The sequence below is a fragment of the Silene latifolia genome, chromosome X (genome assembly GCF_048544455.1).
Source record: "Silene latifolia isolate original U9 population chromosome X, ASM4854445v1, whole genome shotgun sequence".
Classification (NCBI taxonomy): Eukaryota; Viridiplantae; Streptophyta; class Magnoliopsida; order Caryophyllales; family Caryophyllaceae; genus Silene; species Silene latifolia.
Window position 1 is genome coordinate 10,260,071 of NC_133537.1, and position 72,089 is coordinate 10,332,159.

General features: G+C 35.0%; 6 protein-coding genes across 6 annotated transcripts in view; 3 read left to right on the forward strand and 3 right to left on the reverse strand.

Annotated features, from left to right (window-relative positions):
• Positions 1-6,688: 6,688 nt before the first annotated feature.
• LOC141622810 (protein transport protein SEC23 D-like) lies at positions 6,689-14,573 on the forward strand. The gene is made up of 14 exons (XM_074438830.1): positions 6,689-7,201; positions 7,903-7,968; positions 8,873-8,926; positions 8,997-9,169; positions 9,311-9,497; positions 9,613-9,758; positions 9,832-9,986; positions 10,094-10,175; positions 10,280-10,395; positions 11,513-11,611; positions 12,448-12,571; positions 12,682-12,962; positions 13,620-13,831; positions 13,951-14,573. Exons 1-14 carry the CDS (start codon positions 6,874-6,876, stop codon positions 14,181-14,183), a joined length of 2,256 nt encoding a protein of 751 aa, XP_074294931.1. The 5' UTR covers positions 6,689-6,873; the 3' UTR covers positions 14,184-14,573.
• Positions 14,574-15,891: 1,318 nt separating this feature from the next.
• LOC141622814 (uncharacterized protein At2g27730, mitochondrial-like) lies at positions 15,892-20,182 on the forward strand. The gene is made up of 4 exons (XM_074438833.1): positions 15,892-15,981; positions 17,926-18,075; positions 18,708-18,746; positions 19,656-20,182. Exons 2-4 carry the CDS (start codon positions 17,974-17,976, stop codon positions 19,872-19,874), a joined length of 360 nt encoding a protein of 119 aa, XP_074294934.1. The 5' UTR covers positions 15,892-15,981; positions 17,926-17,973; the 3' UTR covers positions 19,875-20,182.
• Positions 20,183-23,237: 3,055 nt separating this feature from the next.
• Positions 23,238-24,309, reverse strand: LOC141621203 (uncharacterized). The gene has a single exon (XM_074437865.1). The coding sequence runs from the start codon at positions 23,990-23,992 to the stop codon at positions 23,348-23,350; it is 645 nt and encodes a 214-aa protein (XP_074293966.1). The 5' UTR covers positions 23,993-24,309; the 3' UTR covers positions 23,238-23,347.
• A 1,487-nt stretch (positions 24,310-25,796) lies between these two features.
• Positions 25,797-30,414, reverse strand: LOC141622803 (rho GTPase-activating protein 5-like). The gene is made up of 5 exons (XM_074438823.1): positions 29,571-30,414; positions 27,291-27,411; positions 27,030-27,149; positions 26,634-26,864; positions 25,797-26,545 (listed from the first exon to the last, which is right to left on the reverse strand). Exons 1-5 carry the CDS (start codon positions 29,915-29,917, stop codon positions 26,009-26,011), a joined length of 1,356 nt encoding a protein of 451 aa, XP_074294924.1. The 5' UTR covers positions 29,918-30,414; the 3' UTR covers positions 25,797-26,008.
• Positions 30,415-43,846: 13,432 nt separating this feature from the next.
• LOC141622815 (uncharacterized) lies at positions 43,847-44,921 on the reverse strand. Its single transcript, XM_074438834.1, has 2 exons — positions 44,499-44,921; positions 43,847-44,346 (listed from the first exon to the last, which is right to left on the reverse strand). The coding sequence occupies exons 1-2, from the start codon at positions 44,790-44,792 to the stop codon at positions 44,056-44,058; spliced, it is 585 nt and encodes a 194-aa protein (XP_074294935.1). The 5' UTR covers positions 44,793-44,921; the 3' UTR covers positions 43,847-44,055.
• A 24,334-nt stretch (positions 44,922-69,255) lies between these two features.
• Positions 69,256-72,089, forward strand: part of LOC141616845 (peroxidase 57-like) — a 5,586-nt gene continuing 2,752 nt past the window's right edge. The window contains exon 1 of the mRNA XM_074434005.1: positions 69,256-69,400. Within this exon, the coding sequence (XP_074290106.1) occupies positions 69,256-69,400 (145 nt within the window). The remainder of the gene's footprint in view (positions 69,401-72,089) is intronic.

Here is a 72,089-nt window from a genome sequence, read left to right on the forward strand (position 1 = left end):
TGAAATGGGTGTGGTCCTTGCAAAGTTGGATGAGCTTCTTGGGATTGTGAACCGGTTGGTCAAAGAACAGGGCAAGTTGAGGGATGAAGTTGGTGATCTTCGCACCATGAATGAAGATCTCCTTGAACGTCTTCAGAATGCCTCCTAAACTCATGCCTCTTTAACCCGTTTCTCCTCTTGAACTTTGGTTCTTTGTTTTGTTTTAAGACACTCTCTTGCACCTTCGGTTGTTTGTTTTTCTCTTGCTTGAACTATTTGCGTGTGTTTTAATCGTGTTGCTTGCCTTTTGAACATGTTTTCTCCTCCTTTGACGATGTCAAGAGGGGGAAGTAGTTTAATTATGCCATGTGTGATCTTTTAACTCTTAGGCTAACGTCCACCTTAATTATGTCTTAGCTTCCATGATTAGCTGTTTTACTTTGGCCAAGCATGTTGCACCTTTCGAATACCTTGATCATGTTTAACCAAAGACCGACTAACCATGGGCTAAGGGGGAATATCACACATGTTTGGACTTGTCATCATCAAAGGGGGAATTTGTTAGAACACATTAGATTGATGATGCCAAGTCCCCTTGTTATTTGATTGTTTGCTCTTAGTTGATATAATTAGTGAATGAAGCAATCAAATGGACTTTCAACAATGATTCAAGATGATCAAGTCATTCAAGGAAGTCAAGACAATGATACTTTCCAAAGCCTTAGTCGATATATGTAAGAGTAAGTGTAACATTCTCATTTAAGTCAAGTAATGGCAAAACCATGCAACGATGCATTTGTCATCGTGGTTTTCGGTACTATCATACGGAGGAGTTTTTCGTCCAAATGTTTTTAAGTGTCAAAACTTTGCAAACTTTAAACCTTAAACATTTGAATTTTCAGAAACTTGAAAACAATCTGAAATTTTGGAGTCACAAGCCCACTTGACTAAGCCTCTAGATTTGTGCAAACACCTTTTACCAAAAATGGCAAAGAAGACTTGTCAAACTTCTAAAGTAAGAAAGGCTTTTTGCCATTTTGGTAAATTGTCACATGTTGAGTGTAGAAGCTTAAGTTTTCTGATTTCTTAAGCCCCAAGCCTACAAGTCTAACACTTACCATCACTCAAAGCTATCATTTTTATATTGGATTTAATTTTTCAAAGTGTACTTACCTAAGACTAAATCCACTATAAAAAAGAGTGTCTTAGTCACATTTATTTCTCAAGACTTCCAAAGCATTTATTGTAAAACCTTGCAAATCATTTGTGCATTAAAAGCTTTGTTCTTCAAGTATTTGCAAAACGTTTTTTCTGGTTTTAAGTCTTCAAAATTGTTTTCGAAAAAGCTGTAAAAACCTCCAAGTATCAGTTCGCTGTACTGTGACATGATGAGTTTGTTCCATGATTCTCGTGTTAGATCTTCATTGTAATCTCCATGTTCATTAAAGTGAACTCTTGAGATTCAAGATTCTGTAACACCTTGAGATAGAACCCATAAACTCTTGAAGCGGAGTAGCTTTAAGTTTGAGTGCAACCGGAGTAGGTTGGCGAGTTATTTTCATTGTAAGGGGTTTAGTAAGTTTGAGTAAATTTCTAAACAAGCAATAAAATAACGGTTGGACGTAGGCCTCGGAGTAGAGGCTGAACCAATTTTTAAAATGTCGTTTGTTTGTTCATTTACTTTTACGTTCTTCCACTTTGCTATTTCTCGCATGTACCTAATCAAGTTACGTGTCACGATCACCTATACCGTGACATAGAATCATTGTACCTTCTTGTGAACTTACATTCAATTAAGTTTCTCAAGTCTTGTACTTCTTTATTCTTGCTTAAAGTAGTTAATTAACTAAGTCAAGAATAAAATTTTAAAAAAGGTACACCTAATTCACCCCCTCCCCCTCTTAGGTGTTTAATCGTTCTTAACTCTTCATTTACCCCGGGAGATACATTCCTCATACTCTTCCCGGTTCTCACACCGCAAGTAAACAGGGCTCTGGAAAGACCGAGGCAATGGGTAGTCCTCCGGCACTTGAACATACACCCATCGCCGTTGCCAGTCCTTGCAAGAAGTAAGTTTGGACACGGAGACGGCCGGCTCCGCCCGCACGCCGTACCAACCCACTTTACCGGCGATTGACGGCCGTAGATGATGAAGGCGGCGGAATAAGTTGACTGTCGGGATCTCCCCCCTAAAAAGACAGAGCCACACAAAGCCGACTATCGTCCTCATGGCCAACGGATGCAGTTGGGCCACAGCGACGTTCATAGCTTTGATGATGGCCATGACGTATTTATTCAAAGGAAACCGCAGCCCATACCCGGTGCACGATGTACACGCCGATGTGACCGGTGGAGGGCAACAGACCGCCCTGACCCTCCTTAGGGATAACGATCTTGTACCCCTCACCGAAGGAGAAATGGCCTCCGAAAAATGTCTCGCCGGAACAATCGGCGAACTTATGGGACCAAGCACGGTCAAGACCGGTCGTGCGGAGCCTCGCCATGATCCGGATAGACTGACCTCTCACCATCGAAGGAGTCCTCTCATCATCATCAAGCATCATCATCCTCATCCTCTCATTCCTCCAAAATTGGTGGATCGACTACGGGAGGAGGAGACCTAGGGCCCCCAAACCTTATCGGGATGGCGTCTAGTATCCCCTCTCCATCAAGACGCGACGGGAACCCCGGCGCAGAAGTGCTAGTCCGGCGTCGTGAGAAGACATAATAGCAATGATTACTTAACAAAATAAGAAGTGAAGAAATTTGTTTGTTTACCTTGAAGAAAAACACTCGCCGAAGTAACGACTCTGAAAATTAGAAGACAAAGAAGCCCTTGAAAGTTTAGAGAGAAGAAAATTTTGGAGAAAATGAAATTGGTGGCCAATTTCACGGAATAACTGCCCTATTTATAGGGAAAAGCCCATGAAGAGGGACCAATCGAGAAAAATGACCCATGAAGCGTCAACCAATCGGCGTGCGGACACGTGTCGGACATGCAACCATGGGATGTCAATCGTTGCAACAGTTGAACGTCAATCAATGCGACAGTGACCAAGCGTCTTCAACACGCCCATTCACATCTCTCCGCCTATTCACCTTCCTCAACAAATTCCCAAGCATCATCATTCTCTGCCCGGCCACATGATCAACCAAGCTAGGTAGCGCCGTACTGGGCAAACAAAAACAACCGGCTCTCTCAACCCTGGTCTCGGCCAGCATCAATTTCTTTTCCACATCGGATGCCCTTTACACATCCATGTGGAGGGGGGATATGGTACGGCCTAAGAAAGACCAGGCCGAGATAGAAGAAGCCGACGCAGTAGAAGAAGCCGCAGCGATCAAAATTTTTTACAAATTACTTACGCAGAATATACGCTCAAACATACATCGGAGCCCATACCACGGCATAGACTACGCTGGGGGCAAATTGATGGGGCATATTCTGCACCGCTGACCAAGTCAACATATTGAGCAAGGTCAAAGATATCCACAACAAGTCAACGACTTAGACAGCCTAGCCGATGCAACCCATCGGCCTGTCAGCCTGGGTCTCGGCATGGCAACCTGCCAGCCGGGGCACATATCCGCGTACTCATATCCAAGAACCCTCGGTCGGCCTGCCATAGGTCCATCGGCCGAGGGTAGAACGGTCTTTCCACCTGCTAGCCACTTGGCCACTACGTGACAAAAGGTGAAAGTCTATAAATACTCCTCAACCTTCATTGAGGAAAGGATCCACAATTTAACCTAAGAATCACTATTCATCTGGTATTATCTTCCTTATCTCTCTACAATTTACATTTAGTCAAGTAACAACAACTTATCCCATAAGTTTACTGACTTGAGCGTCGGAGTGAGTTCGCTCGGCCCCAAGCCGAGCCCTCAGTTTGTTCATCGTTTCAGGAGACCGAAAGGAGGATTCAAGCAAAGACGTCATTCTACGAGCTACGAGTGGTAACAAATATCTGCTCTGGAATTACACCCGGAACACTTATTTTATCCATGGCTCTCCTAGCCCTTAGACCAAGAGATTTAGCTACTCATATTAGGGTGTAAACTGCAAACTATATTAAGAGAAATGATAAACATGATAATGAAAATGATGTAAACTAAATGGTAAGACATATAATATAAAATTAAACTATGTGGTATAAAGGACTAATGATGAAAACTATATGATAACTATAATAGAAACGTAAATTAAACATGCTAGAATTAGAATTACCGAATGGAAATAGAACTTGCAAGGAAGAACAAAGTAGAACCAAAAGCTTGAATGTATAAATAACCAAATGTTTAACAACTACAAGCTTAACAATATTGAAACTAATGAGAAAACTAATGAGAGAAATATAATACTTAAGGCGATTGTAAAGTAAAATGAGACGTGAAAATTGGATATCTAAAGCCTTGGAATACCTCTCCTATTTATTAGAGAGGAAGGAAAAACGTAAACAATCAAGAAGCAGCCAACCCCGATCGGGGCCGCCAACCCCGATCGGGGTCGTAGTCCTCCGGGTAATTTCTCTTAATTCCTCTCTTAATTGCATGAGGAATCCAAAGTTTATGCTTTAATACTCCTTAATCACCCGGGTAAATGCTTCATCTATCATCTTTAGAGTCTCCAAAAAGTATCCCATGCATGTTGGAATCCTAAACTTTCCACCTTGACTTGGTCTTGATCATTGGGCTTGACTTTGATTATTGACATCATTTGCATTACACATATTGATCCATAAATTTCTCCATGCAAAACCCATTCCATTACTCCATGCTAGTCCAATATTAGGTCTTGTTTAGCTTAGTGGACTTAGTGTACAAAATGATAGGAAAAAGCCTCTAAATACTTAGATTCCTACAAAAACATGTTAAGACAAGCAAATACACTAGAACAACAAATATTAACTTATGACACTATGATAAGTGCTAAATAACAAATAAAATGGAGCTAATATAGGGGATGAAAGTATATAAAATATGCACTTATCAAAATCTCAGGAGCAGTTCGAACTTATTATTACATAATATTTTTTTCTTACTTTATTAAAATATCTCATCATGGTTTTATATCTTTGTATCATAAATATTAAGTTAGTATAGATCCCGCGCATGTGCGGTATATAGAGTTTTTACATTTTAATGTATTATTTATAGATTTTAAACTGACGCGTCATTAATTCCATATATGAAAAAAAGTGGAAAACTTATTAAGAGAACTGAGTGAAGTCTTAGGAAAAAAATGAACATACATCAGATGTATTACCTCAAACTTTAATTGTTTTTTAGTATATGTGTATTTTTTTTGAGCTTATTATCTCAAACTTTATTTATTTTTCAGCATATGTGTATTTTTTATGAGCTTATGAAAGTTTATAAGTTAGATTTTAATTTTTTTCTATCAAAACTCAAATTTAACTAAACTTATAGGTAATGTTTTTAAGTTTTATTGTAATTTTTTGAGTTAAGGTTTAAGTGAATGAACTCAGAAACTTTATAGTAAAACTCATATTTTTTTAAAACAAAACTTAAAAACTTTATTATAATGCTCTGATACAACTGGTGGTAGTAAATCGGATGTATAATCTACTTACTGGAAGTCATGGAATGTGTATTCTAATGAATTTTTTTTTTTACCATAAAGCTAATGATTTTAATTTATAAATTTTCTCAAATAATTTTGATGAATTTTTTGTTAGTAATTTATAATTTTTAGATTTACTCCAGTTTTGTTTTATTTTAATTAAACTAATGTAATTCAGAGTTTAGAGAAGATTATAGTGATTAAAAGATTAAAGGATTATATCTTAATAAAAAAAAATAATTTATTAAATATAATCTTGTTTCCTCAGTTGAGCAGATTCCTTCTGGAGGGAAAAGTTTTGAGAAATTTTATTCTCTATATAGGAGAGGAGATGTTTTCATTGGTTCGCCCAAACTGACTATATATGAGTTCGAGTTGAGCTCAAGTTAAACTCAAGTTTAGGTTTAAAGCTTGATAATAACCCCAATTTTTTTAATCTCGGATGGGCTCGAGATCAACTTGAGCTTAACCTTTTATCATGAGCACGAACCGAGCAATGCCAAACTCGTGACCAACTTATCTCGTTAAACCATAACTTTGCCAGAACCCACGCTTTCTACAAGATATAGTCAAAATTTTTGTCGAATGTTATCTTCATAATTAATCAAATGCGGCCTATCGACCAACCTAGTTTTGGGTGGTGACATACCCTTGTATATGAGGTTTGCAGGCTATTACGTATATCTGAGGGTTTACCCAGTGCACACCAAAGATACAACTGTGAGTTCCCACGCCACCAAAAATAAAATAACAAAAAATCACCAACTCATTCCTCATCAAACCCCAAATTGTTCTTCTACTAGCAACTCCACCAAATTCGACTCGAAACCAAATCAACTGTCATCCCAATCGACAAACTAAAACATACTAAATAAACGCAACCACGCGTTGAGCCATCCATCACACTCCTGCACCTGACTCACTCCTCATCAAACTTTACTTAGCTACCATCCACTCCCTTCCCCTTCCTTGATAATTTACTAAAATACCGTCTCTTATATCGTTGTACAACTATACCCCTATTCTCTCCAAGACAATACATCCCAATCCAACCCAAAACACAAGATCGAGTCGAAACCAAATCCAATCCATTGTCAATTACTCAATTGTCATCTCTATCGATACACTCATTCACATGACTCATACTTGCGAGTTGCGAGTAAAGACTACTAACACGAACTACTCGTTGACCCACTTGACCCAACTCAACACACACCTCCCTCATTCCTCATCAAACTCTAATCACACCACTCCATCTCTCAAATCGTTCTCCCATCTCTCCCCTCCCTCTCCCCTTCCGTCGCCTTACCATGGCGGTGCGCGCGACGGCGAACCGATTTCCGATCGATCAAGACGAACAAGAATCCGCCGGAATACCATGGGGAGTAACACTGACGCCATTTTCCGGCAGAGATGAGAACGGAAATCCGCCAGCTATTGGAATCGATGGCGAATCATTACCGCGTTGCGAAAATTGTTGGGCGTACTTCAATACTTACTGTGAATTGGATCAATGGGCGTGGACTTGTTCTCTTTGTGGGACCCTTAACGGTCTTTCGAGTCATTGTATTGCAAAGTATTCTCATCCTCCGTCTTGCCCTGAGATGTCGTCGTCTTTCGTCGATCTCGAACTTCCTTGTATGTTTCGAGAATTTGATCCTTTGTTGCGCGGATTTGTGGTTTTCTTTTTGGTGAATTCTTGCAGAATTTTGTGTTTTGTGTTTTGATCAGTAGGTTTTTGTCGATTTTTGCGTGTTTTTGATGGATTGGTTAAGAGTTTTTGGCAAATGTGATTTGTTTGAGTGAATTTGTGTTTTTGTTTTGATGAATTGTTGGAGATTTTATGTTTTGCATGTTTCTGGTCAATTGTTCGGTTTGAATTGTTTGAAGGAGATTAGTTTTGAATTGTTGCGAAGATTTGTGGTTTTGATTTTGGTGAATTGTTGGAGAATTGTGTTGTGTGATTTGATTAGTAGGTTTTTTGTCGATTTTTGCGTGGTTTTGATGGATTGGTTGAGAGGTTTTGGGAAATCTGATTTGTTTGAGTGAATTTCTGTTCTAATTTTTAGTGAATTATTGGAGAGTTTTGCATGTTAATGTCCCCTATTGCTCGAGAATAATTGGAGAATCTGATTTGTTTAAAGTAGCTTAGTATTGAATTGTTGAATTTTTGTTTTTTTGCGTTTTCATTTCTTGTTTTTTGACGAATTGTGTTAAGAATTTAGGAAATGTGATTTGTGTGGGTGCATATGGACTTATGTTTTGAACATTTTGTTGAATTAGTATATGGACTTTAATAACTGATGGAATATTATTTGATTGAATTGTGGTGATTTTAGTGGAAGGAAGTGATGGAGAATCAATGCAGGCTCGTCCCGTCTATGTTGCAGCTGTGGATTTGTCGTGTAAGTTTCGGTTTCTTTATCCCTTTTTATGCGATTCAGCCTTTTTACCATGGCTTGAATCATGTTGTCTTGAAGAATTGTAATGTATGCATCTTTAGTTGGGTGAAGTGATCATTTGCTGAACCGGGAGAGGTGTTTTGTGTGGAAGCGTATGGTTATTTTTGTTTGATTTTATAGTCTGTGAATGGCTGCTACCCGGTGCCTCTTCAAAGCATTGGACCTTTTTGAGATATTAATAGCAGACATTTCTTTTTTACTGAAAGGAAGAGGTCGATACGGTATGGTTCTAAGTGCGTTGTCCTTATCAGTGAGTGGTAATCAAATTCTGTGATCATAGTGCTTGAAGATCTGTCACTGTGAAGGGTATCAAAAGACTATCTGTTCTGTATGTAATGGTTTTCTTAGAAATGATATGATAGCTGTTTGTGTAGATGGAGCTTGAAGTCTTGAATCTATGGTGCACTTGACTGAAAGAATGTAGGTGCATTGTCGACACATGACACACAATTGAATTAAAAATGTCAAAGTAACTAGTAACATAGGTTTCAGCTGTCGTGGCTTTTGACTTTCTTGGCATTTATCCTATCCCAGTTCTAGGTTAATAAGTAGCTCAGTGGCTGGGGGACTGGGGGTGGGGTTGTACTTTTACCTTGGGTAGAGTTGTCAGGAATGCTGCCTTTATCATTTATCAACATTGAAGGTATATAGCCGAGACATTGTTTGTTCTCACATCTCGATATTATGAATAATGGAGTATCCTTGGATTTATCGTAGCATCATTATATAAGCTGAGAGAGTTTGATGATCATACCTTAGACAGTTGCTAATGTAGCTATTTGGATGTGCTGTGTGTTTTTCTTGTAAATTCTTATGACTGATCACTGACCTAAGTCTCTTCTTGCAGCTTCTGAAGAGTTTATAGATCTTATCAAGAGTGCATTATTGGCAGCTTTGGAAGGTTAGTGTGGAAATCATTGTGTGCTTTTTTCTCTTGATTTTTACTGATCTGGTTTAAATATACCTTGCAGCACTTCCAACAGGAGCACTATTTGGGCTTGCTACTTTTAGCCTTAAATTAGGGCTGTATGATGTGCAAGGGCCTGTTCCAGTCGTAAAGAATGTTTTTATACCTTCTGAATCAGATGGGACCATTCAAATGGAGCTTGAAGATGCTGTACCTTTGTTTTCATTCTTGGCACCAGTATGTCACCATTGAATCTTGTTTAATTGTTATTTTCTTTGTTGATTGCAATAGGAGAACCTTTTTTTTTACCTGTTTTAAGTCGGTAAGCTCCTTGTGTTGAGAGTACCTTACATAATGGGATTTTGTGTCATTGCCTAGGTGGAGACATGTAAAGATCGAATTGCATCTGCCATTGAAACTCTTAAACCAATGACCACATGGGAGAGATCGGCAGCTGCTGGTCAAGCATTAGATGGTGTATTACTTGGCGGGCGAGGTTTTGGCGCGGCAATGGAAGCTCTTTTTAGTTATCTTGGATCAGAATATGGAACCACTTTTGCATTAGGTATTGATGCTTTATAGTTTAGTGACTGATTGCATGCTGCTTTCAAAGCTAAGTGAAACATAGATTGACTATGGGATTTTAGAGACTCACAGACCTCTTTATAATTATACTACAGCGAGGGTATTTGCTTTCTTATCTGGTGCTCCTGATTATGGAGCTGGGCAACTTGATACAAGAAGGTACGGTGAGCAATATGCCAGTAAAGGAGAGGATGCAGACCTTGCTCTACTTCCTGAGCAGACCTCATTCTACAAGGATCTGGTAAGTTTGTTCAGTGTGTAACCCTTTGCATCCATGTACAACTTGAAAATAGCATTGATGTATATTTTCACAGGCTGCTGTCGCCGTTCAAGCAGGTGTTTGTGTGGACATTTTTGCTGTTACAAATGAGTACACAGATTTGGCATCCCTGAAGTTTCTTAGCATTGAAAGTGGGGGTTCCTTGTTCTTTTATCAAAGCACTGATGATTCTACACTTCCTCAGGACATGTGAGTGGAAAATTTATCTAGCGAGGAAGTTTTAGTTTTATTTTAATAGATGTCACTAGCCTACTTGAGTGTATTTTTCGACCAATCACTTTAGTTGCATTCTGCAGGTATCGCATGTTGAGTCGCCCATATGCCTTTAATTGTGTATTACGATTGAGAACATCTTCCGAATTCAGAATTGGTCACTCTGTGAGTTGTTACTTTGTTTTCTTCTAGTCATCTGAGTAATCAACTATCATATGGTCGATATGGAGCTCCTAACTGTTGTATACTCAAATGGTTCCGTTTTGCAGTATGGTCACTTTTTCCCTGATCCTCAATATGAGAATGTTCAGCACATCATATGTTGTGACTCTTATGCGACCTATGCCTACGATTTTGAATTTGCCAAAGTTGAAGGATTTTCCAGGTACTGTAATATGTAGCCAGATGTAATGATAGATAGTTGGTCTTGCTTTGCTACTGAATTCATTTCATGTGGGTTTACGTCTGAAGAATATCTTTGTGTATACTGTTTTAACTTCTTTGGATTTTTGTCCTAAAAATTCTTCTACATATGCTGTGTCAAAAATATTCAGCGAGTCTTGAAGGGAAAGACGATGATATACCTGTTAAAATTCGTCCCGACCCGAAAACCCGACCCGACCCGTTTTTAGGGTTACAAACCCGGTTTTTTCAACCCGCGGCCCGTTTGACCCGAACCCGAAATGACCTGTTATTTTAGAGTCGAGACCCGACCCGAACGGGTCAACCCGTAAGTTAATTTTATATAACTTTTATAATATTTAATAATAAAATAATTATTAAAATAACTTTATTTTAATAATTATGTCAATATAATTAATGTAAACGTTGAATATGATTAAAATATTAATTTTAAATATGATTTACATTTTAAAAAAATATTTTTTAAATTAAAAAAAATCATTTAAAAAAGACGTTAGAAATTTTTTCGTGACCCGTACTCTGACCCTAACCCAACCCGTGACCTGTATAACCCGACCCGCATCCGACCCGGCCCGTATCCTGACCCGACTCGTATGACCCGACTCGGGACCCAACCCGCCCGACCCGTTTGACAGGTCTAGTTGTCCATGTACGCTAATTCTAATAAACGTCAAGATTTTTGTATGTTTATTCCATATGACAATCTGACGGCTCCATGTTAGCTGACGGCTGACCCTAAACCGTTTGGACTAGTGCTTTGTTGTTTTATTAGTTGACCATTAATGTTTTTATCATATGCATCAGATTTTTGTATGTTTATTCCATATGACAATCTGACGGCTCCATGTTAGCTGACGGCTGACCCTAAACCGTTTGGACTAGTGCTTTGTTGTTTTATTAGTTGACCATTAATGTTTTTTATCATATGTTCACATGAGACTATAGGATATCAAATGGCCTTGAGCTTTTATGAGTATTTCAGTTTTTTTTTTTCCCGCATCCTTAAGGCAAATGATCGGTTTTTGTTTGATAAATTGTGCAATCGCGTCTTATATGGTCTGTTCCTTTCGCTTTGACAGGCATGCTTCAGAACCTCCTATGCTGCAAATAGCTTTCCAGTACAGTGTGGTGGTACCACCCGAGGAGCTGTCAAGTTCAGGATTGAGCCCTGCAAGTAGGTATGTTTACTGCCTATAGCAGCTGTCTTTTGCCAAGCGTTTTACTTCAATTCTCTGTACTGATGTGCAATAATGCTGTCTGTTATCGTGATTATTTGTATGTATATTTTTATCGCGTCCTGGAGGTTTTATAATTTTCTTTCATTATTAACTTAAATCTTCCCCGAGTGAAGGGTAATGTTGAATAAACTCTAGCAATAGAGAAAATAACATGGAATTCCCCTGTTCAATTTTCCATGAACTCTTTATTGATTTGCTGTACTGTCGTCTTCCTTTTGTTAGGAATGCATTATACTTTTTTAATATGATAACGCGCAAAATATTATTTTTGTATGGACACAGTTTTCTAGTAGTCTTTCATTTCTTCATTTTATATGGATGAATAAAGATCTTTTTTCCTTAAGCTTTCACGATTTGATAAATTTATTGACTTATCTTTTTTTTTTTGTGAAAATTTGTATGCTTGAAACAAAAAAATATGCACCATTGACATTCTATTTGCTTATATTAGTGAAAGGAGATGGAATGATTCCCAGATTGTTCTGATCGTCAGGGATTTTAGACTTACGTTGCTTTCGTGGCCGCCATAGAAGAGATCATTTGTAATTTTTGTGATACGTACGCATTAATTCTACTGTTCTTGGTTTGCTTTACGCGATAAGTTTCTGGCTCATTTATGGCACTAGCGTTCTTATTATTTTAATAAATCTGTCTGCTACCTATGTCCTCCCTTTGTAGGATAGTGATTCTTTTGAGACACCTTTAATCTGTATCCATTTGTACTTTCTTGAAATATTGTTACTCTTGCAAATGTTGCTGTGACTGTTTGTCTGCAGACCCAAATTTTCAATTAAACGGAGGCTGAGAATAAGGACCTTGCAGTATGGAACTGCTCGTAACATTAACGAGCTTTATGACACCGTTGATTCTGAAGTGGTTCTTTCAATTCTGGTCCACAAGGTACCTTATGGTGCTTTTTCGTATCTTTATTCCTGTCTTTAGATTCGCGAAGTACGTTGTTTTTGGTCAATTAATTCTAGCGTCTCATTCTTTATACTTGTTCTATCTAGGTCATTACAGCTTCTTTGGAGCAAGGAGTTCGAGAGGGGAGGTTGCTACTACATGACTGGCTAGTTATTCTTACAGCTCAGTACAATAATGCCCTTAAAATTATTCAGTATGGGACTGCAAATTCTGGCGCTGGGCAACAAATTGATGTTGCATTTGCCCAATGCCCCCAATTACAACCTCTACCTCGGCTGATATTTGCCCTCCTTAGAAGCCCCCTTCTTCGTCTGCATGAGGAGGGAGTTCATCCAGATTACCGTATATTCATGCAATGTCTCTTCAGGTATATTGGTTTTTATTTGTTTTCTGCCTTCAAATTATCCATATTGTGTTTTTACATGTTAATAGTGGTGTACTGGTGTCTAAGTAAATAATGCTAAATGCAAATCATTTCACTGGTAGCATGGATGGATTTGCCAAACTCAAGGCCAAGTGAATGGTCGGCTTCCCAGTTCCCTTAAATAAAAAACAAGCTTAAGTGCAGCCGTCTCACTGTTACTGTGAGGCTGTGAGTCACCAATACTAGGAACAGTTAAATAGGTTTATTGGACTTAAGCATACACTGGATGTCTTCAGTGGTTCAGCCTGGTATTTGACCACAGACCCTGGACGGTTTCAGATGATGATTCATTTCAGCCGACTCCAAATCATTTTGGACTAAGGCTGGTGTTGACGACTAGCACAACTGTATCTACTCTGTATCATTTGGTCTTTTTGAGTTTTGAGTGATGATCTCATATTAATTTGATGTGAGATCAACCCATTTAACCAAATAAGCTGCCCAGTTACTCATTAACCAGCTAAAAACTGAAATTAAGGAATAACTATCCCATTACGCTGCAAGCCTCATATGAGAATAGTGGATTCTATTGTTCAGTTGTCTACCTTTGGCAACTTCATCTCATCTTTTTTGCCTTTTATCTGTGTGAATGTTATGCAGTGCGTTGGAGCCGAGTTCTCTTCATCGAGCTGTATACCCTGTATTGACATCGTATACAACTCCCGAGAAACAAGCATATCCTCGCCATTCTCTAAGTCGTGCTGCTCTGATCACTAGTGGCAGTCCGATATTTCTCTTGGATGCATTTACTACTCTTATAGTGTTTTACTCAACAGCTGACCCTTCACTGCCCTTCCCGCCTCCCCATGATTGTAAGTCCCTAAAATATATCTTCGCTTTTGAATTATACTGTCAGTACTCAGTACCCTTCTTTCAACAAAAAAAAAAAACTAAATAAATCTCTGATCATCTCTAATCCGTGTTTTTTCAGGCTTATTAAGGACAACTATTAACAAATTGAAACAAGAAAGATGTCTCACCCCGAAACTCTTGTTCATACGAGAAGGGCAGGATGACACCTCAGCATTTGAGAACTATCTCATCGAGGAACAGGATGTCGAGGGTAGTGGCTTCACTAGTGTCATGGGATTTGTTTCATTTTTAGAGGATATAAATCGTAGCGTTTGGGACTATATAAACGAGTTGGAACAAGATAAGCGGTAGGACTGGCACTTCAGGTTTAGTAAGAGAGAACAGCAGAATTATACCCTTGAATTCTTTCCCAAGACTTGGGAAGAGGGTGATACTTGTACCATAAAACTCGTTGAGTTGGAAGCTTAGAGTCCAAGACTTGAAGTCGGTGAATGATCATTTCGTGGGCGATTTGTGCCGATATTGGAAGAGTTAATAGTGAAAGAACATTGTAGAACACCTCAGATTATGAGTTTAGACGAGACCAGTTGTTCGGGAGCAGTTTAATGAATAAAGTAAAGAAGTGTATTTGATTTGAATTTTTGGAAATGAGTTTTACATTGACTTGTATTTTGACGATTGTATCATGTTTAAAATTTTACAATTGTTTTACTTTGGCAATCAATTGTTTTACATTTCTCATCTAAGTTATTACGAAGTCACGATGACATTAACTTTAGCCATGATAATGCTTGAACTCTCCAAAGCTGTCGACATTTATACAGGCAAGGGAGGATAATTAATTAACTTTATTGATATTCTGTAGAGGTGACAATCGGGTCACTTTTGTCGGTTATCGGTTGGGTCAAAGCGAGTAGGGTCATTTTGGGTCCGCATTGTGTCGGATCTAAGTCGGTTATAGTTCATGACGAGTCATCATTGGGTCGGCCGGTTGGGTTATCAACAAGTGTCAAGTCGGGTCTGACTTGGTTCAGTACCGGGTGACGTTATCAACATATATTTTATTTTATATAATTAAACATTATAAAACAATGTATGACAGTGCATAAATTTTAGTTTAAAATGAAAACAATTAAACTGAATGTCATCTTATTTGCACTATTATTAAGCTAATTTATGATCGACTCATCCATCGGGTTGAGTCAACATTTGGTCACGAATTCGGGCAGTTCAATACGAGTCCTAGTTTGAACAAATTAGACTGCTATCGATTAGCGGTTATCGGTTTAGTCTCAAGATGAGTTGATTCCATTTCGGTACACTTAATTTTCTTTTTTTTTTTTGAAATTGTCATCTCATTAATAATCAACAAAGCGTAGGTTACAATGAAGATAACAAATAGACAAAGGAAAATCAAGATTGCTAACGTAAAAAATACATTCAAAATAACTATCTAAAAATTAGTAATGGCGCTGCGCTCCAAAATCATAAATTTCTTGAATCTATGAATAATCGATGTCTTTGCATCCTTCTTGATGGAGGAAGCAGTTAAGCCGTCTTGATGTATTCATCAATGAAACAACAACGATAATCTCCCGTCGATTAAAACTTATTATATTGATAACAATCACGAAAAATGGAAAAACAGAAAGAAGGGATGAACAACAGATCTCACCAAAAGGGAGACTATTATTGAAAATAAGATAGATCTGCATGATATTAGTTGTTTAAGAAAGCTTTTGTGGGGCTTACCATCGATGGATGATCGATGGAAGCCCCCGAATAATAATGGAGGCTAGGTTTTTAGAGAGGGTTTTTTTTAGAGAGATATATAGTATCTTTTAGGTACACTTAATTTTCAGATTCTATCGAGTCGAGTTTCAGCGGGTCAAGAGTTGGTAGAACTAGTGGAAAGAGTGACAACAAATGTAAAATAGTAGAGGTGAAAACGTACAGGTGGAAGCATCACACGAATGAATCACCTGAATCAAACGGCCTAAATCATATCCACCTTCCAACTACTGTACGACTGTATCTAGTACTACTACTAGTAGTAGTCGGTTGCTCATTTCATTCAGCTCAGTTTTTTCATCGCCACCTCACTTTCTCTCTCTTCTTCTTCTTCCATTTTTCTCCGCATAATCTCTCGGTAAAACCCTAATTTCCTTAATCTTCTCGCTACTTTAATTTAATCTTTGTTTTAATGCTCGGAATATCGTATACTCCCTCTGTCCCGGTCATTTGTTGTCCTTTTCCATTTTGAGGTGTCTCGGTCATTTGTTGTCCTTTCTATTTTAAGAATGAATTTGATGAGTAATTTGATCATTCACACCCAATTTATTCCACTTGTCATTTAGTAATTAGCCCCCTCCCCCTTTCCTTGGTCTTTGTGCCAAAATCAAAGGACAACAAATGACCGGGACGGAGGGAGTATATGATTATTTAATCGCACGAGTATTTTTGCAGCTGAGTAATAGTAGTATTGTTTACTAATGATCGGTTAATCGCGATAGTTCTGTTTGTTTTTCGCTTCTGTATGTTATTCGTTGATTTTATGATTATCGATGATTTTATGTTATTCTGGAATTTTTGTTAAGCGATGATTTGAACGAGTGGTTACGATCATTTCTTGAAAATTTTAGCATTGTTGTGATAGTTTATAGCTCCGTTATCGCACTAATGACGATTATAGTGTTTTTGTTGATTTCTGTAAGAAGTTTATATTTAACTTGATGTTCGTTGATAATAGAGTTTATGTGAAAGAATTGAAGATTAATGTTGATTCTGTTTTTAAAAACTGTGTCGACCTTTTTGCGGTTTGGTTGCAAAACGATGTTGAGGTTTTAGTAATGATCGGTTAGTTTTGATCGTCTTTTGTTTGATTGTTCGCTTGTGTAAGTTAGCTCGTTGATTTCATATTTATCGATGATTTTATGGTTGCTAAAGCTCCTCTTCTCTTTGGAGTTTTGTTGAGCGGTTGTGGAAATTTTTTTCTGGCTCCCAAGCTGCCTCGGTATAGGCGGCAATGCGGCACATTGTCTTGATGTTTCATGAACCTTGGGTGTTAAGGTTTTTGTGATGTTTATTTCAGTGCTGTATGATTTCAGCATTCTTATGCTGGTATATAGCAGCAAGTCACCAACAGAACGTCTACGTTTAACTTGTTTAGTATGGTTGTGTTTGTTGATAATGGAGTTCAACTTGTTTAGTAGAGTATGGTTTATGTTTGTTGATAATGGAGTTCATGTAATGAAATTGAAGATTCATGGTGATTCTGTTTTTGAATTGTTTGTCGTCTTAAATTTTTTTTTTTTTGAGTTTTGTGGTGAAAGGAGGTTGATAGTTTTGGGCGTTTTATGGTTTACACTCTTCATCTGCCTAAATTTGGGGGCTGGGCGTGCTTTTGAAAGAAAATTTGATCGAAAATGATGGTAACATTGTGATAAGATATGTTGTAGACTGTAGAGTACCTTCCAAAGGCAACTCATATTGAATTGAGTTGCTTGAACACTTGTGTTGGAAATTTTGTGGGATTTACGACACCATATTCATAACATGCATATGTTCAAGCCTAATTATGCTGGTAAACACTTAGTCTTGTAGTTAGTTTTAAGAAAAAGTGCAACTGTAGGGTGCAGTGTTATGGTTTTGGCCTTTGGGTCATTTGGATATCTCATTGTGGAAATAGATTGTAGAGTCAACCAGTCAAGTGTGGGTTTAATGTTCCTCGAAAGTTCTGAATTTCTCTTTATGACAAGGGTGCATACCTAAGTTCAATCTTAACCAAGATATCTGTGTCAGTAAATGGAAAGTAATTGTACTGCAGATATAGGAAGAAGTTAATTGTAAGTGTCTTTCTCAGCCTAGGACCACCTGCATTGTTATTCGATTTATCAGTAGCGATAGCTTAAACGTATACATTCACCAGGGTCATTTTATGCCGCACATCCAGCTCTGTTGTTATCGTTGCCTGTTATTAGCTAATTGACAATTGTTTTCGATGTGTCAAGGATTTTGTAGATTATGTTATGGAATTGTGGAAGAAATAGTCAGACTGATGTGATATCTTATTTTTATACTTTCTGGTTGACAGGTTAAACCCGCTTTTTTAAGTGATTAACGTTTGCTGTCACCAATCATCATGGCTGGAAGAGTTGCTCTGAGAAGCATTACTCGTAGGTTTTCTAGCAGTGGCAAGATTCTGAGCGAGGAGGAAAAGGCTGCAGAAAATGTCTACATTAAGGTAATGCTATGCCTTCATATTTACCAAACCTTTACCTTATTTTTTTTTTCCTTACACCATTAGTCCTCAACTAGGAAGTTTATGGCATGTTACTTTGTGTTAATCTTATTTTCCATATGTATGAGGAAAAATTTCACTACTCTTGCTGCGGTTGCCTACTTCCATGAATCTTTTGTAAACAGCCATACATTAAACATCCATACGGCACCGTAGTATGAATTGATATATTTAACTATGTATAGCAGTCTCCTTATTGCTTGTAAGCTGAGTAGCTGATTAATACACTTTCCATAGTTATTGGTCAAGTCTCAGCTTAGCTCTTTTGTATCTGTTGGATGTGTGCGCTTGTATCATGTGGGTTTTCTGCTTATACTTGGAGCAGAATGCTAGGTGATGTATAAGGTATATGATTTTCAAACCATGTTTTATTTGAATGGTGTCCAGAGCTGCAGCTAGTAACATACGGTGCTTTTACCTAAGAATTAACTCGCTTTTTCTATGTTACTTTGTATGTTGTTTTGTTTGTTTATCGCAGCTGGATCTCTTTCTACGAAAATTCTGTAATTTCTACATTTATCTTTACTTAAACATATGTGTTCTTTCTAACATAAATATTTTATATGCAAATGCAGAAAATGGAGAGAGAGAAGTTGGAAAAGGTTGCACGTCAGGTGAGATACTTGTAGCCTTAAACTATTTGAAATTCCTTAAATAGTGAGATGGAAGACCAAGAGCTTGCTTTCTTCATTTCTCGTTAATCTTCGTTGACTGTTGAAAAATGATTCTTCTAGTACGTCTTCTCAACTGTTGAAAAATGACTCCCTCCTATTCAACTAGAAATTTTACATTTTTCTTTTTCGGCATGTTCAACCAGTTGTTACATATTGTTTTTTTTTTTTTTTTTGGGCATGATTTAACATGTTATATATGACCTTACTCACTTGCACTGTTGCACATGGACCCATTGGCATCCATCTGTTGTGAAGGCAGCAAACACATCGTAAAAGGATAGTTCTCATACAGTCTTTCATGTTTCTTTGACTCTTACTACGGAGTGTTTTTTTTTCCTATCTTCCTTTACCTAGCTCTCTCCACGAATTTTCTGCTACTGGCACTTCTTTTTCGTATGGTGTCTTTTACATGGCCATGACCATCTTAGGGATTATATCACAATTCCTCTGTCCCACAATCATTCACCACCGAATAAAACATGTATATGGGCTTGCTTGGGATGTGTACGTAGTTGTTACCGGGAGTAACAAAGTTCAAAGTAGAAAAAGAAAGTTGTGGACACTCTCGTGTTGTATGCTTTACCCCTATATGGGGATAACTATTACTCTTCCTCAGTCCACCCTTTGCTCCGCCATTTACCTACATTTTCTTCTCTATTACCCTTCTAACAATTACTTCCTACCTTCATTCCAAACAAGGCCTGTATAAGAAACGTAGTAGATTGGCTGGGTTTGGACCAAAACCAAATACGTGTAAACTATTTGTTGGGGACAGAGGGAATAGTGCAAAAATTATCCAGGTTCTTTCCGTGTCAGTTACGCTGTATCTAACAATAGGAATGCTCTCAGGGTCTGAAAACAGAAGCAACTGCGGCACCAGGCAGTGGATCAGGGGTTCCCCCAGTGAGTGACGCTGCTAAGGCAAGTGGCGCAGAAGCATCCTCAAGCAAAGTGTCATCTGACAAGTATCGGAACTACACTATTGTGGCTGGTGCTCTAACTGTTCTGGGTGCTGCGGGTTGGTACCTGAAATCTGGCTCGAAGAAGACTGAAGAAGTCCATGAGTGAATAATACCTTCTGGAATGCGTTGCTCCCTTCTCTTACTCTTGGGGTGATACCTGGCATGAACACGTTTGATGAAAGATACATTGCAGTTCCGTAAAACAATGTAGTTTTTTGGTTAATCTTTACCAGACCACTCTCTGGGTTATTCTGTCTAGCTAATAAATCACAAGTAGCAGAGAAAAGTCTCTCGACTGGTAGTGATGACATGCATCTTTTTATCTTTCTAAAGATACGTGAATGAAGTTTTGTATAAATGTTGGTTAACTGAAAATGCTGGCTCTGTCGACAAAGTTGGATAACAGTTCAGCTCGTAGTATGTCTATATCAACAAAATTCAAGGCTCAGTTTGGGTATAGTCTGAATGAATGAATCAGCATCGACAAAATTTGTTCAATATGAATTTATGTAAAAGTGCAAGAAAATGCATACAAGACTGTCTACTAATTTGTGGTTAAACAAATTCTAGTTTAAGACGTACTATATCCGTCTCAACTCTCAACTTAAAATGAGTCGAAAGAGGGTAGACGAGACAAAAGCATGTTGTCTAGGGACTATCAAAAAAATTGTCCCATCGGAATAACAGATCCAAGTGGGGTGAAATTTGACCCGTTTAAATCTTAAGACGGATCCATCCTTAATAAAAGAGAAAAGTCACTTGCTTTCTCTTCCATTTTCTGGTGTGATTGGGGGAAGGATAGTGACATCATCTTTATACAGCCACATTTACTTGTCTATGTTATGTTATTTTATGTCATGTTGTGTTGCATCTTTCAAATGTGCATTACTGTAAAAGGCTAGGAAATGCATTATCCTAGATGATTTAGTGTGCCCGACTTTTGCTTTTGTCCTATCAAAAGTCGGGCTGTCAAATTCTGATCGATTTACTAGCTGAATATCGACCCTTTTGACATACATTATGTGAATAAGGGACTAGGAGCCCCCTCTGTTGCTCTGTGCTAAAACCGTCATCAAATGAGGCATACTACTACATTTACTCATTTACGACAATTTTTTTTTTTTTTTTTTTTTTTTGACAGTTGGATACATAATGAACGTTCCTACAATAATCGAGTTTTCCTAGCAACATTGTGTGCCAGAAAATTCAAAGACCTAGGAACATAACGAAGATTAATACAATGAAAAAGTTTTCCTAATTCGATAATATCAGTAATAACTGAATGCAGCCGGTAACTTCTTGAAACGATCCCAGTGATCTGCAAGATAACTTGGAGACAGTCGGAGGAGATGCTAACATGAAGGGAGCTCTTATGAAGCGCCCAAATCAGCACCTGCTTGATTCCTATGGCCTCTGCATGTTCCGCTGATTCAGAAAGAAGGGTAAGATGCATACTGTCTAGTGCCTGGAGACGCGCTGATTTTGTTATATGCCTATCGGACACATACTCTTACATTAAGCGTCTGGTATATCATGTTCTACGAAGTGTCGTAGTTATTCTGTGGACTATATAATCTCAGCTCACTCACACTGTCACGGTTTCATTACTCCCGCTGCTATTGATGGGATACCATACCTCAATACCTCTATGACATAAAAAATCTCTTCTTTAACATGTCAAAGCAGCATCTCATAAAGCATCTGGTAGCTTTCGCTTTAAACTTTTTCACATAAAGAATATAAACATGATGTTTTTATGTGGATCATGAACACTCAGCTCCCTTTTTCTTAGAGGTAGCTGTTAAATGATATCATCCCTTTTCCTCGATTTCTTGTATACTAATTAAATCCCCTTTTTGACTTGTAATTTTCAACTTCAGCTTTTGCTATAATCCCAACTCTTTATATCTCCTGACTTTTGTCCCGTCAATACTTTACTCCTGAAATTAAGACGGAGAAAATCTGACCATTTTACGATAAATTGTTATTTTTATTACAGAAATTAAGGCCCGTTTGAAATGAGAATTTGCATACGCCTTTATGGGGGAATATCTTGTGCTTGAATTCTTTCTGAACATTAACTTCATGCCATGTTTATTATATACTCAGAATCAAGGTTCATTTGCTGGTTAGTTTTATTGCGACGTACTTAGAGAATCTCTTCCATTTGTCCTCCGGAAATATATAAGATGGTGGGGCTAGACTTAGAAACTAGAGGTAGAAATCCAAGCTGTTGATTAGAGGATATGATGCTTTGGTCCTTGGATATCTAAATTAAGATTTCCTGCTGGTGTCGGAATCTTATATATTTTCATGTCGTAGTGCTGTTGTCGGCTTCCCGCTGTTCTTTTCATGTACAATTACAGCACCCTATTTTTCAGCTCTGCTGTTCATTCATTTTTTACAGAAGAAGATAGTCCTCGACTCTGTCGGGGCATGACATTGGTTTACGTGTCCTGAAAATGATATTAGCTTTGTTTTGGTAAAGTTTAGGACAGTTTTATTTACTTTCACTTATTTCTATTCAAACTTACAGTCCAACTTTGCAACTTATAAGAAAAAAAAAAGGAGATTTCTCTTTTTCATTTGATGCTTCCACTATACTATTATTTGTCAGTTTTTACTGTTACATTATCAACTGTCTGGGCGCCTGGCCCCGTGTATCATGACTTGCGATTCTGTCGTTGATGATGTTTTCAACTGTTGTATCCATTGTCGAGTTTTTTGATCCAAATCCGTTTCATTACTCTCCATCCATGATTCAGTACCCGTAAGGACTAAATAGTCCACTGCATGTTATTAACTGAATCGGAGTAATGACTAAAGATTTCTCTTGTTGAAGTCGCGTTGAAGATATTTGATTCTATTTGTGTTAAATGTGATTGAATTATGATTTGTATGGATAACAGAATCTTTCAGCAAATTTTATCTGTTTTGTAGAAAGATTTCATTCTGCATGAGGACCATGCTACTCTCCTGTCAAATTGCAGAAATTTGCAGGAAATGGTACTGCTTCTGTCTCAACCATTTGTTCCTCTACTTAACTTCCTCCCTCCATCCCAATCATTTGTTTACCTTTGTTATTCTTCGCCAGGAGTATTCTGAATGAGGACCATGCTACTCTCCTTAGCCTTGCTCTGAACTCCAAATACCTAACAATCTGAGAATCACGTCCTCAGATTTTCGCCTATTAGTCAGTCTTTACCGATTTAGATTTTGACATTGAATTCATCCTGGACATTTTCCTTTTTTTAATATATGCTCGTAAACATGCCTGTTTTACCATAGCTGTGTAGTTAGTTAGTCTCTGCTGTCCGAATCAGTACTCTAGTAACTTTTTTTTTCGGTTTTTACCCTGCTTAATATTTTCTTCTGAATATACTGTAAACATGTAATAAGAAACTGTAAAAATTCACTTAAATATTACAGTCACCCATCCCTTTGTATATTCTGATTTTGAGATCGAGCAGAAACAAACCTAAAACAGCATCTTATTAAAAAATTTCATACCTCGGAAAATACCAAAAATATTTTCAAGAATTTTAAAACCAAATTTCTTGACAAATGAATATCAATACATCAAGAATGACCTCTTTCAATATCGTCCTTGACGAAAGTTTCATCCTTTATTTGTTCCTCACCTTCCTTCTCTTCTTCATTTTCCACAGCGCTGCTGTCGTCCTTGTCGACAGCTTCACTAGCATCATTACCATCATCATCATCAGCATCATTGTCGTCTTCTTCATCAGACTGCTGTATGAAGCAGAGACGAAGGCGTCCATCTTCCCTAGAAGCATGAAAACGCTCATATGTTGGAATCTTAATCTCCTGCAATATAAACCTTCCGTCTTGTCTAGAAGACTGAAACCAAACACCAGGCTTTCCTGTCTTCCCTATGCAAGAAATCGGCGGAGGGAATGTCATACCATTAGTCGTCCTCCTCCTCCCCCTCCTCCTGTACTGATCACCTGAATTCCCTCTTGCATTCATTTTACAGTTGCTGTTATTCTTACCATGATCATTTTCGCGGTCATTTTTGTTATAATCTAACCAGGTACCAGGAAACTCAACCTTGAGATCCTCAACATAATCCAAACTCTCTGAACCAATCCCTTCAGTGCAAAGCTGAAGGCTCTCATTTCGCCTATGACGACGATACTCATTACTACTCTTAGCATCTTCTGTACTACTGTACAATTGTACATACCTGGTGGTGGCTGCCATGTTGCAGCAGATGCATAAACAGGATCAGGACTCTCTTTGAAATGCAACTCACCAAATATCTCAGTAAACGAGTGCTCGAGAGGCCGTTTTATGGGTTGGATTTGCTTCCATGGAGAAGATATAGTATCAATCAAGGAAGATGATGCTGAATTTTCTGTTATTTTGCTCTCAAAGATGTGCCTTAGGCTACTTCCACAGGTTGACATTTATATTTTTTACTTTATTATATTTTTGTCACACCCTTATGTTGCCTCAATTTGGAGAGCATTACATTACATATATATATATATATATATATATGGAGGAAAAAAATGAGATTTTTTTGTGTTGGGAAATGGGCTATTTCTCTAGGGGATTTTATGTGATTATATATAATCGCAAATTCGGGTTTAAGATGACAATATCAGTTGTAATGCTAAAACTGGTCAATTAGGTAATGGCCCTGTTTGGTAAACAGCAGATTAATTTCAGCATAAGTAGATTGCAAAAGCAAATTATAAATGACATATTTTAATAGAAGGTTTAATTTCAGCATAAGTAGATTGTAAAAGCAGATTATAAATAACATATTTTAACAGAAAGTTTGACTAGCATATTATAATTACCAGAATTAATTTGAGTGTTTGGTAATTGGAGATTACGATTAGTAGATTGTTGTTTTTTTTTGTAAAATGGATTAAAATTTCTTATTTTAGATTATACTAACCAATATGCTGGGGTAAGTAAAATAGCATATTGACCCCAAATATGTTGTTTCAATATGCTGTTTACTAAACACTAAAATTAGCATATTTGGTCAAATATGCCAAAACCATTGAATATGTTAAAAATTAGCTAATATGCCGTTTACCAAACACCCTTAATATATGATAAAAGATAACTAACTTCCTAGATATTAGCAAAAAGTTTGTTCTATTATCATCAAGGGTAATATTTGAATTCAGTTTACCATTAAAACAGATATTATCGTCTTAAACAAGAACAACTATATATAATATCTCTTTGGTAGTTGCATGGGCTCACACTTTTCTGCAGGGAAAAGGTCAAGTAAAGAAGAACAAGTTAAAGGGGAGTATTTCTGCTTTTCTTGTGCCATATCTTTTGTAAACCTAAGCTCCCAATATATTTGTGACATTTGTATTGTGGCAATTTGATCCAACTTTTATTGATGCTACTCAGACCAATTTGATGTGAATTTAATTAAGGGTCAGCTCGGATCTTTTGTAGATTCTGGACTCTTTTTTTTGCTATTTAATTCATACGTGTTTGGATCTTAAATGAACGGATTTGATCTATATTAATGTATAAAAAATGCGTCGAATTGAAGTAGATTGAAAATAAGCCTGAACAAATAGTGCCTCAATAATTTGTTAGATAAGGATCAAAGCCCTCGAGAAACGATTGTAAACACATGATTATTGTGGAATTTTGCAAAAAACTATAGACAATTTAAAGTAATTCTCATTCATTATATTGGATATTTACGAGAATTTTCTATGAGAAAATAAAATAAATTTGACTTTTTTTTAGGTGAATGGTTAAACAAAAGTTGCTGAATTTATAACCATCTCGGGAGATTTGAACATAAATAGTTCGGAATTATTGACCGCCCATGAATCCGACTTCCCAATTTGTCATGCTTTACATGATGCCTGGAATACATTTCATTTTCTATATAATAATTAACTCGAGTTCCATCAACTATGATATTAATTATTAAATGTGAATCTGTGACTAACACTAACCAGAGGGTTCTGTTGGCTATCCGTGTTATGCCACAGACAAAAAAAAACGATTACTAGATGGTCAAACACCTCGGCAAGAAGCGCCAAGAAAGTGCAAACAATGAGTTTTGTATGGGACGGTCTTCACACGGAAACATAAGACCAATTAAGCTCCTAATGAACTAATTCATCTTTTAAACACTGGGTTAATGAGTCGGTTTCACACGTATGATAGTCTCGTATAAGTAAGTTTATTTGAATCACAAAAGCATAAGTTAGTGGCGGAAAGGTTTCATCGCCAAGATTCAGTGAACTCGATCCTTGAACTAATACGGCTCAGGTTGCAAATACTCTTCAACCTCTCGACGGGTCCCATAGGATGTACAGTGTTTGAACTCACGACGACCTCAGGCTCCTTAACAGAATTACTGGTTTGGCCGAGTCTGGAGGCTCTGTACTGTGATTGAAACATGGGTCCTGACCGGAGTGAAAGACTTGATTGTAATCCCTTAAATGACTGCCAATGGAAAGGCGAATCATCAGATTCGCTTCCATCCTCTAGTGGCAACCTAGGACTGTAAGAAAAGGAGTCATCCTCCTCGGAGTGACTTTGCTCCGATTCTGACTCATCAGTGTCTTCAGAATGATGAGCTTCAGGAGAAATCGGTGATGGGCTTTGGTGTCCACTCTCATCAGAAGGCTCCGTATATGAGGCACGACCGGGTTCTATACTTGAATCTTCTCTATCTTGAAGTGTTTTAGTAATTAGGGTTTTAAGGAAGTTCATCACTTGGACAGCATACATCAGTGCAGTCAAAGGATCTGCCATCTACAATATACATGAATTTCGGAGTATTGAGTGAAGTTGGTTTTTTTTTCATTTAAAAATTGCGAAGTTAAAATGAAAGACGGGCTACCTGAGTCATGTTTGGAGCAAACACCATTGCGATGTTGTGAGCATTCATCCTGTTGTGATGTTCTTCTTGAACAACATCAGCCATCAAATTAATGGCCCAATTGAGCAGAGCGCCCTCTGTTGCAGGAAGTTGCTTCACAAGCTCGGTACAGTCCTCTTCAGACTCGCAATGCATCACATCTTCCGGTGACAATGGATCTAATACCCCAGTTGGCAGTTCCCTAAACCAAGCCTGCAGAATCCAGTACAAAAGCTTGAGATTCCACTTGGTAAGGAATTGCCCGTATATTCATTTGAAGACAGACCTCGTGTTTGAGAAATTGTCACGTCAAGTCTAACACTTGGATATGTGTAGTGTCGGGCATGGGTACCCAAGTTCGAGGAAAATAACTTATACCTTAATAAGACCAGCTAGGCAGTGAACATCAATGTCATCCGGCACCACACCCTCATTCAACTGGTCTCGAACAAACTCTTCATGACTGTTATCTGCAGTAATTCTAAAAATTCCTTCCTCCTGCACATAAACTTATCCTGTTACACCAAAAAAACTAGCCAGAAAACCTTCCACAAGAAATCACATTTGAAAAGACTAATCTAAAGACGATGTTGAATATCTCAATTATAATATGAAGTTAAATCGAGAGGTCGTATGCACCTGCAAACCTCCCTGAGCATAGAGACGCCTTTGCATCAATACAAGTATCGTTGGCACACAATTGCCTCTCGCGTCAAATGACAGTTGCATGGACTCTGTGGAAACTCCAAAAACAGATGTACTGAAGCAGGGAAAATGTATACATAATAAGAAAACTGCCAACAAGTCAAATCAGAAAAAGATTATATATATAGCATAAGTATACCCGTCCAAAATCGCAACTAATGAAATTTGTTATTGAGCTATTTCAACATATGGATGGATCAAAGCGTCGCCTTTTATCTGTCCAGGCATCTATCAATAACTTATAACTTTATAGGGCTAAATTACAACACAAGGGTTGCTGGGTTTTACTCATTTCAGTATTACAAAACAAAAATTACTACACAAATAAATGTCCGGCCATTAGTCCTTTTATTCTTCGTACACCCAACAAAAGCCACTCATCAAAGCGCCTATACCTCTGAAAATGAGATGCATATAGATATAGTCATGCCTATGTCTTCAAATTTTCGATTCAGTCTTAAGTACTCAACACGGAAATATGACAAGCCACAAAATGTATCAGTCTATGTTGTGCCTAGTACGAGAGGACTAAGTGACACTTTGTTCGGAGTGACAAAAACTCACAATTCTTGGCACATTATCTCAGATGTAAAACTAAGATCACTATAGTTCTTCTAGTTTTATCATAAATTCCAACGAGTTCACTCATGATGTCGCCACAGATTCTGCAAAGTTATTCTGAATTATCATCAGTGATTTCGCTGCTAACCACCTATTGCAAAAAGGTATTATCATAAATTCTGAACAAAGTGATACAAATTCCAAAGGCTCATAAAAGATCTGCTCAATTGATCATGAGGGTGATAAACGTGTGAAAAGTCGAGGATCTGAACATTTTCATTGACCCTTTCCGAAAAAGTATAAAGATAAAAAAGTAACCTGATCAAAAAGATATATAATTGAAAACATGGAAGACCATTCACCTAAATTTCTTCCTAGCCAAACGATATTGTTTTTTAGAAACTCGGAGTCAGTTTGCTAGGAGAGAACATGAAGTATATGAATGACCTCATCTACGGAACTTGACAGTCATAAAAGAGCTCACTTTGTAATAGACGAACACAGCTTGCCATTCTCACAATTACACGGCATCTCACAAAGAGGTAAGCTAAACTAAGCACTTAGATCAGATCATAACCACCATGGAAATCAAAATACTCCGATCGGAAGAGCATCATAAAGTGAACAATGCAAAGGCCACACTTGGAAACAAGTCTATGTTTCTATGATCAAAATCAGGCGCAGTTCTGAATGACAAAGACCATACTGTGGTTTCACAAGGAAAATTTGGATAAATTTGAACAAACGATAAAGATCAGGCATTGTTCAACATTAGGGGCTAAAAATCGCAAAAACCGCAATGCAGACATAAACGCTCTAATATTCAGAATCACATTCTTCATCTTTAGGAGCTAAAATGCACAAAGAGCAAACAACCACATTATGACCTAACTTTGCCAAATAATTACAGAAATGACAGGTATTTCTCACACAACCTTCCTCGGATGAAACTTCTACTTCACATTATGCAACACAATGCGAAAACATACACCCTCCGTCGTAATCATTTGTTTACTTTCTATTCTGAGAGTGCTTTTATGTGTTGATTGATCATCAAATTACATTGGTCCACGTGTCATCGATTAACAAAAGCTACAATTAATCCCCTACTCTTTCTTTGATCGTTTGCCAAAAGTAAAGGTAAACAAATGACGACACACAGACAGAGTAGATAACAATATACTCTACATGTCGCAAAAATCCCATCCCAAAAATTCTCTAAGATTGTTCACCATTACCAAAATCCCATTTTAAATTTACACACCAAGAACAATATTCAACCAAATTATGAACCAAAACTCAATCACAATATGCATCAAAATCTAAAAACCAAGATCACAATTACCCCAAAAATTACCAAACTACAAACAATTCCCAAACTTTTCCCCCAATGATCCTTAACCAAACACCAAAACTCAAACTTTATCACCAAGAACAAAATCAAACCTACATTATGCAAGAACATCATCATCAAATACACCAAAATCAACTAAAATAACACAACCCAAATGAGAAATAAGCAAGTCTTGCTTGTGACTGTCTTAAGTTAAGACGTCTCACAACCCCTTTCCTTTTCAACATCATTTAAATCGGTTGTGAGTGTCGTCATAACTACTGACCGTCACAAATAACAATTTGTGATGAGAATTGTACCTAGCACTAGGAGCTCTCCTAGGAACTTCAGGCTCAAACTCCAATGGCAAACCTAAAAACCCATCAAACCTATCAAAAGTAACATGAGACACATGTCGAACATCGGTCGGCTCACCGATATCCATTACAGCAATCTCTGAACTACCAGCAGTACAAGAAGAAGCAAGAGATTTTCTCAACAAATCAATAAAAAGTGTAAAAAATGAAAATTCCCCTTTTTCTCCACCTCCTTCAATACTATCTAGATCTTCTTCCTCAATTGAAAAACTAGAATTAGGGTTTTCAATAAAAAATGAATCAGAAGAAGAGGGATTTTGAGATGATGGAGAATGTAACACATCTGTCATTGCTATCACACAATTTGCTGTAATGGGTACCTAATAAATGTAATAATTCATCAATTTATTGTATGAACTGTTCAAAGATCAAATCTTTTATTATAAAAATTGGGGAAATTGGGAAATTTGAACGTTTAAACGAATCGCAAATTATACTATGAGACTGTTGTAAATTATGAATTGGGTATAATTGAAAGAATGAGTAAAATCTAATTAGACGTGGGAATCATGAAGGATTAATCAAATGTTATTGTAATCTAATTACATCAATTTCAAAAATTGGATAGGTGGATAGTTGAACAAGTGATTGAGGAAAAAGTAAAAGAGAACGTCAAAATGCAGGAACAAAGAGTGGGAATATCGTCTGTTTGCTGGCAATCTTGCATTCAAATCAAAGTCGTTTCCATCTCGGTGTCACTGTGTACGACCGTCTTATTTTCTGATCTTTTATTTGATTAAACCGGTGGTGATAGACATGTGCTAGTTTGCAATTGGTTTTTGGTGTTACTCTCTCACATACGACTTTTACTCTTTTACATACATTTTTTTCATAATGTTTCCAAACACTACTCTTCCCTCAAGTAAGAAACCCTAATTTTATTTTTTCTCTTTCTCCTAAAACCTAATTAAATTTCACTCTAGTTCTTCAATTATGGATCTTATTGGACAAATTATTACTTCGATTCATAAAAAAAAAACGACATTAATTTGCTTTATATTAGACAGAATTGCAGTGCGCAAGTTCATTGTTTTGTTTGACGCAAAATTGCAGTGCGTATGTATTTCTTCAACTATATGAAAATGAAAATGATTACCAATACAATATCCATATTCCTTGTCAATTTGATATTTCAATCAACTTGTCTTGTCATTTTATTCAATTAATGAATTTTAACCTGCATGAGAGAATAGGGAAGATGGTGGTGTGCGGTCGTACGAGAATTATTACGTTATCGAAATCAACTGGGGCTGCGTAAAGGGTGGTTTGTTGGTGCAGTCGTGGCTGTAATTATCGTCTATTGGGGCGGGTGGTATCTGTGGTGTGTGGGATCACTAGTGATAGGGGTTGGTGGTGGTCCGGTAGGGAAAAGGAGGAGGTGGCAATGGTGAGGAATTTGACGTATGAGAGACGTGAAATGAAGGAAAATTGAAAAATGGAAGGGGTAAAAGTGTCTTTTGCGTATGTAAAAGAGTAAAATGCGTATGTGAAAGAGCAATACCCTTTATTTAAATTAAACTGTCTTAATTTAAAACTTTCCATAATAACCTTTATTTTCACTTTTTATTTTAATCAGGTTTAGTTGTCGTATTAAATTAAGACAATTTTAAAAAAGAATTACTTGAGGTTTACTCCTATTTGAGGTTTTTAGGTGGACCTATTTGTCCACCTCTTCACCTATAACTGTTTTCACGTGTGGCCTCGTAGGTGCAAATTTGAACCGTGCGGTAGTTGGAAATGTGTATGTCACATTGTCACCGGTCTCGAATTCTCGATCACGTTTTCATTTTGGTTCGATTATTTTTCCTTTAGGTTTGTTTGTGTTTTAATCGAGTTATTTAAGAACAAGGGTTGCCGGGTTAGTGTGAATCTGTGAGATTAACAAAATTTAGGTCGGTATAACGATATAGTTGAAGTTGTGTTAAGTAAATAAGATTTAGCACATTCACCATCTAAAAAAACCTGGGCTAAATAACTACATTGGTATTTAAAAGTAGAAGATTTGTGACAATTTGGTATTAAAATACGATGACAAAAAATATTTTGTTTTTTTGGTTGAATAAACAAACATATTTTTTTTCCACAACTAAACAGATTACTGGAGTATATGAGATTAAGAGAACATACCAGTGTAAAGCGTCATTGACATCAATCCCCCTTATACTAAAAGAATAAGAGATCTTTCATATTTTCCCGCCTAAATGAATTTGGCTATAATTGAGCTTTCATTATATTGTATATGTAATTGGACTTTTAATACATCATATCTGTAATTAGGCTTTCATTATATTATTTCTACAACTGGATTATAATGAACTTTTTTGTTTTCCATTGATTAATACAAAATATTAATAATAATAAAATTTACAATTAAATTTCAAATTGAGTTAAATACAGTTGTAAAATTGTTATTTTCTATAATATTCCTATTTAGCATTCGCGCGGGATCTATACTAGTACTAATATTACTTATTTGCATTGGACAATAACATTCACATCAACATTAGTACTTCTTCGTAATCCTCCTTTATTTTTTTACTACTAAGAGAATAAAATCTATAAAACTATATTAAAAGGGTAACCTTAAAAGGCCACGTAGACAAAGCCACATAAGCGAAGAAAAAGCCACGCGTGCATATATAGTTAAAAGACAACTTTAAATACATTTAATTTTTTTCCATGTAGGATTATCATAATTAAATTTTATTAATTTATATTGTTAATATTAAGGCTACTTTAATAAATTTATTAAAATTTATTATAAGGTTTAGTAATATTTTTTTGTGTGGAAACCATAAGATCATTATTTAAATTATAAAAATAAATTAAAAATTTAGTCTCATAATTTAAATCATTCAATTTTTTTCATCTAACTCCTCCTTAACCATAATATAGTAGCTAAAAGGTCTTATATAGTAAATAAAAAATCTAATAATTTGGATTATAAAGCTACTAATATCTACAAATTTATAAATATAATTAAAAGAAAAAACCAAAATATCTATCATCATCAATATGTCATATTTTAACTACATAGTTAAAAGGCAACTTAATACATTTAATTTTTTTGCCATGTAGGATTATCATAATTAAATTCTATTAATTTATATTGTTAATATTAAGGCTACTTTAATAAATTTATTAAAACTCATATAAGGTTTAGTAATATTTATTTTTGTATGGAAACCATAAGATCATGATTTAAATTATAAAAATAAATTAAGAATTTACTCTCATCATTTAAATCATTCAATTTGTTCATCTAACTCCTCCTTAACCATAAATATAATAGCTATAAGGTCTTATATAGTAAATAAAAAATCTAATAATTTGGATTATAAAGCTACTAATATCTACAAATTTATAAATATAATTAAAAGAAAAAACCAAAATATCTATCATCATCAATATGTCATATTTTAACTACTTAGTTAAAAGGCAACTTAATACATTTAATTTTTTGCCATGTAGGATTATCATAATTAAATTCTATTAATTTATATTGTTAATATTAAGGCTACTTTAATAAATTTATTAAAACTCATATAAAGTTTAGTAATATTTATTTTTGTATGGAAACCATAAGATCATAATTTAAAAAATAAATTAAGAATTTACTCTCATCATTTAAATCATTCAATTTATTCATCTAACTCCTCCTTAACCAGAAAGATAGTAGCGAAAAGGTCTGATATGTAGTAAATAAAAAATTTAATAATTTGGATTATAAGGCTACTAATATCTACAAATTTATAAATATAATTAAAAGGAAAACCAAAATATCTAGCATCATCAATATGTCATATTTTAATTACATATACAAGATAACTTTTTAAACGACTTTAATGCAAAGTGGAGTTTGTAAGAAAAAAAATTAATAATAATAATAATAACAATAACGATAACGATAACGATAACGATAACGATAACAATAACAATAACAATAACAATAACAATAACAATAACAATAACAATAACAATAACAATAACAATAACAATAACAATAACAATAACAATAACAATAACAATAACAATAGTAATAATAATAATAATAATAATAATAATAATAATAATAATAATAATAATAATAATAATAATAATAATAATAATAATAATAATAATAATAATAATAATAATAATAATAATAATAATAATAATAATAATAATGCAAACCTTTTACATACCATTTCTCATTTTCCCATATTTATGTTTATATTAAACTTCATAATAATGAAAAATGGATGCTCAAAAGTCATGAACTTGATCTTTATTTATACCTATATTAAATTTGATAATAATGAAAAAATAATATTTAATAGCCATAAAACGCATCCTCAATTGTTTATATATTTTTTATGGAAGGCAAAATTTGTAAGCAAAATATTTCTTATCTCTATCGTTAGTAGAATGGTATGTGTCACCGATATTATTAACTAATTTTTTTTATTGGAAGTTTCATTGGGTTATGAAATGTTCATCACATTTTCAATTTCGCGTATGTGTTTGTTTTGTTCTCATTTAGGTGCTATCAAGATTATTTATTGTGTTAACCTCTTCCAAGGTAAATATACTTACATCTCTATGATTTGATTATCATTCCCTCTTTTTTTCATTACTTAAGGTGAAACTAAGTTAATAATGATAATATTGCATAAAACAAATTCCACTATTATTGTGTTATTTTTTTTTAATAGGTATGATTTATTGAAGAAAGAAGATTATAAGGAGAAGTGAAATACTAAGATTGCTTAAACAACTATATTTTACATAGTAACTAAAGATTGGTGACATCAACGTGGAATCGTGGATGATTAATAATTTTTTGAGCATTTATTATATATATTTTTAAATATCACAAAAACTCCCGAGAGACAATAGAGACCTCTCACACGATGGGGTGAGGGACCCACTGAATTCCTTTTTTTTCTTATTATGTCTCCCACTAAATTAGTGGGAGACGGTCTCTCATGAGACCTACTGTTGAAATATATGGCTAAAATTAAAGGTTGAGGGGATGACATAGCATTTTTTGTATAATATTGTTTAATAGGTGAATTATTTGGCAATAATGATCCAATTGTTGTTCAAGTTGTTGCTGTTTTAAAATTTTTAGTTCCGCAATTTATTATTGTATTAGCTTCAATTTTATGGGGGTATGAAATGTTAGTTTTGTCATAACATTTCTAATTGTGTGTTTTATGTTATTTTGAGAATTGTTGATGAAATTTTGACATCTAATTTGTGAGGGTGCTCTATCTTTGGGGATCTTTGTTTGATAATATAGTTTTGTTTAATTTGATTATATGAATACTAATATTATTAATTCATTTTAGGTTGCATTGAGTTACTTTAGTTTTGATAGGGGTATCTTAGTATATCTAATATATGAAATTTTAATTTCTGATAAACTATTGTATAAAAGACTAATTGAATTTATACAACCCTTAAAACATGAAAACCATAAATTGAATTGATCGTAGTATGTTATTGTATTAAATCACTAAAGTATTACACTAGAAATAGAACAACCCGTGAATTTCACGGGTCACAAAACTAGTTTCTCTTAGTTTTCCCTTCAAAATGTATCCAACTTAATAAGGAAACAATTAAAACTTTTCTTTAATAAACTATTATCTTTTCCATAAAATATAATGTTATTAGAATTATAATTATACTATGATATTTTAATTAAATTCAAAATTATAATTTTTTTCATTAAAATAAAATTGCTATTAAACTAAGACTATATGTTGCTAAATTTTTCATAATGTAATAATGATTACTTTAGAAATTTACATAACAAATACTTACTATTAGATTCATAATAAAAAAAAACTTTATTAAAAAAATTGGAGAAAATTATAAAATGAAATCCGTAGTTTTATGGTAAAAAAAAGTACTTTCATAAAAGTACACATTTCATAACTTTACTCAATACTCTTTGATTAGTTTTCCGTTTCATTTTTTTTATATCAAAATAAAATGGAGTGAAGTATTAAATATTAATAAGGTGTCGATTTAAATAATATCCTAAAAAATGAAATCTCTATATATACCACGCAGTGGCGCGGGATCTATACTAGTACTAGGTAGAATCCCGTGCTTCGCACGGTCTGTTTGTCTATGCTAATTATTTAGGTTAATAATTTTTTTATTGAGACATAATTTTATTTTATCTTTCCAGGTATGCTTTTCTATTGTGGTGAAAGAATAATTTGTACACTTTTTAGACCCACTATTTAATATTGATGTAAAAGAATTTTCATTGGAGATACATATATAGTTAATAAACAACACTATGTCACCACTATTTAACTTATTACGCATAAACACCTCTATTTAACTTATTTTATACTCCTATACTCTCTCTTTTCAAATGAATTTTATACTTTTGTTAAAATATACTTCACATATAAATATAAAATATATGAAATTTATTTGAATGAAGGGAGTATTTTATTTACTCCATAGTTTCTATGAAGACAATTTGTCGCCAGTTGTGAAACAAAATTTTTACCAATTTAACAGATTACACATTGAGTAAACTTCTTAATATTTGAAAATTCAACTATTTGAAAGCGAGAAATGATGTTTTGAAAAGAACCATTGAAACTTCAACATACTTGTATAACACACTACTTTTGTACTCCACTTGTAAAATTGCGATGAGCATTTATACATCTTGAAAATGTATACACAATTTATTATTCCCCCGTTTCAGTGATATGTTTACACTTTCTTTATTTCCCCCTCACAAAATAAAGAAAGTGTAGACATATCACTGAAACAGAGAGAGTAATTGTAAAGCTATGAGGGAAGAGGATTCTCTCCGTTTTTTTTTATCCATTTTCTCTCACAAATATTATCATTATTATACTATATATTCCAATTTTACTCATTAACCCTTTTCATTTTTAAGTAAATTCACAACCATTCGATTAGGCCTAGAGAATCTAAATAGTTGAGAAGTAATGAACATCCATTTTGTTTTTTTTTTCTCTAATAAATAGGAAAAATCCTTACTCATAGAAATAATAGTACTCCATACTATATACAGTAGTCCCTAATAGTGGCAACATTCGTAAAATTGTTCGGAGTATCAATATCAACTATTTTATACAATAGATTTTGTTTTCTCAGTTTGGGTAAGCATAATGAAAGAAAAGAAGCCTATATATATAAAATTAATAAGCATAATTAAAGAAAAGAAGCATGGATGTATAAAATAAGTTGTACCATATTTTTATTTTTGGCATAATTGTCACCAACTCGATTGTTTTTACACAATTTTCTCAAACTGTTTTGAACTTATTCAACAACTGTACCGCTTGTTATGCAAAATTGTTAGCCGTTTAGAACTCTTTATATTCATTGAACCCATTGAAATTTTTACATTTAGAAAGAATGCATGACTAAACGGATGCAGCATTTCGAATAAATAAGAGAGTGAAAATTTGATAGTTTGACCTTCATTCTACTATAAATCTATAAGGAAATATAAACCTCTAATCTCAATAACTTCCCTTTTTTGTTGTAAATCTTAGAGAACATCATCATACACATATATACATATTCAATTATCCACAACTAATATAGAATCATACTCCGTATATTAGTAAGGGAATTGTCCTCACTTGAACTCATAGTTGATCTTGCACTTGAACCTAATAATATCACCATATATGTGTGAATGTGTGATTTCACTTTGCTATTCATTGAACAACTGAAGTTGTATAGACGTATAGTATTTATTTTTCATGGGAAGTATGACCAGTTTTAGTTTTCTCCTTCAAATAAAGGATTATCATTTCCAATGCATTTGGCAGCCATTTTGCCAGGAGCGAGGTCGGGTTCGGTGAAGTTCTTTAATGGATCATCATCATCTTGATCTTAGACGATGCTACTCAAATCAATGATCAAAACATTTAACATTTAGGAAATGATCAATGTGACTAATTGTAAATGCTAAGTTTTTATTTGAAGCTTTTGCAAATCTTCTGAAAATAAAGAGAAAAAGAAGGATGTGACTCAAATATGATGAGTGAAATAAATTTATAGGGTAAATAAGTGGATGAAGAGAAGGTAGTCAATGAAAAGATATGGGTTACATTCAATGATGAGGCTACCACTCTTTTGAATGAAAAATTGGGAAAATGTACGTTGAACATTGTTTTTTGACATTACATTGAAACAAAATATTGCACATTATAGTATATTCGTAGTCTCGTACGGAGTACCGGTAGATAAATCATACATTGGGAATGTGCGTAGTTATTTAGTACACCTCGTTTCATTTCTAGTCAATTTATCATTTACATACTAAAATTACTAATTTGTATATCTACTATATTTCAAAGTATATTATTTCCAATTATTTATTTTCTTTTGCATGCCACATGTCGAATCTACATTGTTGCAACCCAACTTTATATATAGATATAAGATATTAGTATCACATATAAGCATAGTCCAAGCATATTGCATATAAATTTATTTATTTTTTTGGTACATATGAGGGGCAAACGCAGAGGTGGCAAATGGGTCATTAGGGTCGGGTATGAGTCGGGTCATTTCGGGTTTGTCATGTATTTCGGATCAGGTCGGATCGGGTCGGGTCATTTCGGGTTTCGGGTCATTTTCGGGTATGGGTCACTTTCGGGTCGGTCGCTTTCGGGTTAATGGCTAAAACACTTTAGTTAGTACTATTTTGATTACGAAATACTATTTTGCAAATTTAACTATTTATAAGGAATGATTGTAACAAATGAAACTCTATTTGGTGTAAATAACATTAATTTGACATAATACTTGTCGTTTCGGGTCATGTTGGTCACTTTAAGCCATTTTGGATCGGGTCAACTATGGGTCATGTCATTTCGGGTCGGGTCATCTTAGGTCGGGTCAATATTGGGTTAATCAAGTTTTGGGTCGGGACTGGGTCGGATCGGGTCAATTCGGGTTTCGGGTCATATCGGGTCCGACAAGTTCGGATCGGGTCATTCGGGTCTGGTCGGCTTTGTCAGGTCTCTCGCGAACCCCAAATATAACCTATACAAATTATTAACTACATAGAATTTGAAGAGGGGAAGGATTGTAGTTTGAAGTTGGGCCTCGACAAAATAAGGCCCTGTTCTTTTGGACTTAATTTCAGTTCTAATAAGTTCAGTTCAGTTCAGATCTATTAAGTTAAGTTAAGTTCAGTTCAGCTCCATTCAGTTTAGTTCAGTTCAATTCAGTTCAGTTCAAATCGGTTCAGTTCAGTTCAGATTAGTTTATTTCAACATTAATATTATTATTCTTATTTTATAATCTTATTGTTATCATTATTATTATATTAATTTATTTACTATTGTTATTATTATATTAAAATTTATTTTTAATATTTATTATATTACTATTATAGTTATTATTATTATTATTATTATTATTATTATTATTACTATTTATTATATTTATTTATTATTATATAATTATGATTCATGAAAATAATAGTGTATTAATATTTATTATTATTATTATTATTATTATTATTATTATTATTATATTATTATTATTACTATTATTATTATTATTATTTTATTAATATTTATTTTATTAATATATTCATTTATATTAATATTATTAATAACATACTTATTATTATTGTATTAATAAATTATTATATTACATTAATTATTATTATTATTATTATTATTATTATTATTATTATTATTATTATTATTATTATTATTATTATTATTATTATTATTATTATTATTATTATTATTATTATTATTATCTTTTTATTATTATTTCGATTCGATTCGATTCGGAAGCGATTCGATTGATTCGGCTCTATTAAGTTCGGTTAAGTTCTGTTCAGCTCCATTAAGTTCAATTCAGTTCAGTTCAGTTCAGTTCAGACAATTTTTGACAATTTCAGTTCAGTTCTGTTCTTTTGGACTAAAATTTTCTGAACTGAATTGATCTGAACTTAATGGAGCTGAACTGAACTGAACTGAACTGAACTTAATAGAGCTGAACTGAACTGAACTGAACTGAAATAAAAATAAAAGATTATAATAATAATAATAAAATTAATACCAATAATAATAATAAATATTATAACAATATTATTCATAATAATAATAATAATAATAATAATAATATTATATTAGTAATATAAATGATAACATTAATAATAATAATAATAATAAATAATACAATATATTAATTATAATAACTAAAAAATAAATACAATAAGTATAATATAATATAAATATTATAAATAATTTTAAAAATTAATATAAATAATAATAATAATAAATATGTTATTAATAATATTAATCAAAATGAATATAATAATAAATGATAAATATAATATAACAATATCAATAGTAATAAAAGTAAAAATAATAATAATAATAATAATAATAATAATAAATAATAATAATAATAATACTTTGTACTACTAATATTGCCATTAATCATAATAATAAATAAATATACTAAATATAAATAAAATAATAATAAAAACAATAGTAATATAATAAATATATATTAATATAATAATAAAAATATTAAATAGATTAATATAATAATAATAATAACAGTAAGAATATAAAATAAGAATAGTATTATTAATGTTGAAATAAACTGAATCGAACTAAATCGAATCAATCAACTAAACTGATCTGATTCGAATCAACAGAATCGAATCAACAAGAATCGAATCGAATGGAGTGAATCGAACTTATAAGAATCGAAATTAAGTTCAAAAGAACAGGCATAAGGCCTGTTTTTTGACCGAAATTGTCTCAATCGAATCGAATCAACTTAATGGAGTGAATCGAATGAACTTAATGGAGTGAATCAATTGAACTTAATGGAATCGAATCAATCGAATCGAACTTAATGGAGTGAACTTAATCGAATCGAATCGATCTCGAATCGAACCGAATCAAATAATAATAAAAAGATTATATTGATAATAATAATAATAATAATAATAATAATAATAATAAATATTATAATAAAAAAAAATACCAATAATAATAATAATAAATATTATTATAATATTATTCATTAATAATAATAATGTATTAATATAATCTAATAATAATAATAATAATATAATAAGATATATAAAAAATAAAATATTAATATAATAATAAATATAGTAATAATAATAATATATTTGTAATATAAATGATAACATTATTAATAATAATAGAATATATTAATAAAAATAACTAAAAAATAAATAATAATAATAATAATAATAGGTCTAATATAATAACTTATTAACATACTAATATTAAATATAATAATAATAATAATAATAATAATAATAAATATGTGATTAATAATATTAATAATAATGAGTATATTAATAAAAATAATAAATATTAAATAATAACTTATTTATATAATAATATTAAATATAATAATAATAATAATAAATATGTTATGAATAATATTATTAATAATAAATATATTAATAAAATAATAAATATAATATAATAATAATAATAATAATAATAATAATAATAATAATAATAATAAATGTATTAAATATAAATATAATAATATAAATAATACGAATTAATTATTAATAAATATAATAATAATATAATAAATATAAAAATAATATAATAGTAATAATAACAATAACAATAGTAAATACATTAATATAAAAATAATAATGATATCAATAAGAATAATAATAGTAATGTTGAAATAAACTAATATGAATGAATCGAATGAATCGAATCTGATCTCGAATCGAATCGAATCAATTGAGTGAATCAATCAATCGAATGGAGTCAACAAGAATCAACTTATTAATCGAAATTAAGTCCAAAAGAATAGAGCCTAAGTCTCGTATGAGAATGTTTTATATTATGCCTTTTTTTGTGTGCTAATATTATGTATTATGCCTTTATTTAATGTCTTTAGATTGTTTTCCTTCTAGTCAATTGTTTAACTTTAGGTGTTTATTACTTACTTTGGATAAACATAGTATGTGATTACATGCGTAAGATAATTATAGGTCTGCATTGCACTAGGAATATACCAATTATATTGTTATCATCCGTAATTCGAGCTGTACATTTTGCGCTTTCATTGAAACATAATTGAAATGGCCAACAAATTCCAGTGTCTAAATTCACGGTTTTTCTTTATTTGTAACACACGATATGTTTTGTGACGAATTCTATGCATAAGGTGGAAGAAGACTATAGGGTGTAGCACTGTAGCATAAGAATATACGGAGTACAAGGAAAAATTGATTTCAGGCATGAATCATGGATGCCGTCTTGTGGGATGTGATTGAAAAGTTGGGCATTTAATTAAGTCAGTTTATGATGGGTTTTACCTAAAATTTCGTTCCCACTATTATTTTTTACCGTACCAATTTAAAGGTTACATGGTAAAAATTGCTGCAGGGGCGTCTTAAAGTAGATGGAGGTCCGGTGCACCACAAAAAAATGAGGCCCTAAATATAAATGTATAAATGTACTATATGAGGAGGTTTGTATTGAATTTTGTTAGTAAAGCTTATAAATTCGATGGCCAAAACTGGAGGCCCGGTTCCGCCGCCCGTGGTCGCCCAGGGTATTAGACGCCCCTGAAAATTGGAGAAACCAAGAAAAGAGGGTAAAAGTGGGGGCAAAAGAGGAAAGCAAGCTTGTATTATTGTGTTGGTGTGTGGGGCACAAGTTGGTATTTATGTAAATATAAGGAGGAAATAAGGGTATTATTGTCAATTTACAGTCCATTTATAGTATGGTTACCTTTGGATTGGTACAGACACTTTAGGCAAGTTTTCTTTGGATTGATACGGAGGGAGTATAACTTTACCACTCAAAATTTAGAAAACTGTTCATTTGACCTTTTAATGTCAAGAGTCTATATAAAGGGAATATATTTATTCCGATTAAGTTTATCAAACCTAACTCATTTATGAAACTACAGGTACAAATTCACACTGTTGAGGAAATTGACCTCACAGGAAGAATGTTACAGTAAAAATGTGTGGATATGAAATGAAGGAATCTCTGAGAATCAACTTACGATGGGCCATGAGCCAGGCTGCCAGGGCCCTTTAAGACACTTCCTGACCATCAAAAGTATAAATTGGACTGTTGAGTTTATTGGGCTGGGCCTAAGCTTTATCATCTTTTAGACTTCGTATGAAAATTATCGACTGTAATTATTAGTTTATTTACTAAACGAATTCTTGTTTAAGAATATCCGTCTTATATGCTCTTAACTTTCGTTATTTTTGATTGAGCTTAACAAATTTATTGAGCATAAAAGTAACTTAGAGCAACGCCAATTTTGCCTTACCCCATTATTTTTCTAAGCAATAATGCTTTCAAACTACAACATTCTCTAATGGCAAACTACGATAGATGTAGTTTAAATGGCCCTACATAACATATAAATATTGTAATATAAATTATTTTATTATTTTGTAGTTACTTATTTTATTTCAAGTTACGTAGCTTGACAAAGCTACGTCGGCTTACAAGCGATAACATATTTTTATACTCTAATGGTAAGCAACATGCTTGATAATTTATAATAACTGCAAGCAAGTCCTTATATGAACACAAAATCTCATTGAAGACGGGCACTATCCGTCACAAGCTGAAGACGGATAGTGCCCCTCTCATAAGATGCAAGTGGCAATATGCATGGGTGCTCCATTTTCCCTCCCACTTGCCAACCCACTTGGTTTATTGTGAGAGGTCTTCAGCTTGTGACGGATATTGTCCGTCACAAGCAAGACGCTTTGTTATATGAAACCATTGGAGTTGCTAAGGCCATAATTCTTTTACACTGAAAATACCTGAATGAATTGAATTGATTTGAACTAAACTTAATAAACATAAATTGAACTAATTGAAACCAACCAATATTTTTTAAAGAAATGCATAGTGTGTGAATTTTAGATATAGGTAATAGCCTATAAACCAGCATAGTTATATCAACTATCTTTACTAACAAGTAATGATGTAACAAACTCCAACTCGACAATTCATAATCACACACTCCAAATTGAGTTTATAGCGGTTTAAACTTGATATTCATAAGTTATTTACTTAACCAATTTGTATGGACAATGCAAGACAAATTTTAAATATAACAAGTGTCCGAGTCAGATGTGCATACCAAAGTGAGAGTGACTGAGTGAGTCCTCTTATCAAACTTTCGAAAGATAAAACTAATAATACGCTAGCAACAAAATAATCCAATGAAATCGATTAATCGATTATATTACAAACCTAGCTAATTAAAACAAAAAAAATACGAGAAAATTGTAGAATCTAAACAACACCTTTTCATTCAGTCCAACCAACCACATTTCACCAAATATGTGACGGAAAATTTGAAAAATGTAATGAATCGGACCGAATAAATAGAATAACACTTCCACAGTTTAACACTTTCCCTTAACACAGATTTGTAAACGAGACTCATTTTCCTGATCAACAACGTCAAGCAACAACGGGTCAACAACAATACGACTATCCACGTGTACCTTAAACTTAGGGCCCCACACAAATGCCTTCGCCCAACCACAAATTTCCACATCAGCATTAATCGTCATCTCCCTCTTTGCCACATCACCAATAAAACGCTTGGCATGCTGAGCCAACTCAGCCCCACTTAGCCGAGCCGGAAGCCGTAGCAGCTCACACGACTTGGGCTGCTGCGACCCTGCTGGCACCTGATAATAGCAAATAATAATAATGTAAACTAATAATAATAATTCGGTTTAAAACTTAAAATTGGTCGAATATAATAGATGAGACAAAAGCGGATTAGTAGGTTAAAAGTTTGTCTCATTTAACGAAGTATATTATTATTATTTGCTATTACCTGAGCGGAGCCCAACAGGGAGCCGTCATAGTAAATCGACAATGACGTGGCAGAATAGCTGACGGGGAGGATATTGGGATTGGTGACATGGACATTAAGGATAAGATCAGCATCGAGCCGAGGGAATTTCTCGTCGTTTAAGTTAGACCCATTTAGGTTGAACCGGAGAGCCGTGAGGCTAACTAACCGGAATGAAGGCGGTTTCGGCTTGGCTGAAATGAGGGTAGTGGCAAGGGTGGCTGCTGTAGCACCAACTAGAGCTGAGGTCCAACTCCATTTTACCTTTTTGCCCATGGTGGTGAAGTGGTGTGGGTAGGATTTATGTGATATAGAGAAGGGCAATCATGGGAATGAAATGAAATATAATTATATTTGGATATAGAATATTGGGATTTTTTGGTGTTATTATATAGTATGGTTGTTATAGTATGGTTGTTGTACAAGTGTAAAAGCAAATTGTTTGGTGGTAAATTAATGGGAAGTTGAATTATTGACAAACATGGACGGTCTTGTGAAAGGTGTTTACCAAAGTACAAGATGATAGAATGTGAATGTGAAAGGTTTTACTTTTTACCTCCTAAGTTTTATCAAATTCATTAACTTTTTCTTAAAGACTTCGATTTATGTTCTATTGATTTTTATTCAACTTAGTTTCGATTTAGTTTAGAAAGTTCACAAAAAATCGGTTAAGAAAAGGCTTAAGCTTTTCTTGAATCGGATAGACTGTGTTTGAAGGATGTTCTGATAGGTGGGGTTATACCGTTATTGGAAGGAATATGTTGTGGCATATCAAATGACCCGTGTTACGCTTATGGATTTTTCTATTACGGTGCAAGTTGATTGGGACCTTACGAGAACATAGATGTATTTTCTGAATATATATGGATTATATTCTAAAATATGTGGATTTTGCAAGTACTTCGTATAAATCTCTAATAATGTAAATTCTTCTATCTGGGATCGACACATGTGAGGGAGTAGCCACGCCTGCTGGCTGGGGTCTCTAATGCCTAGCCCAAAATTGGGCAGACCTAACCGCTTTTAATTTTCTTTCTTTTTTTTACAAATTAAACCGTTCATCACGCTCTTAAAAGCAACGTTCGAACTACATAACGGGTCAGAGTGTCAGACCAGACCGGTTGGCGGACTCACTGGCTAGTCAAAAGTCAGTCGGTCATTTGACCCGTTTTCACCAAGTCAGATTGTCGAGGAGATTACGGCTACTAAATAAATTAGTGTGTTACACATGTGTATATTGTTATTATGAACCGTCCACTTTAGAAAGTGGATATCTAACACACGAAATATGTTTTGTTGAATTGCTTTCTATAGTTCGTACGGAGTACTTCGTATATAACTCTACTTTCACTTTCTCCTTCATTTTCATTGGCTTTTTAGTACAAAAAATAATGTCACCGTCAATTATTTGGTGAAGGATTGATACACATCACCAATCAAGGACACATGCGTCACAAATGAAGTAAGTAGATAATATCATCTCCTATCTACTAAAAAAATAAGAGATGTTATGAATTTTTCCGTTTAAATGCTAAAAACTTACAATCGGGCCTAATCTGTATAGTGTATTTTATAGGCATGAATTCCTGGACTATACAATTGGATGTACAACCAAGGTTATTTTAGTCTTTTTTCAATTATTTTAAAAAAAAAACAGAGAGGGAGAGTAACATAATCCAATTGGGTGGTGCTCATTTATGGACGAGTTTTACTCTTTCATAGACATAATTGACTATTATACCCTTCTCATTTCATCACCCTCATTTTTTCATTTATTTCAATTCAATTAATTCTCTCCGTTTACTCCCTCTAACTACAACTACCCAACCACCACCCTCCCCCTCCATGCCTCACCCTACACATCAATTCCTTCTTCTACGCACCACCAACCGATCTTGCCGGTCAGATTCGCCCTCCAGACCATCCCCTCGGATCAGCTTCCCTATACCCCATGATGTCACCCAAAAGATCGTCTCCCTGCTCGCCGACAACAACCCCTCTCTCTCGCATCCCTGAACAACAGCCGCCACACGCAACTCCGACCTCTGACCTACGCTGCCCTCTTTTACCACCCCAGCCACCATTTTCCTATGTTCCTAATTTTCATTAACCCTAATTTTCATAAATCCCCAATTTCATTAACTCTAAATTAATTAAATCTCCTTAATTTGATATAATAGATGTGCAATTAATTAAGTTAGAAAACTCAAATTCATAATTTACTAATTTGATTTGAATTTGATTGGTTTTGAGAGGCATAAGGATAGAGAGAATTTGATTTTCTTGGTTTTTTTAGAAAAGGGCAAGGAATGGAAAATTAATGGTAAAAAGTCCATGAAAGAGTAAATGTTGTACTTGAAAGAGCAACTACGATCCAATTTTCAATCCAATCCCCCATTCTTTCTGACTGCTTTCATATTTTTCGAATTCATTTACATCTTCCTCCATCATCCAGTTAATAAATAAATCATCTTATTCCTTAAATTATTATAATTTAAATTATTATAATTAATTGACTATGCAAAACAAATCATATGACGCGACTCGCGAGTTTCATCTTGAAGAAATTTTTCTATCCAAAATTTATAATTCCTGAAAATAGGACAGGAAATCCGCTCTCCTTGTATCTGTGAAAATCCTCTGTCCGATCCTTATTTCTTCTTGTATAGACAATATATTATCTATAAAGCGTCGAATTTGTAAAAAATATTAAATATCCGTCTTAAGCTAAAAAAAATTGATCAAAAAAGCAAACGACAAAAAGTCGGACAAGAGGATGTTGACAACCCTATACAAAACCCGATATTCTTATGTGAGACTAAAGTACGCATGCAACATGTCATCAACCAATTATCAAGACGACGATGTTAACTAATATTGTCATCGCCGTGTAAATTAGACCTAACAAAATAAATTTAAATCCAAAAAATCAATCAAAAATATCCAAATTTAAAACTGATCGAACAACCGATATACGTAACATAATAGCATTCAAAATTAGACTCAATCCAAAGCAAACTGATCCGATACGATACCATTTCGTCAAATGAGCCCAATGACCAACATGGCTGATAGGCCTTTGTGCCACTCGTCAAAATAAGCCCATTAGCTCCCAATCTTTCTCGTTGGCAGGGCAGCCTTGGCTTATTTTTTGGGCCCATTTTAATCTCTTACTTTTCTAATCTCTTACTCCTTAGTCAACAAGACACCCTAGGATTTCAACAAATCCCTTACGGTTTGGAAACTAAAGTCTGTGCAACCCTTCAACACATTACTTAGTTTATTATCCAAACATTTGAACGAATCTTTAATTCTTCTCAGGAATCTCAAGAATGCTCTTTAATGCTTTCACAAGCCATATCATGGGAATTATCCCTTTTATTGACTTATTATGCTCTCAGCATATGTCACACCATGGCATGTGCGTCTGTTGACATACATGATCATTCTAATGGCGGAAACATTAGCAATCGATTTCATGCGATCAACAACTTAATAAGTTCAGTGAACAACTATGACTCTATCATAGTAATTCCACTTTCATCAACATGAATAACCCATTCATCCTTGTTGATGTTAAACAGATACGAAAGATCTTATCCTCATAAGATTCTCAACTCTATGCCAATATACTCTTACATAGATTCGGTAATCTAAAGTATATTGCACCTTTTCCTAGTCTCCCAATCACTCTTGCCAGAAGAGAGAATTGGTACATTATTCTCAATAACTAATATGTTATCAACATATAAGACATGGAGAAACAATTCTAGCTCCCACTTAACTTCATGTATAATCTTGATTCTTCAATCATGTGAATGAAACAATTCACTATTATCACATGAATGAAAAGTATAATCCTTTATTGCTTGCTTAAGACCATTCTAGGGTCACTTAAGAAAGCTACGCATAAGATGTTAGGACTCTTAAATCTTTATCTAAGATTTTGTGTTCGAAACACTTCCTTCTCTAAATTCCCATTTTAGAAAAGCAAAATTTTTTATTTGCCATTCTTCATTAAAATGAAATGCGGCAATTCCTAACATAATTAATCTTGATCAACATCTTTATGTCAATCTATGCCTTTAAGCACTCTAAAGCTCTATTCACTTTAAGGAGACCCTCGCCTTTATGTAAATCTACTCTTGAGTAACTATTTTCGGATTGTAATGCTTCGGCTCATATGTAACAAGGTCATTCTACTATCACTTTCACAAAGTAATATTTTTAAATAATAAGACATGTGCGATAAACTCCCACTGAACTATGCTCCCAATCTATCTTCATAGACTATAGTTCAACTACACTCCCACTCTATAATTTCATTACTTTCACAAAGTAACATTTCAACTATAAGAGATGTTTGTGACGATTCAATCTACTCCCACTCTATCTCTCAGAAATACATCTATCTTCTTGAGAGATAGTTTTGTGAGTCACAAACATATATATATTTAACGGAGTATTAGGAGTTTACCTAGACTATGTATTAGCTTTCAAAAGGCCATCCTAACATGGTAGCTTGATAATATACGAGTCTTATCCATGTCATCTGTTTAATAGACTCTCTATTCTAGGTATCTCATGGTTGACCATCCGTTTAGAATTACTTGTCCGTATTGGATTGCAAATTCCCAAAATTGAGTTCAACAACTCAAACCAACTCATATTAGTTTGATCTTATGGGTAGTGACACTAGGTCATAATCCATCTTTAATAAAATCAAATTTATTACTTAGATCTTTGTTACTACGATTGGATCGTAATGCTTTCGTCTTTTCTTCAATAGGTTCTATACACCATTTAGAAATTACTCAAATTTCTCAAATGCTTCACTTTATATTTGATTAAGTAAATATACCTATATCTACTTAAATCATCGTTAAAAGGGATGAAGTAGTCATAAATTCCCTTTGCGGCGATGCTCATTAGAACACATACATCGACATGTATTAGTCCCAACAAATCATTTGCCCGTGTCCCTTTACCACTAAAGGAAGCACAAATTATTTTGCAAAGGAGATAAGATTCGCATATTCCATATGATTGAAATCATATGGTTCGTTATATCTCGTTGACACTAGCCTTTAATGCGTTTCTCATTTACGTAACCTAATTGAAAATCAAATGTGTAAATCATTTGGATTATTAGTTATGAGTCTTTTGGATCATATTATGTAGATATCAATGCTTGAGTTGAAAGTGTCTAAAACTTGTATATCATAAGGATAAGTGACATGGCTCACATCCATGTCTAATTTCAATAAAATACAACAATTGTCTTTGATGACAAAAATATAAATCCTTTCATGTCTCACATAGAAATGGGAATAATGTTTTAGACTAAGTGGGTACATAATAACAATTATGTAAATTATAACTCAAAGTTATTAGCAAAAACAAGTACATAAGTCCCTCTTGAAGTGGCGGCTACCCTAGCTCTATTTCCTCGTTGGAGATTCATATTACTCTTGTTTAGCTTTTCCACATTTCCAAGTCCCACTTGGAGTAACAAGCCCAACTTTGATATCTTCCAAATACTTGGGGCAATTTCGCCTCCAATGGCTCATGACATTACTCATAGGATTTGGCACCCTTCTTTGTCTTGGTCTTGGTAGTCCCACTATCCATTTCTAATTTATAATCAGGTTTGGGTTTCTCGCCCATTATTGCCTTCCCTTTATTAATACCAACACTCCTTTCATTTGCAAGGACACTCTTGCTAGAACTCCCACTCAATTTGATATTTCTCTTTGTTTCTTCAAACAAGGATGCCTTGGGTTTTGTAAGACTTTCTTCACAAGATTTTCTTTTCAAGGTGGTGGGCAATAATATTGGAGTGGGTGGAGTGGAGGTGGTAAAGAAGCAAAACTTTTCATCCTGACCAATGCCAATGCGTAATTCTCTAATCGTATCATTGTCATACTCGGAGCATTTTTCATCAAACGATTGGAGCCATGTATCAACGGTGATTGGTGTAGGAGTATTAGATGAATTCATTGCGTATTATTTAACTACAAAAACGGAAAATGAAGGAAATAATTAACATCTATCGTTTTATAGAACTCGTATGTTTTAATACAAGTATTTAAGCATCTATGTAGTGACCTCCATCCAACTAACATAAATGATTCCGAGATCCAAATTCATAATAATACGGGCACGGTGATCCGATTCATCCCTTATTAATATAACTCGGTGGATTAACACTTTAATCGATTCTACTTTTAGAACTCTCGGTCGATAAAAATTACTCTAATTCTCATCTTTAGCCCGGAACACATGCGACTACGGTCACGAATACTTCCGTTGAGCTCAATCCAAATTTCGATGTAATAACATTTTACTACCCCACTTCGCCAACGTAAAAAGGTTTGTATTACGGTAAAGCCGGCTCAACTCCTTTATGAAATTGGTACTTCATGGGTTTCTACTTTTTGACAAGGCTAATTCTCAATTATTATATGTGAGAGGTCTTGTCAATTTATTATCTATCACGTTTTAAGTGAACTAAAGCAGTAAACTACGATAATTATAATTGACACGGTCGTTGACTCGATATGATATGCATGTGTTGTTATGGCGATTCGGCAATGCATGCAACATATTAAAAGAAATGCAAAGCAATAAATAAAATTCCTAGTATGACCTTCCTAAAATAGAAAATTAAATAATCTATTACATATTCGGAAACCAACTCCTTTGGTCCCTTGAATCTTCAAGTGGCACGACTTCCAAGACACCGTCTTCGTCGGATCAGTTTTCCGAATGGCATCGTCTTTGAAGATGCTCCATAATTACAAATAATAATAAAAATACAAAGCTTTTCCTATTATACATTTGTAAAATGGAAAAACTAATAAAAATAAAAGTGATACGAGATCACATTAAATTACAACCGAATCAATATTCCCTTTCATTACGGGTAATATCGATTAAAACTAAGGCCATACTAAGATAAAATTACATAATTCAAAATTATATAAATAAAAGACATTCAACAATTGAAATATGCAGCATTATAATATGTACCTATCAAGCCAAATCATGTGCCAAATCACCCTATTTAACTTATGTCGTACATATAACCCGGTTTTATGGAAACTAGTGTAGATCCCGCGCAAATGCGCGGTAAATATAGGCCTTTTAATTTTTAGTGTATTAGTTATAGATTTTAGATTTATATCTCGCGAATTTTTATAAAAAATAACTAATATTAAAATTAGTCAAAAGAATTGAATAATTCCATGAATTGTGTTTTTTATAAAAACATTTTAACTACATCAATTTTTTTTTAAAAATCTTTTTTCGTCACGAAGTTAATAATAGGAGATACAGTTTTTATGTTTATTTTTATAGAAAATTAGTTTAATAAATGAAAATCTAATTTGTTATCATATATAAGTTTGAGCACTTTGGAGGGAAAATTATGGAGAAGTTGTATTCTCTTAGTACATAGGAGGATTTATACTTTTAAAATTTGCACCTCATTAATATTTATCAGTTCACTCCATTGTATTTTGATATGAAACAAAAAAATTGAAATGGAAAACAAATAAAAAAAATTATTTAAGTTGTGAATTTTTTTAGTGAATGTTTTTTTTGTCACGAAGTTAATAGTAAGCATGTGTCAAGTAATTCTCTACAGTAATAATTATTGCATTACTGAAAAATTTAGCAACTTATACTTTATAATTTAATATCAATTTTATTTTATTTTAATGAGAAAAACATAATAATGAATTTATTTAAAAAATTAGAGTTTATTTATAAAAATATATTTATTGAAAAGATAATAATGTAATGAAATTTTTTTTTATTTATTACCTTATTTAGCTATATGCTTTTTGGAGGGAAAACTAAGAGAATTTTTATTCTCTTAGTAGTAGGGGGATGCGTGATAATAACCTTTTAAAATCACTAATTAACACTTAAATCACATTTAATCTCAAGTTAATTATCCTAACACTTTTTAGGACTCAAAAATTAGTCATCACTCAATTTTTGACAATAATTCAACTTGATTTAATTTTATGCTCATTTTTGACCTTAAAATCATAATATTTATGAAATAAATCCAAATTAATTTATAAAAATTTTAAAATTTGAATTTTAAATTTTTGAATATTCTGGAATAATTCCATGACACTCATAATGTAAAAAATCATGGTTAAAATTTTGGAATTTATTTTGAGAAAATATAGTTGCATTTTATCGGTTTTATCTCATAACATATTTAAATTATCCAAAAATTACTCCAATAATTTTTTACAACCTTAGATCTGATTAGTGGGATATTAATGCAACTTAAAATAATTTTCTCAAGCCATGCAATACGTTTTAGCTAATTTTGCTAAAATAGTCACTATTTATGCCATTTTTACTCTAAAATCCATAAATCATGCTAAAAGAGATCTTTTAATCTCGAAATATACATACACTCTGAAAATTATACATGTGACATCCTATTAAAAAATCATGGCTTAATTCGAAATTTAACTATTTTTAACCATTTTACCTCTTTTAATCCATTTTTATCTCATAAAAATCATAAATCATGCAATATTAATCAAATTAATACGAGTTTTTACACACAACTTGTAAAATATGCATGTGAGGTTATATAAAATTTCCAAGGTCAAAAACTTAGTGTAACTATTTTTAGCATTTTAATTCCCATTTTAGTCATAAAAATGTAATAAAATCACTAAAAATCATTAAAATGAGCAATAAATTTCCATAAATCATAAAAATTACCTAAAAACATTTTAGGACCAGAATATATAACATGCATGGTGATTTCGTGGCTTATACTTATAAATCACAAATTTTTAGTTTTATATGTTAACCTTTTAACTCGGAAAAACAATAACCGATTATGCATGCAACATCCTTATGCTCTGATACCACTTGTTAGGTTCATATACCTATTATTAAACTCCTCTAATAGTGAACTAATTAACTTGTTAATTATTTACTCTTTAGATCTAGTGCATGCATAACAAAATGAAAGATTTATAAGAAAAACAATGTCCCTTACATAAGTTACATTGTTATATGGTTCGAAAATATGGGCACAAGTAATGTCACCTTCCTTCACTTATTCTTGAGCTAAATATGATGGATGATCCTCCTAAGACTCCAAGTATAGAAGACACTCCAATAAGTTGCACCCAAGATTAATCCCAAAAATTCCTACTAATATTAACTATATATGTAGTAGAAATGTAACCTTAACAATACTAATATTTCTAGTATTACTACCTCTAGTAATAGATTGATGTGTATTAGTATTTGTGAGAGTTTTTAGCAATTGCATGTGAGAAAAAACTAGAGAGAAAAACAAGCAAAGAACAACATGAAAAATGAGCAACTAATGCTCTATTTAGAGAGCCAAAAACCGGTGGCCTCACCCATGTAGGGAATCATTTTGCTTTTGTTTTTACTCTTTTGTATAGTGTAGGTTGAGTGTAGGGAACATATGTGTAAGATGTAGTATGAATAAAGCTTGTGTGTAGTGTCACTATCACCCTTTAATCAAAACCAACAAAAAACAAAAGAGCATCTTTTGCTCTTCCATATGACCGAAGTAATGGAGCCATTTTGGTCCATTTTTGCCTTTTGTCATTTGTCCCATAAATGCTTATGAGTCATATGTTTAACTATCTTACATATTTAATTATTAATGTAATCATTTAACACTTAAATATTACAATTAATAATATAATATACACTCCACTTTTTGAGTAGTATATTACCATTATATCATCATATAATGGATCCCATAATTACTAGTTAGTTAAAATTACAACTTCTTGTAACTTTAAATAACTAATTACCTCTACCTCTAAACTTATATAATACCTCAACTAATTTAGTAATTTAACACTTAATTACTAAATTAAATCTTATTTAATCACATTATAATAAGACGTAAAATTGCACTCCCATAATTAAGGAATTAATTAATCTGTATCACATTCAATTAATTAAATATCTATTTGGGCCTCATCCTATAGGCGTGACCTAAAGGGATCAACTGACCATCACCGTCACACGACAGTAATGTCAAACTCTAGTTAGCCAATCATTACCGATTAATGACGATCAGTCGACTATATAAAGAATCATCCCTCACGTATTCTTAGTATGCGATTTAATTATGATATTAAATCATGTGATCGCATTATTGTCGAGGACACATCTCCCAACAGCATCAAGTTTATACGGCTTTTTATTTGTATTTTTTGTAAGGTTCAAATCCACCTCAATAGGAGCATGATCACAGATTTGTATTGGAAAGTGTTTAATACCCGTGTCCGGGAAAAGAGTGAACCAATCTTTCGACGCTAAAGCTTTATCAAGTCGTTCATAGACCCTTTTATTCCCTTGCCTATTATTGCACCATGTAAACCGTGGCCCTTTAAACGCGATATCCAATAATTCATTTCTAATTTTCCAATTGATAAACTTATATGCCCCCGGAATTTGGCTTGAATTAGAGCTATGCTTATCACATGCATATTCAACTTGGTTAAAATTTCCCACAATTAGAAAAGGATACGCAAGCTTCCCTAAGCTTTCTTCAAGTTTTTGTAAAATTGGGAATCGTAAGCAAAGTTGAGGTGCACCATAAAACAAAACAAGATACCAAGGAAGGCCATTATATTTCTCAACTAGAAGGATAAAAAAAGTAGGAGATGACTCCACTACACTCATAAGTGCCTCCTTTTTCCACCCTACCCATAGTCCACCGGCCGATTTAACGAAGCCTAAGGATCGAAACATATTACTTATACTTGATACCTTACATTTTGTTTCAATTAGAAAAAGAAAATCATAATATTTATTATTATTAAGTGCTCTAAGTTTAGGAATTGTAGGGGCGAGCACATTGTTAAGACCCCTACAATTCCAAATTAGACCGCTCATGGTGATAGAGGAGGTTGAGAAGGGCCAACCTCCGCAAAGCCGCCATCTTCATGTCCAGGGGAGGAAGCACAAGACTCCTCCATATCAGAACCAGAAATCTTAAGACGGAATCCACCCCCCACACCCTTATCCTGTTCAGCACGAATCCCCTCTCCCTTATAAGCTCGCTTACCCAACTCCTTAGCGTCCAGTAAAGTTGAAACCTCTTCTGTTGGAATCAGTACATCAGATACCTCAGTACAACATTTCCTCTTCCTCGCCCTTACAATAACATCCTTGTTCTGCTTGCCAAACTCATTCTTATGGTACAAATCCATAAGCCCCATACAGCCATCTGAATTACTTTGAACTTCAATCTGAGAAAACATACGAGCCATATTGCCTACTTCAGGAATGTCAAACAATCTCACCAGTGATTTACCTTTCCCATAGCCCTTACCCTTATTCTCAGCAGCAGCAGAAGAGCACAAATCCTTAGTCATCAAAGTTTTTCTACTTAATCTAATCCAATACCTCTTAATCCCCATTATCACTACATAATACCAAAACCACCTTGTTGTTTCTTCGCTGTCCTCTTCTTTTAACACCATCACTACAATCCAACCATTTCACCACCATTAAAAATACAACCAACCACCATTTTTGCACTCTCCTCTGACCTCCAATCAAAACTCAACCTCAATCACCGCCAATATGAAACCTAATACTTGCTGCCACCGGTTCAGGCAAACCCAGATCCGCCGCCACTGTCAACTCGAAGCCAAGAACAACCAAGGCCACGAGCTACTTTCACCACCTCACTCGCCAGCCCAGTTCAGACCCGCCACCAACATCAACCACCGATTCATCCTCCACCTTTCACATCCAAGCAGGAGCCCACATCGACAACAACAACCGCAACACCATTCGTCCACCATATCCGAATCTCCGTTGCAATGCTCAGAACAGCCACCAAACCCATGTCAGGCAGCAGACAATCACCAGCAGCGACGTGGCATCAATGTAACACCCCCTCATACCAAGGTGCCTTACCAGGACCATCCTACCATGAAAGAGTGTTACTATCTCGGTTGCCCGAGGATAGTATATATCAAAAGCGTCTGTCCTAAACACATTTATTAGAAGTACTGTAAAGCATAAATGATTACAACAATCCAAATCTAAAACCAAAACAAATAAAGTGAATCCAACTGTTGACAACTACAAAATCATAACTAAGACTCGTAACTGTGATATTACAACTGGTGATAACGACTCCCTCATGACCGCCCAAGCTCACCAAATGCAATACCTGTCAAGCCTGCTCACCATCTCCGAATGGATCACAACAGATTTCACAAACAACAACAACGGGGTCAGTACCGTTCAATCAAGATAAGACAAACAAACAATGTAACCGGCTGATCATCTTCCACCTCATCTCACACAGTAACTGACTACACACCGAGGTGTGTAGCCCTGCCAGATTACCCATCGCAACAGGTAATCCTTGCCGCCAGTGGGGGACCGCAACCAATCCCCACCTAAACCCCGCTCATCAACGAGCGATATCCCTGTCCCTTAATGTGCACATCCCCTCCCGTGACGGGTTCCACGGAGGGTGAACTAGGGTGTGAAGCCACTCCCGCAAGTGACTCCACCACAATCAACACACACATCACAGTACCACAGCATCACAGCTGTCACAACATCACCACCGTCACAACACAACCACATCACCACCGTCACCACAACACTCATACTCCGATGATCAGCAGATAACAACAATTACAATACAAACACAATCTTAAATCAATTAACAGTAACTGAGTAGGAAAACCCTATCTTAGCAACAACAGCAATACGGATAATCAGGCAACTAGAATGGCTCCTCTACGAAGTCTTCGCCTATACCATAATCACATACCACAATTACACATTGCACAATCCCTTTTCCCCCCAATTCATACATAAAGCAAACCCTTAGAATAACTTATCAATGACATGGGAATAAGGATTTACCGACGGTAGAACGAAAGATTGAATGCAAAAGCTACGATGATCACACACACAGTGGAAGATTTGGGAGTGATTAGAATATCGTAAAAGTGATTAGGGTTGTGAAATGGCGTTTAGAAACTGCTTTGACAATTAAATAATCCCTAATCACTCCCGCATCAAACCGCTGAATAATTACACGTCAGACCGGATACTCGGTCGAGTATGGAGTCTACTCGGCCGAGTATCCTCTACTCGGCCGAGTATTCCTCGGCAGTAGCCAAATAGAATACACATTAAGCACTACTCGGCTAGGGATGACAATGGGTAGGGTCTGGGTAGGGTCCACCCAGATCCGGACCCGGACCTGAGATTTTCCATTTGGACCCGTACCCGACCCAGACCCGCAAGGGTCTAAAATTTGAGGACCCATACCCGGACCCTATGGGTAAGGGTAGGGTCTGGGTCTACCCGCGGGTCCGAGTTTTAGCCACTTTAATAGGAGGATTAACAGCTATGGGGTCTATAATATTAAAAAAAAAAAAATCATACTACTTTAACATTATGAGTTTATTAATCTCTATTGTACACTACCAAATCCAATATACATACCAAAGAGATTAAGAAAGACAAGAAGACCTAAATTAATTTTACCTCCAAATACATGTGAAAGAATCAAACTCGAAACTCTAAAATCAATACCGTACTTGATAGCCGTCTCCATCTAACTGTCGTTGGCTGCCGTTAATAGTTGTTGTCGGTCGCCGCCTATTAGAAAGATGGTTGCCAGTGGCGTATCAGTGCTGTGGTGGTGGTTTCCTTGTGTCAGTGGTGGAATGATGGTATTGTCAGAAGAGTTTGGTTGAGTTTTATCACTTTATGGGATGTGGGAAGAGAAAGAGGCTTTAGTTGCTTTGGTTTCTACGGTCTGCCAGTATGAATTTAAAGAAGTTGTGATTTTTTTTCGTTTTTAATAAAGGGTCTAAGGGTCGGGTATGGGTCTCATAACTTAGACCCGAACCCGGAATATTTTCTTAAGACCCATACCCGACCCATACCCATTGGGTCTGAAAAAATGAGACCAATACCCGACCCTTTAGGGTCCGACCCTCAGGGTCTGGGTCGGGTCCCCGACCCATTGTCATCCCTATACTCGGCCGAGTAGGCTCTACTCGGTCGAGTACCTTAGCTTAAGAAATCCGTAGTATTACAATCAAAACCCGCATCAATCTAATCGCTAATCACGCATACAAGACGCTCTGAGCCGGCCGACCGGCCGCCGCTGTGACACCCCAATACTCCAAGTGCCTTACCAGGACCACTTAGGTATAAGAATGTCACCATCTCGGTTACCCAAGGCAATGATAATCATAAGACAATGAAGAAACATAATTTAAAGGTAAAATACGGTTTAAGTGATTACATGTTCAAAACCCAAAACTGTTAACTGAAATACAAAGTACTCAAACGGTCTACTAGCAAAACTATCAAAACTACAAAATATCGTCTGACACAGCGGAAGACTCTTCTAACTGCCACGTGATGACTCATCCCAGCTATCCCATATGCGTCATATCATACCGCTCAATAATCGCTCACCATCCCGAATGGATCACCACGTTTTTAAAACAAATAACAGTGGTCAAGTACTAATTACACGATACAAACCACAATGAAACAAATGTCAAACAAACTCAATCAACACATCAATCTCCGGTCTCCATAATCAATCTCACACAACTGACTACACACTGAAGTGTGTAGTCCTGCCAGAGTACCCATCGCAACAAGTACTCCACATCGCCAGTGGGGGACCGCAGCCGTACCCACCAAATCCCCGCTCATCAACCACTGAGCGATAAACCCAAGTTTCCTTAATGTGCACATCCCCTCCTGTGGCGGGTTCCACAGAGGGCGAACCAAGGGCTCGAAGCCACTCCCGCAAGTGACTCCACTCAGCCAGGGATGCGCCTCGAATATCACAGACAGTTATACGACAACAATCAACAATATAACAGCAACCATCACAATCACCAACAATATAATTAATCAATAACCACAATACAACCACCGCACACATCATGTAGCTAATATTGAGTAGGGAAACCCTACTTGGAAAGCAACACGAAATCAGACGATCTAAGAAGCTACTCAGAATCTCTCCTCAACAAAGCCTCCTCCTATACATACATACATATTATCACTACCGTAACCACATAATCACAAAAACCCCAAAATCCCCAAATTAGGGTTTAACCAACATTAACCAAATGATATAAAAATGATATGTAGAACTTATCCATGACACAAGGATCACAAAGGTGTAAAGAATGATGAAAACCGACACTTCTAACTCCGGGATTTGCTAATAATGCGAAGGGACAAGACAACGTAACTTAAAACTTCTCTTGACTGTGATTTAGGTTTTGTAAAAGTGTTTAAAGAAAGATGACGGAACTTAACATATATTAATCCGCATTATTAACAAACCCGTCGCAAATCATTCGTAAACCGACTTACTCGATCGAGTAAGTCACTTACTCGATCAAGTGCCAAGCTTACTCGATCGAGTACCCTACAGGCAGACTACTGCTTTGCATAAAATCCAACTTACTTGACAGAGTAAGCCCCACATGATAGAATATCGCAAGACACATAAAACCGTAGTATTACAGCCGCCTCACCAGCTCCCAATCCGCAACAAATCTCAAGATGACTCTCAGTCGGTCAACCGTCTACCGACACCCTCACCGGCTCTAAATCCTATCAAATCCACCTCCTTTTTCCAGGAGGTTTTCAGCCGGTGCACAGCCGGAGGCCGGTGAACCGGCTGGGACCCCATTTTGGCGAGATTAAGATTTTGTTTTTCCATTTTTCCTTTCTTGGCGTTTTACACGTTAATTCCTTTTTTGCATTTGTTTTGGCTGTTTGTTTTGTGTTGATTGTTTTGAGTCATTATTATTATTATTATTATTATTATTATTATTATTATTATTATTATTATTATTATTATTATTATTATTATTATTATTATTATTATTATTATTATTATTATTATTATTATTATTATTATTGTTATTATTGTTATTGTTATTGTTATTGTTATTGTTATTGTTATTGTTATTATTGTTATTGTTGTTATTGTTATCGTTGTTATTGTTATTATTGTTATTATCATTATTATCATTATTATTATTATTATTATTATTATTATTATTATTATTATTATTATTTTTTTTTTTATTATTATAAGGGATGCGCGCAGCTTTCATTAAAATAAAAATAAAAGTTTACATGAAATTGGTGGGGAGCCGAGAGACAATCTGGGCTCCCACACCCTTAGCAACAACAAAGCTAAGTCTAGTAAAAATGTAAGCGGCCACCCGAGCCCCCGCATCCGGAGATACCGAGAATTTCGGATCCGCTGAGCAAGGCAACAAAGATCCGAACCCAGACTCCCAAGTGAAGAGAAAGAGAAAGGTAGGAAACCATAACCAGCTACCGCGCACAAATCCCCATACTTAGCACACTTCCACGAGCAAGACAAGAACAACCCGACCCGCACAAAATCGCCAACCCGGCCCGAGTCAAAGGTGAAGAACCCGTCGGTCGACGCACACATCACGCCCCGTCCCAAGAATAAAGCAAAATATCCGCAGACGAAGAGAGCCCCATGCCCATCCACCAAACCGATATCAACCTCCTTCCCCATGAAATACCGGATCTATAGCAGATGTCGAAAAGAGTGTCCCGGACAAAGTTATGCCGATGTTTAACGCCCACAAGATCAAAGACAAGAAACAGCGTGGTCCCCAAAAACATCCCCAAAGAAAAAACCCGAGAGCAAGCAGACGGGGCCTAGATACCGTGAATAACGGAACACCCAGGCACGATACCCCAACACACTACGGTAAGTCCTCCCGTTCATAGTCTGCCCCAAACCAGAGATAGGAACCGCACGTAACCAATCAGAGGAGTGAGAACCCTGCTGAGACTGCCATAAAGCAAGCTGGCGTGGTGTCAAAGAGAAAACAGACTCGAGGCGAAAGAACCGTCGTGAAATAAATATACGCCAATTTCTTCATAAGTTTGGGGCAACAATTTCACTAGGGTGACCTAATATACAGAACTGTAGTCGCAGTAGAAACACTGCAAAGATCATCAAAGCGGGGGCGGCTATAATACCGGAAGGCCGAGGAGCTTAGCCGCAAACCATGAGACGCAAGCGGGACGCAATAAAAGCATAAAATAAAACATCTCCAGCCGCATAGACACCAAGACCACCAAGATGAAAAGGGAAAGTAGCAAGGCGCCACCGCCAATCCCCAAAACCCGGGCCTGACGCGGTGACAATACGTTCCAAGCTAGAACGAAGAGCGGCATCAAAAGGAAGATGGACAGATCCAAAAACACTAGGGGAGCAAGTACGAAGGGAGAAGTAGAGCTTAGAAATACCAGTACAAGCTCGAAGAAGAAGCAACTCACATTGCGGGTCCTCAATCCTCGCAACCAAGTCCATTAGCTCAATGGTCTTAGTTACTCTCGTCGCCACAATCTCACTTTGCTAAAACCGGGGCAAATCTTGTGTGTCCTCCCAAAAAAAGTAACACCACGCAATGGCCGAGAAATAGAAGTGGGAAAACCACAGAAGCCGACTCTCGTGGATCCTCAACAGGCAAAAGACCTCCGTCTTGGAGACATTAAGATGTAATCCAAAACGAGGGCCATCCAACATAATCAAGTCCAAAACCTTCCCCACCTCCAAAGTATCACCCACAATGGTGCCATCATCTAAGTACCATGCCTGCAAAGTGAGGTCAAAAGTGTCCCGGATCTTGCAAACCAAGGGATGCAAAACCAACGCGAAAAGCAAAGGCCCCAACGGATCACCTGTGAACACCCCGACAAGACCACAAGCGGTGTTCCCCATAAAAAAGGCGGGCGGGCTGGAATAACAAAACTCCACCCAACGGGAGAGAGCCGGCAACAACGACGACGGACCTCCGAAGCATGGTCGAACAGTCAACAAGGTTGAACGCGTGCAGAAATCAACCAGTGACAAAGATAGAAAGCCCCTCCTGAGTCCCACGAGCCTCAATGAGCCGGTTCAAGGCATGCAAGATAGCCTCAATTATTATTATTATTATTATTATTATTATTATTATTATTATTATTATTATTATTATTATTATTATTATTATTATTATTATTATTATTATTATTATTATTATTATTATTATTATTATTATTATTATTATTATTATTATTATTATTATTATTATTATTATTATTATTACTACTACTACTACTACTACTACTACTACTATTATTATTATTATTTTATTATTTTTTTTAGAGAAGTATGCGCGCAGCTTTCATTAAAAGAAAAATAAAAGTTTACATGAGATTAGTGGGGAGCCAAGAGACAATCTGAGCCCCCACACCCTTAGCAACAGCAAAGCTAAGTCTAGTGAAAATATAAGCGGCCACCCGAGCCCCGCATCCTGAGATACCGAGAATTTCTGGATCCGCTTGAGCAAGGTAACAACATCCGAACCCAACTCCCCAAGCTAAGAGAAAGAGAAGGGAAGGAAACCATAACCAGCTGTCGCGCATAACTCCCCATATCTAGCACACTTACGCTGACAACCCGGCCGGGCACAAAATCCATCATCCCAGTCTGAGTCAAAAGAGAAGACCCTGTCAACTCGACGCACACATCACGCCCTCTGTCCCAGGAATAAAGCAGCAAATCCGCAGGACGAAGGGAGCCACCATGCCCGTCAACCAAACCAATATCGACCTCCTTACCCGTAGAAATACCTGACCGATAGCAGATGTCGAATAATGGTTTGTTGAAGTACGTGTCTAGAGGAAAGGGTAATCCTTTGCTTAGTGACCCGGAATCGGAAAGGCTTTATAGAGCTTTAAGAAGAAGAACCTTAGCAAGGATTGGAAATTCCGACTTGGCAACTTTAAACCAAGCTAGCACATCCACCCAAATCTCACCAAGAAACCTTTTCCAAAGAACAACCAAACGATACAATTGATCATTTCTTACAAAATCCTTTCACACCATACAAATCCCTACAAAAACACCACCACAAAGTCAAACATGAATCACCAAAGTTTCAACCAAGGTAATCAAAACTTTTACCATGGAAACCAAGGGAACCAAGCCAACCAAGGCTTCAATCAAGGGTACCAAGATCAAAACCTCAATCAAAGTTTTGACCAAGGGTACAACCAAGGGTATCAAGACAAAAATTTCAATCAAAACTATAAAGGATTTAACCAAGGCCAAGATTCAAATTTTCAAAACCGATATAACCATGATTCTTCTTTCTCATTTGCCAACCAATCTTCCAATCAAGAGCCACCGCCTCAAGCAAGCAATTTCTTGGGAGATGCTCAATATGACAAACTGTTTAAGATGATAGAAGACTTGGCAAGTTCAACCCTACAAGGCATGAATAACTTCTCCACCTATCAAAAATTTCTTGAGACCCAAGTCTTCGAACACATAAAGGAACTCCATGCCTCCCAAAGTACCCTTATTCGTCTAATGGGTTCCAAAGCTCTTGTTGACTCTCAAACACCACCGGATGGATTTTTAGGGTAAGGGCAAAACGATAGGGATCCTATGGAGGTAAATAAGGTGAATACTATCATTGTGGGAGGGGAGGTGGCAATGGAAGAAGCATGCATGTCCCTTAATCTTGGTAACAAGTCAAGGCCAAATATCATTTGAAATGAGTGAAGAGAATGATGACCCGATTGTATCAACTATCCCCGAAATTGATGAACATAGAAGGAGTGAAATTGATGATGAGTTTGTTCTTGAAGAAATAATGGGGATAGAAGTTGAGAGGAAAGAAGTTGAAAGCGATGATGAAGAAGAAGAAATGGTAATGTGGGAGGAAAACTCATCGGTAAAACAAGAAGTTGGTGAGTTGGTTATTGAGGAACCCATGGGTACACCAAAACCTTCTTATGTGCCACCTTTGCCTTTTCCTCAAAGGGTGGAAGTGACCAATGAAGACTCATGTGTCGATAATTTCTTTAACTTGATGAAAACGATGGAAGTCACTCTTCCATCCACGAAAGAGACACCTCATTACACCAACTTTCTTGAGGAAGTTATCTCAAAGCAAAAGAATATCTATGATGATGAGGAAGACCTCCCACCACCAATTCCTTCTAAAATTCATGAAGATGAAGTGTGTGTCAATGACAAGTGTGGGGAAGAGGTTAAGACTTGGGAAATGAAAGTTGATGAATTTGAACTTGCCATACTTGGGGAGTTGAGGAGCCGTGAGAAAAACTATGGAATTTAGAAATGTCTACCTTTACATCTTTGTCTCTGGCATCATAAATTCCTTCCTCCAGTCTTGAGTCATATGGATCATGCTGTGGCTGCCTCCTTCCTGCTCCTATTCCAATCCCTCTCCTCTTTCCTCTTCCTCTGAAAGGTGATGGTTGCCTTCTTGGGTCATGCTTTGGAAATCTTTCCATGACAGTATAGACAACGTTGAGCAAAGTATCCACATTTCCTGCTAGATTCTCTATCTTTGTTTCAATACCAGCTAGTTTCTCTTCACTCATTGAGTTGTTTTTTATGTTTTTGTTGTAGGTAGGTTAAATGTTCTCACCTTCTCTCACTCAGGACTAGCACAAGATGAGATTGTGTTATAACCTAAGGTCCGAGTACCAAATTTCAGTGTAAAGTATGGACCTTTGACAGAAATGATGGATCCTGACAAAGCCACAAACACAGACTGCCTCAGAGATTGCAATAAACTTCATAAATTGAGTAAAAATAGTAAATGGGCTTAACAATTCATGAAATTTGGAGATAATGTAGTTAAGATGGTAAACTAGCACTCATCTAAATTTCAGGATTTTCCAAGCTACCTAAGTATCAATACTATATATTAATTACAGAAACCAAGGGACTTCAATGTAATTAAATAAATCTATACAAATTAATTATACTATATAGTTTTTAATTATAGCGCTGTAGATGGATCCGACCCAGGGACTTCAATGTAAATATTATATAGTTTTGGTTGAAGTATAAATTTAGAGAACACTATAATATGATCATTTTGCTTAAAATAACATGCCCCACTTATGTATTAATTAATATAAAGATGTTAATTATTTAACATACACGAATATAATATAATATAATATAATATAATATAATATAATATAATATAATATAATATAATATAATATAATATAATATAATATAATATAATATAATATAATATAATATAATATAATATAATATATTATATTATATTATATTATATTATATTATATTATATTATATTATATTATAATATAATATAATATAAGTACTTTATATTTTGGAAACTATTAAAAGGTAAATAAATCAATCTAAATTTCCAAAAAAATATAATATTCCATAATTCATTAGATTTGTAATTTGGTTAGTAAATAATACTCCCTCCTATTCTACATAACCTTCCATCTTTCCTTTTTCATCTATTCACAATACTTTCTCTATTTCCTTATTTAGTAAAATTTTATACTTATTTTAATCAGCTCACCCCACAACAATACCTCACCTTACCCCAAAACAATACTTATTTTAATCAACTTATCCCACAACAATACTTATTTTAATCATCCCACTCACAATAATACCCCACAATACCTTCTCTCTCTCTCTCTCCAATTACCTAACCCCACTACAATACTCTATCTTATTTTAATCCATCTCCTTAATTCTAGTGCCCCCAATGAATAAGGAGGGTTATCTAGAATAGGAGGGAATAATAATAATTGCTCTTAAATAATATTCTAATCTAATATTTCAGATTTATTTAAATATATAACTCGAGAGCGTAGTCCCCATACACATCATCAGCAAAAACCTGAGAGCAAGCAGGACAAGACCTAGAAACCGTGAATAACGGAACACCCAGACGATACCCAAGCACACTACGGTAAGTCCTCCCGTTCATAGTCTGACCCAACCCAGAGAAAGGAACCGCACGCAACCAATCGGAGGAGTGGGCACCCTGCCGAGACTTCCACAAAGCAAGCTGACGCGGTGTCAAAGAGAAAACAAACTCAGAAGCAGCAGCAACAGTCGCAAAATATATGTCTGCCAATTTCTTCATAAGTTTGAGGGCAGCAATTTCACTAGGGTTACGTGTGGGGCTTACTCTGTCGAGTAAGTAGTTTTTTACGGAAAACAGTAGACTGCCTGTAGGGTACTCGATCAAGTAAGTTGGGGACTCGATCGAGTAAGTGTGTTTTACGGGCTGAGTTTGACGGGTTTTGTTAATAATGCGAGATTAATATAAAAGGGTTTGTTATTATTTCTTAAACATCTTCTCAACATCCTAAACTTTTCAAGAGATGATTAGAGGTTACGTGCTTTGCTTCTCTCGCATTATTGGCAAATCCCTAAACTACGTTCGTCGGATCATCTTGTTCTTTACACCGTTGCGATCGTCGTGTCGAGGGTAAGTTCCTTGTATAATTTATGTTGGGTTTCGTTGAGTTTCTTTAAAACCCTAATTGGGTATTGTTGGGAGTTTTTGGGTGATTTGTATAGCTGTGGTGGTAATTGTATGTATGCATGTTATAGGAGGAGGATTCGTAAAGGAGACTTTCTGATTAGCTGCTAGATCGTCTGTTGGTGATTGCTGTTTCAGGTAGGGTTTCCCTACTCAGTATTGGTTACATAATGTGTTGGTGATTGTTGTTGTGATTGTTGATTAATTATAGTATTGGATTGGTTTTGGTGATTGTTGATAGTATAATGTTGATTGGCTGTGTAACTGTCTGTGATCTTCGGGGTGCGTCCCTGGCTAAGTGGAGTCACTTGCGGGAGTGGCTTCACGCCCTTGATTCGCCTTCTGTGGAACCCGCCACAGAAGGAATATGCACATTAATGAATAAGGGTATATCGCTCGGATGAGATGAGCGGGGCTTAGGTGGGAACGGCTGCGGTCCCCCACTGGAGGCGAGGAGTACTTGTTGCGATGGGTACTCTGGCAAGGATACACACTTTAGTGTGTAGTCAGATGTGTGGAGATGAGATGGAGTTGTGGTGTTTGGGTTGAGCTGATTGAGTTGCGTGTAATACTGTTTCATTGTGGTTATTATTCTTATCTAATCAGTACTGATCCCGGTCAATTGTTTTAAAAACTGTGGTGATCCATTTGGGGATGGTGAGCAGTTGTTGAGTAGGTATGATGGCTTATGCGAGGGATAGCTGAGATGGAGTCACCACCTGTCGTAGAGTCTTCCGCTGTGTCTTGAACTAGTTGTTTAGTCTTTTGGATTTTGAGAACATTTGTATTTCTTTAAACAGTTTTAGAGTTTGGTTGTATCACTTAAACTTTATTATCATTTAAGTACGTTTCGTTATTGTCTATTTGATTATCATTGTCTCGGGTAACCGAGATGGTAGCGTTCTCAAACCTTAAGTGGTGCTGGTAAGGCACTTGGAGTATGGGGGTGTTACATGAGGTGGCGAGGAGGAAGGAGTGGTGGTTGCATAAGAGGAAGAAGACACGGGAGAGCGGGGAGAATTGGGCAGAGGAGTAGATGGTATATGAGTGGTAGGTATTGGAGAGAGAACAGTGAGAGATAGGTCACACCATTGTGACGGTGAAGGTAAAGAAGTGGGGTTGGAAGAGGTTAGGGAATGATAGGAAAATTTGTGTTCGATAAATTAAACATGACGAGAGGTGTAAACACGATTTGTGTTAGAAAATGGGAGCTTATGGCTCTTATTGATAGGACACGCATCACAAGGATCAAATTTAGAGTTTATAAATGAGAAATTAGCTAAGCGACTGAGATTATTGAAAACTTTAAGTGACGGATGGCCAAGGCGATGATGCCATCGCAAGGGAGACAATTCAAACAGTCCGTTCCGCTTGGTTGCTTGTCGAATCAGAGTCCCGGTTCGAATATCCTTAATAAAACAGGAAGAAGGTGAGAAGATAGCAATAGCATTATTATCGGAGCAAAGCTTAGGAATGGAAATAATGTTACGGGAAATAGAAGGAACATGGAGGACATCATTGAATTGTAAAGAGATTGAAGAAGAAGAAGAGTAAGAGAATGAACCTATATTATCGATTGAGAGAGAGGACCCATCTCCAATAATCAGATCATCCGCACTATCATACGGATTCTGGAGAGCAAGATTGTTGAGATCATTGGTAATGTGGTGCGTAGCACCACTGTCGAGAAGGTAAGTATTGCGGTCAGTGGAGGTGGCAGCAGTGGCAGTATGGGCTTGTAGTTGGTTGTTGTAGCGGGGCATGGGAGGAAATTGGATGGTGGGAAAACGGCGTTTAAAGTCACGTCAAATTTCAACAAAATGGCCAGACTTGTGGCACCATTGACAACGGCCACAAAAATTGGCAGGGGAAGGGGTAGATTGGGACTGATTGGAGGGGTTAGTTTGCGGTCGGGGGAGAAGGTCAGGGAAGCTGTTGGGTGGTGGGGGACGGCGGTTGTGAGAGGCATAATGAACGGAGGCAGGGAATTGTGGGGAGGGGTTGTTGGGTTTGTAAGTAAGATCGTGATGCAACAATTTTTCATGTAGAGCGTCGAAAGACATAAGAGTATCACGAGCACGTACCACATATATTACTGCTTTATATTTGGCATAGTCAAGACCGTCAATTACCTGACCGATGATGTCTTTAGCATCCATTGGCTTGCCTAAGTGAGCCAATTCATTCGTACATGTACGAATTTCTTGCATATAAGCTGTGACAGATTTGTCACCCTTAGATATCGACTTGAGTCGATCCTTGATTTGAAGAATATGGCTTCGAGACGGCTTGCTAAATGTGGATTTAAGAGGGGTCCACACGGCATGAGAGGTTTGGTCTTCGAGAAGAAGAGGGGTTATGGACGGGTCAATCGTGCCAAGAATGGCACCCTTGAGAAGCCTATCTTGACGAACCCAAGTATGATATGCCGGGTTCGACACTTTTTTCTTTTCTGCATCGGTTTTGGTTGATGGAGGACATGGATGCGAGCCATCCACAAATTTGAGCAAATCAAAACCTAGGAGAAAATCTGTAAGTTGAGTGGTCCATGAGCGATATGTTTGCGAAGTTGATTTGATGCATTGATTCAGGTTGATGACAATGAAGGGAGAAAGGGGTTCGAATGGGTTTGGAAGAGTGGTAGTGGAAGCCGACATGAGGAAGAGTTTTGAAAAAAAAAATTAAGAGATATATGATCGAAAGCTCGATACCATATAGAGAAAAGAATACGTTGAATGATTTTCTTCAATAATAACAATAAGATACAAGAGTATTTATAATTGTACAGGAAACCCTAAAGCACAAGACTAGGAAACTGAATAACTAAAAGATATGAACAATCCTAAAACTAAGGTAACGAGATAACAAAAGATACACACAAATATTAAAACAGTAGGTCTTATGAGAGACCGTCTCCCACTAATTTAGTGAGAGACAAAATAGGGAAAAATGAAATTCAGTGGGTCCCTTACCCCATCATGTGAGAGGGCTCTCAATAACGCTATTGAGAGACCGTCTCTCCGAAATTTTTGTGTAAAAATAATGTACTAGAAAATATCAAAGGATTACATATCCTTAATAGTTAGTATGATTTATAAATTTTATTATAAAACTCATAACATAACACTGAAAAACTATGTAAAGTTAAACACAATAAGTAAATAAAATATATTTTGACATGAATAGCTTAAATTACATGTATTTTTCAGCAATAGAAATTATGTAGAACTCTCGATTTCATTATTCTTGCGAAATTTAATTTCCAAAAAAATAATTAAAGAATGACGTCAAGTGAAAAATTCATTCTTTGTCAATTCCCTCTTTACATTACCTAATTATATCTAGACCATCAATCTATAAATATATATAAAAGAGAGTTTTTTCGAGCGATCTGAGAGCGTCCACATCATCAAAAATCAATTTAGGAAAGTATAATTTTTGATGTAAAAAATAAAGTGGAAAATCTTTTAATTATTATAATATGTTTATTTCCTAAACTATATTCAAGTGATATTTCCAATTTTTTAATCAAACTTTTACATTTCATTTAGCAAAAAAATATTGTTAAAAAAATTATGAAAATAATATAATTAGCTTTGTGGTAAAAAATGCTATCATTAGAGTATAGATTTCATATTATTTGCACATATTAAAGATGGTGTACTTCTTAATACGTAAAATTGTGTACTTTTTAGTATATTTTGTCCCACATTGGAAAATAAGTGTGGGGTGAATATAATACATATAAATAGTAGAATTGTCCCACATCGAAAGATTAGTATAAGGTGATGTGATTCTATGATTATAAATAGGAGGCATATTTGGAACTTATGTATCCATCCAAAACTTTTTGAGTCTCATAAATATTGTTTTAAAGAGCTCTTAAGATTTTCTATCATTATCTACGATATGATATAAAAAATAAAGTGGAAATCGTTCCAGAGAACTACCCGGGAAAGAGTTAAGAACATGAACAAGAAAATCAAAAATCAAAAAATACAAAACTAAAGGTTTTACTAATGGTAGTCTTCTGACACAGTACAAAACTAAAGATTTTACTAATGATTGTCTTCTGAATGCAGTAATAGAGCGTTCATGAGTCGTTATATGTACGATGTAGAGATCACTATCTAATGATCGAGACTAAGTGGTTTTACCTTCAAAGAAAAATAATATGCATACAATAGTAGCCTTTTTAAGAAGAGACATGTATTTCTTGGTATGTTATATCTTTCATATTGAAAAATAATGCAGGCATGATGAACATACTACGTTTAAATAATTAAATTATGTATCTCACATTGAAATAATAGTATACGGTAGGGTGATTCTATAAATATAAATAGGAGGCATCCTTGAAACTTAGGTATTAACCCAAAAATTTTTGATATAAAATATATGTACTTTTAAGTATGTTATATGTCCCACATTGAAAAATAATGTAGGTGTGATGAATATATTATGTATAAATAATAGAACTGTCCCATATATATACATTTTCTATATTATATTAAAGTGATGTTTATAATTTTGATATAAAAACTTTATATTTCATTTGACAAAAAAGTATCGTATGAAAATTATATAATTAGATTATGACAAAAAAATGCTATCATTAGAGTGTAGATTGTATTGTATTGTATTTTCTCATTATTAAATTAGGTTTATGTCAAAGTAGGTGCAAAAAAAAAAATGGTGTACTTAGTATGTTATTTGCCCTACATTGAAAAGTGATGCAAGTCTGGTGAATATACTATGTATAAATATTAGAATTGTCTCACATCGGAAGATTACCAAAAGGCAGGGTGATCTTATGATTATAAATAGAAGTCATAACCCAAAATCTTTTGATTCTCTTAAGTATTATCAGAGAGAGCTCTTAAAAGAGTTTGTATTACTATCTCTACAATAATGATTTCTAACCTAAGTTAATCTTTAGAAAATCTTTTAGTTATTATAATATATACTCTGTATTTCTTATTTTATATTCAAGTGATGTTTCTAATTTTTATATAAAAACTTTTACATTTCGTTTGGCAAAATAATATCGGTAAAAAAATTATGAAAATAATATTATCAGATTCATGGTAAGAAATGCTATCATTAG

What these genes read in the sequence shown, in the direction of transcription:
- LOC141622810 (XM_074438830.1), top strand. Translation starts at nt 6,874, where the DNA reads ATGGCGGTGCGCGCGACGGCGAACCGATTTCCGATCGATCAAGACGAA. An exon ending in TGGAACCACTTTTGCATTAG is followed by an intron (nt 9,498 to 9,612) that starts GTATTGATGCTT and finishes ATTATACTACAG; the next exon opens with CGAGGGTATTTGCTTTCTTA. An exon ending in CTTCCCGCCTCCCCATGATT is followed by an intron (nt 13,832 to 13,950) that starts GTAAGTCCCTAA and finishes GTGTTTTTTCAG; the next exon opens with GCTTATTAAGGACAACTATT.
- LOC141622814 (XM_074438833.1), top strand. Translation starts at nt 17,974, where the DNA reads ATGGCTGGAAGAGTTGCTCTGAGAAGCATTACTCGTAGGTTTTCTAGC. An exon ending in CAGAAAATGTCTACATTAAG is followed by an intron (nt 18,076 to 18,707) that starts GTAATGCTATGC and finishes ATGCAAATGCAG; the next exon opens with AAAATGGAGAGAGAGAAGTT. An exon ending in TGGAAAAGGTTGCACGTCAG is followed by an intron (nt 18,747 to 19,655) that starts GTGAGATACTTG and finishes GAATGCTCTCAG; the next exon opens with GGTCTGAAAACAGAAGCAAC.
- LOC141621203 (XM_074437865.1), bottom strand. Translation starts at nt 23,992, where the DNA reads ATGGCAGCCACCACCAGGTATGTACAATTGTACAGTAGTACAGAAGAT.
- LOC141622803 (XM_074438823.1), bottom strand. Translation starts at nt 29,917, where the DNA reads ATGACAGATGTGTTACATTCTCCATCATCTCAAAATCCCTCTTCTTCT. An exon ending in GCCTAGCTGGTCTTATTAAG is followed by an intron (nt 26,865 to 27,029) that starts GTATAAGTTATT and finishes TGGATTCTGCAG; the next exon opens with GCTTGGTTTAGGGAACTGCC. An exon ending in TTGCTCCAAACATGACTCAG is followed by an intron (nt 26,546 to 26,633) that starts GTAGCCCGTCTT and finishes TGTATATTGTAG; the next exon opens with ATGGCAGATCCTTTGACTGC.
- LOC141622815 (XM_074438834.1), bottom strand. Translation starts at nt 44,792, where the DNA reads ATGGGCAAAAAGGTAAAATGGAGTTGGACCTCAGCTCTAGTTGGTGCT. An exon ending in CCCTGTTGGGCTCCGCTCAG is followed by an intron (nt 44,347 to 44,498) that starts GTAATAGCAAAT and finishes TGCTATTATCAG; the next exon opens with GTGCCAGCAGGGTCGCAGCA.